At 43.0% G+C, this 72,089-nt stretch overlaps 3 protein-coding genes and 1 long non-coding RNA gene across 4 annotated transcripts; 2 read left to right on the forward strand and 2 right to left on the reverse strand.

The window, feature by feature from the left end:
• Window positions 1–9,838: 9,838 nt before the first annotated feature.
• Window positions 9,839–11,753, reverse strand: LOC115687342 (uncharacterized). The gene is made up of 3 exons (XM_056313936.1): window positions 10,943–11,753; window positions 10,457–10,613; window positions 9,839–9,915 (listed from the first exon to the last, which is right to left on the reverse strand). Exons 1-3 carry the CDS (start codon window positions 11,468–11,470, stop codon window positions 9,839–9,841), a joined length of 762 nt encoding a protein of 253 aa, XP_056169911.1. The 5' UTR covers window positions 11,471–11,753.
• A 2,607-nt stretch (window positions 11,754–14,360) lies between these two features.
• On the reverse strand, window positions 14,361–17,726 carry LOC115683705 (salicylic acid-binding protein 2-like). The gene is made up of 3 exons (XM_030608295.2): window positions 17,279–17,726; window positions 16,278–16,415; window positions 14,361–14,835 (listed from the first exon to the last, which is right to left on the reverse strand). Exons 1-3 carry the CDS (start codon window positions 17,711–17,713, stop codon window positions 14,554–14,556), a joined length of 855 nt encoding a protein of 284 aa, XP_030464155.2. The 5' UTR covers window positions 17,714–17,726; the 3' UTR covers window positions 14,361–14,553.
• Window positions 17,727–19,430: 1,704 nt separating this feature from the next.
• Window positions 19,431–20,193, forward strand: LOC130138824 (uncharacterized). The gene is made up of 2 exons (XR_008817097.1): window positions 19,431–19,776; window positions 19,869–20,193. It is a non-coding gene; the product is annotated as an uncharacterized LOC130138824 (long non-coding RNA).
• Window positions 20,194–62,249: 42,056 nt separating this feature from the next.
• LOC115686149 (uncharacterized) lies at window positions 62,250–62,836 on the forward strand. Its single transcript, XM_030611355.1, has 2 exons — window positions 62,250–62,415; window positions 62,517–62,836. Exons 1-2 carry the CDS (start codon window positions 62,250–62,252, stop codon window positions 62,834–62,836), a joined length of 486 nt encoding a protein of 161 aa, XP_030467215.1.
• The last annotated feature ends 9,253 nt before the right edge of the window (window positions 62,837–72,089 follow it).

Below are 72,089 nucleotides of genomic sequence, written 5' to 3' on the forward strand. Positions count from 1 at the left end.
GGAAAATAGAAGTAACAAAACAACCAAAGAATTTATTTCTCCTTATTTACTACATAATAATTTTCTTTAATAAGAGTGATGAATAATAAGGCGCACAAGTGAGAGAATAATACTCTCTCACAACTTGCAAAGTAAAATTTCTCATGAGGAGGGGGAAATGTGACATCCTGAGTTTTGCTTATCCGATAATAATAATTGGGCTATAAAGCTCAACATTATTGAGTATGGAGTTTGAATGAAATAGTTTATGCTGAGGTATGAGCAACACGAAATGAGCTTGTGAATCAATATTGGAACAAACACGGTTGGAGACGGTTGACACCAGTTGCTAAATGGTGATACTAGGTCACATATTGAGATCGGGCGATCTTTCAATCTTCCATCTAGTGATCATACGAATCAAGCTTGTCGTTCAGAATTGTCGCCAATGATTTCACGACTTTAGTAAATCGAGAGATACGTTGTGCATGTTAATCCTAGCCATGCAACATTAATGAAATGTTCACATATGTGGTCTATGGAACTAGACACCTAATCCCCCACTATGGCCGAAAATCTAGGGCCATTATTGGCAATTCAATTATTCTAATTTTAAGAATTAGAAGACAATTTGCATGAAAATGGACATGTGTCCACTAATCTTGACACCTCAATCTTACATGCAAGTTTGAGCCAAATGTCTTCAAGGTTATCACAAGTGGTAAGCCACATGCAAGATAGAACCAAGTGTCTTTAAGGTTATCACAAGTGGCAAATGACATGCAAGATTAAGCTAAAAGGCTTTATGAAGACTTGAACATGGATCACTCTCTCTCTCTCTCCTTCCTCTCAGCCGAACACTCCCTCTCACCATTGCACTTCATTTTTCTCTCAATTCTCTTCACCAAGAGCTCTCAAGATCAAGCATTCAAGCAGGTTGAAGTTTGGTTATACAAATCAAGCCAACAAGTAAGTGAAATTGCTAAGTTCAATGCTATTTGATCTTCTTGCTAAGTTTGGTTATCCAAATCAAGCATGGCAACCCTCTAGTTTCTTAGTTGTTGAAACTATGTTAAGAATTGTCAATGCATGTGAAAACCAAACCCATATTTGTTGTCTCTCGGTTCATGGGAACTTGACATATAGGCGAGAAATGGTATAGGTTCTCGGCTTGTCCTAGAATTGTAGAAATTGTGCTATGATTCGGTGTATTCTTGGTGCTCGGTTGAAGAATTGTCCATGCATGTGAAACTAAGTTCATTTTGTTGTTTCTCGGCTCATTGGAACTAGATATAGGCGAGGAACGGTCTTGAAGCTCTCGGATTTGTCCTAGAAACCATGGAAATTGTGCTATGTTTGGTGGATTTTAGTGCTTGGCTTGTGGTGAATTTGTCCATGTGATGTAATGCATGAATTGTGTGGATGTGCTTGGCTTGTGGTTGAGTCTAGAAACGTCGTCGCTGTGAGATGGTGCTAGATTTCTAGCCCCGGGTCCCCGATGCATGCTGAATTGGAGTGAACCGTGGGGTGTTCATGTGGTACGGTGTGAAAGGCATGCAGAAATTTGTGAAATCGTGTGGTGACACAATTTTCTAGCTCACGGTTTGACGAATGCATGTTGAATTGGGCTCGTACGTGTGATGTAACGCAAGATAAATCGCATGGATTGTGTGAAAAGAAAGCGAGCCGATGATGCCTCAGGGGAGTCGGGATGCCCAAAGACAGCGAACCTTGGATGCCTCGGATAGCGAACCGAGATGCCTTGGAGTGAGATGCCCATGGACAGCGAACCATGGAAGTTCGGACAGAGAACCGTAAGTGACCCGTGCGGACAGGACAGCGAACCGGTGTCCGCGAGTCGGGGGAGGAAAAGATCACATGAAAGTTTAAGAAACCAGGCGTGTGAGTTCGTGTGCGTTTGTGTGATTTTGTATTCATGATGCATGCCTTAGTTCTTGTATTGATGGTCTTGTATGGTTCAACTCGGTCCATATGTTCGGGAGTCTTTAGTTATTCTCGTAGTTGTCTCAATAGTGATAGTATTGAGCATTATACTTGTTTTGCCTTGGACGAATCTCATGACCGTGTGGTGGGCGGATCTTGTGGTGTAGAACTTAGTTATTTCTCTTGCTGGGCTTCTGCTCATCCCACTATTTTTCGGATATTTAGCATGGACGTTCTACCTATTGCACGTTACGTGGTGCCTATCTACTTCGAGGTCTTTCTCGAGGACGTGATCCTCCCCGAGTTTATTACAACATTCGTGCAATACGAAGCTACGATTTGGATAGATATAGGGCATCTGGAGTGGATTCCTATCTGGTTTGTGTCATGGTTCATTGACCTTGACGGCAATCTCCTTGGACCCCTTCGGTTTGGAGATGACAGTGACGACGATGAGTAGAAAGGCGAGTCGTCGTGGGTTATGGAGCTTTTTTGTATAGACATATCATCTTTCGGACAGGACGAAGTTGCTGGGTAGAGGAGAATAGGCACTTTTTTGGTCCCTCTCAGGTGTTTGTTAATAGTGTTTTGATATATGGAAGACAGATGTGAAAGTAAGAATGTAATGACCTTGTTATGTGAATATGAAATGAAAATGATATGATATGATACTCGCGCCTTGCCTTGATAAGCCAGGCATGTACGATTATGAAATTGGCTTCCGCTTGCGTAATTCAAAATAAAAGATTAAAAGAGCACGCATTAGTAAGTATCGTTACGGGGTGTCACAGAGAAATAGTCAAAATCCATAAGCTCAACAAAATAGAGCTTTTAGAATCCCATTTAAAGTTATTGGCTTGCTGATGAGGGCATCTTGGTGGGCTGACACGACCGGTGGAAGTGGAAGGAAATAGGGAAAAAAAGAAAAAAGAATAAGGAAAGAAAAGAAAAGAAAAAAAATTAGAAAAAAAAATTACAAAAATCATGCACACCTATTATGGCTAGTGCTGATTAAACCGCCACGTCAGCGGTTTGCAATCAGAATTTGCTAAAAGGACTATATTGACAAGATGTAAAAAAGTTTAGGATTAAATTGGTCAAATTAAAAACTTTAAAATTGAACTAGCCGTAGGGTAATATGTGAGGACTTTTTGGACAATATTCCCTATCTATATAGGCTTAGATATTACCAGTGTAACAACTATCACATCTCTTCTAGAGAATTGACAAAGTTCACCACCAAAGTTAAAGGACGAATCACCCGCCAAAGATAAAGGATGTCAGGATAAGAGAAGCTCACCACTAGGGCCTAAAGGATGAATCACCAGCTGAGAATAAAGGCCCTCTTGGTCCACCACCAAAGAATAATCCACTTTCCAAGGATAAAAAAACCGGGATAGGAGAAGCTCACCACAAAGGCCTAAAGGAAATTCCACCAACCGAGGATAAAGGGCTTTCTTGGCTTACCACCAAGGAAGTATCCACTTTTCAAGGATAAAGGAACCGAAATAGATTATTGCTCACATAGAGGAAAATATCATATATTCATATGCTCAAATCTCTTTAAATTCTTAGAAATTGAATAAACTCTTGAAGGAATTCACCTAATTATGATTGTTAAAATCAATACCACAATAAAGACTCATAAAAGCCATAAATTAAGAGACTTAAATGCATGTGACTAATTATTAAATGCAATGAAACTTAATAAGACTCTAAATCCGTGCACCAGAAGCTGAACAGTCATCGTAGAAGGTCATTAAACAACGATAAAAATCGACTAGAACAACCTCTAGTTGTTAGGTAATTGATTAGTAGCCTCAGAATCGACAACAAGGTTGTAAATCGGCAACGAGGTAACCAATTGATGCCCACGAAATCGATAAATCATCCATTGAATCGATAACCTCTTTGCATAACCGACAACTTCAAGCTTGAATACAACTTATTAAGTCGTAGCCAAACTTGGTCTTTGCTTGCATAAATAACAAGCGGGTTGGTTCGATCGACAGGACATGAGTGGAGCTTGAGGGCTGATCGGTAGAACCCGATGCTCTCACATCAACTCCCAAAGTTGTTTGAGATTTGTCCTCAAATCTAATAATTCTTCATCTTCAATTTATGGAGAAAGGTATCTTACATTGAAAATTGCCGAGACGCCATATTCTCTGGGGAGATCAACCTTGTACGCACTATTGCTAATTCTCTTGAGAACTTTAAAGGGTTATCAGCTCTAGGCATGAGCTTGTTCTTTTTCGGCGTGCTGGCAATCTCTTTTTTTTTTTTTTCAAGTGTAACGACACAAGATCACCGGGTTGAAATCGAGTCTTCTTCCGATGCTTGTTTGCTTTTTGCTTGTCAAACTCATTCGCTTTTTCGATCTTTGATCGAGTCTGCTCATGAAGATCTTTCATAATTTTGGCTCTCTCTTCAGCATCATAGTTATCTTATGAGCTGGATGGAAAGAATATCATGTCGATAGGTGTAAGAGGATTTGATTCCATACATAATTTTAAAAGGTGACAACAAGTAGTGTAACTAGCGATGATTATAAGCAAATTACGCAAACGCAAGCTTTAAATGCTAATCCTTTGAAATCTTAACCACCATGCTTCGAAAAGGAGTAGTGATGGTGCGGTTGGTTACCTCAGTTTGACCATCGGTTTGCAAATAACAAGTTGTTTTAAATAAAAGTTTAGTGCCAAGCTTCCTCCATAAGGTCCTCTAAAAGTAACTTAGGAACTTGGAATCATGATCATACATAATGGTCTTAGGGACCACTTGCAGATGGATAATCTCCTTGAAATATAAATTAGCAACGTGAAAAGTACCGTTGGTCTTGTGATAGGGAATAAAAGGCACCATTTATGAGAATCGATCAACAATCACCATGATGACATTTTTGCCACTTACGTCTTCTTAAGGATGTGTTGATACTCGAAGGGGAGTATAGTCCTCCATGGAAATGACTCTTCTCCAGTTGACACTTGTACATTAGGAAACGAGGGCGTGTACATCTCCATACATCTTCGGCCAATAAAAGTACTCTTGAAGGACTTTAAGGGTGCGCATGTCAATTATTCTATGCCCAGAATATGATTCTGGACAGAAATGATTCTTTTTTATTTCGTGCCCGGAAACAATTTTTAAGCCTTTGAAGGCGTTTGGTAACTATACAAAATTTCTTTTTATTAATAATATTTTGAATTTTTAAATATTTCTCTCTTCTTTTTTTTTTCTTTTTTTCCCTTTTTTTTTCCCTTTTTTTTCTTTCTTTCCCCTTCCTTTCTTGGCCATGGCCGGCTGCCAGCGCCGGCGATCGGCCACAGGCCAGGGCCTTGCGGTCCTTGCCGCCGCCCTCGCCAGTCGCGACGGCGAGGTTGGCCTTGCCTTGGCTGGGCGAGGCCTCACCGTCGCAATCACGAGCCGCCCTCGCCTAGGCGGTGGGGGGGAACCTCGCCGGCCATCGGTGAGGGCCGCGATACCCTCGCCGGCCCTGGCCTGTGGTCGGCGGGTGGCGGGGCCGAAGAACAACAACAAACCAAAAAAAAGAAAAAAACCAAGATGAATCAGTTCCGAAAAAATTGTTCCAGACTCAAGAAGCTACATTTTTTTGCTTCTTGATTCTGGGCACAATTTTGCAAAAAATTGTGCCCGAGCACAAAAAATTTAACAAACGGATATATGTTCTCAAACTGATTCTGGGAACAAAAGAACAAAATCAGTTACTATTTGGCAAGTTGCCAAACACACCCTAAGAGTTTTGTTAATTCCGAAGTGGCCTGCTATTCCTCCGCCATGTGCTTCTCGAATCAACAGCTCTATAAATGAACTCTTTGGCACACAAATCGATTCTCCTTAAGAGAAATCCATCCTAAATTGAATAAGTACCTTGAACTCCATGTTTACAGTTGTATATAATAGTTGAGAAATCAGGATCATCAAATAGAGTTCCTTCATCGATTGAAAACCAAGAATTCTAGAATCCAATGCAGTAAGCATCGAGTATATTCTCGATAAGGTATCTGCTACAACATTTGTTTTGCTAAGCTTATACTTCAAGACCAAGGAAAAGGATCGAAGAAATTCTACCCATTTGGCGTGTCTCATGTTAAGGTTGTGCTGGTCGCTTATATACTTCAAAGCCTCATGATCGGAATGAAGAACAAACTGTTTGGGCCTCAAATAATAACTCTAGTGATCTTCTCGATTTCTAAGATCTCATCTTCCTTCTCAGCTTTGGATTCAATCTGGTTGGCATCTTCCATAAGCCCCATATCGATCTTCTCGATTTCTTGAAGAGTCATAACTCTTTGGTTAGGACAATTGGCTTGAAAGTGTCCATAACCATGGCTTTTGAATCATTTTTGAACACTACCACCATTGGGTTTTTTTTTTGTTCTTTGATAAACTCCATGGCCTTCTCTTTGCCTTTATCTTTCATCAATGTATTCTTGACCTTGCTAGAAGAAGCATCCTTAAAGAAGGATGTCCCCCTCGTTGATGATTTTGTTAACAAACCCTTGCCACACTTTAGTTGTTTCTCCACCTTCATGGCCAGTTTGCAAACATCTTTGAAAGGCCAATATGATTGAAGTTCAACTAAATTGGTAATCTCTCTATTCAAACCACCATGGAAACAAGCAATAGTCTACTATGGCAATATTGGAATGTCGCACCTCATAAGGAGTTGTTCAAACTCTCTAATGTATTCTTCAATGCTCATTCGGCGCTGCTGGAGGGAATTTAATTGAGGAATAGGTCTTGCTTGTATTCTTCATAAGTTTCTTGAGTTTTTCCCAAGATTGATTCGGCTTTTTCCATCATGAACTCTTTGGCTCTTCAAGTTTTCCCACCAAAGTGAAGCATATCTTTTCAACTTGAGGACAACAACCTTGCAACGCTTTTCGTCCGATAATGAGTGGAAGTTGAATACTCGTTCGATACTTGAAGCCTATCAAAGTCATCTTGATTGAGGTTACTCTTAAACTCTAGCGCATTCACTTTTACTTCATAATCATTCTCCTCACATCCTATTATTCTCCTCTAGACTTGGTTCGAATCACTAGAGTTGCTTCCAGTGTTGCTGGATTCATCACTAAAGTTTTGAAGAGGATCTGGATTGGCACGACATGATTGATTAACAGGGTGAATTGGCAGTCGGCTCTGGCCTTGCCCGATTCTTTAGGAGGTTGAAGACTCGCTCCATTAGTTGTTGAAGCTCTATTATAGCACCATCATGCCTCTCAGAACTTGATCAACTATTTTTTTTTGTACAAAAGTATGAGATGAAATGGAAAATGGGTAACAGAAGGAATCACTCAAAATGAGTTTAACCTTAAATTCTGAAGCCAATTTGATATGGTCACAAGGGCGGGCGAGTGTGGTTTGAGTGATGTCTAAGGAATCTAGGATAGATCAGAGTGTATGGGGATGAATGTCGATGGATAAATGAATATACAAAATAGAATACGATCAACATCAAGGTCTAACGGATGCACCACCAACCAAGGATCAAGATCGGGATTGACGAAGTTCATCACTAAGGCTTAAAGAAAGAACCACCTACCAAGGATAAAGGACTTCAGGACAAGAGAAACTCACCACTAGGGCTTGAAGGATGAATCACCAGCTGAGGATAAAGGGGCTCTTGGTCCATCACCAAGAAATAATCCACTTTCCAAGGAAAATGAAATGGGATAGGAGAAGCTCACTACCAAAGCCTAAAAGAAATTCCACAGGCGAGGATAAATGGCTTCTCAGCTCACCACCAAGGAAGTATCCACCTTCCAAGGATAAAGAAACTAGTGATAAATAATAGCTCATACAAAGGAAAATCTCATATATTTATATGCTCAAGTCTTTTATTCTTTACAATGATACTATACCTTAATTTATAGAGATATTGCTAAACAAAAGAGAAGACTCTTCGAATTTTTAGAAACCGAACAGACTCTCGAGGAAATTCACCTAATTATGATTCTTTAAAAACAATACCACAATAAATACTCATAAAAAGCTGTGAATTAAGAGACTTTAATGCATGCGACTAATTATTAGTTGAAACTTGATAAGACTCTAAATTCCTGCATCAATCTTGGAAGCCGAACAATCATCGTATAAGGTCATCAAACAACGACAGAAATTGATCAAAATAGCCTCCGTTTGTTCGGTAATTGATTAGTAGCCTTGTAATTGATAACAAGCTTGTAAATTGGCAACGAGCTAACTGATTGATACCACAAAATCAATAACTCATCCACGAATCATTAGCCTTTTTGCATAATCGACAACTTCAACTTATCAAGTTGTAGCCGAAATTGATCTTTGCTTGCATAAATAATGAGTGGGTTGGTTCAACCAGTGAGACATGAGTGGAGCTTAAGGGCCGATCGGCAGAACCCAATGCTCCCGTATCAATAAGAGGGTGAGGGTATCTTGGATTTTTTTATTCCTATTGTACTGGTGTTATAGTGTCTATCCAAATAAAAAAGTCATCATAAGATTACAAACCAAATAGTGTCACACATTATCGCAACTATGTTCTATGACAGTTGCAACCGCCATCACATTTTCGGGTTAACCAGTCATATAGTCAAACTGGCACATAATATTTTAATTTGTCCAGAGCTAGAGATCAGTAAACACCAACATTTGGATATGGTGGGTTTTGTAGTATCATGCGTATGAATGTTTTCACAATCAATTACTAAGACGAATGGACATTTGGAAGTAAAGCTGATCGATTACTGATGGAGTAATATCTATGTTGTGAAATTAATTGGTCTTTCTTCACTACAAAAAAATAAGGTTTTAGCCACGAATTTTGCCACGAAAAATTCGGCAAAATTCGTCGCTAATTCGGCGTCGCAAAATTTAGCCACGAAAAATTTCAATTTTCGTCGCTAATTTGCCAAGAAAAAAAATTCGTCGCAAATTATTCGTGGCAAAATTCGTCGCTAATTTGCCACGAACTGTATTCGTCGCAAAATTCATTGCTAATTTGTCACGAACTATATTCGTGGCAAAATTCGTCGCTAATTTGCCCCGAAAAAACAAAAAAAAATTCTATTTTTTTAAACAAATTTTTTTTTGCCACGAAATGTATTCGTCGCAAAATTCGTCGCTAATTTGCCTCGAAAAAGCAAAAAAAAAATTATTTTTTTAAAAAAAATTCTATTTTTTTTTAAATTTTGCCACGAACTATATTCGTCGCAAAATTCATCGCTAATTTGTCCTGAAAAAACAAAAAAAAATATTTAAAAAAAAAATTTTCAAAAAAAATTTTTCAAAAAAAATTCTATTCTCTAGCTCAGAAATTAACAGGGATATAACCAAGAAACAATTTAAACTGTCTATTTCTATGAGACAGCTAAGAAATTAACTAGCCGGTGACGGAAAGATTACTATAGCAATGTGCAAGTTTGGTATCAACGCCTAATAAGATACGCCCAATTCACCTACAAGTCAAAAGACATATTTATTGGGAAGAATGAACATGGATACCAACAAGAAGCTACAACATTAAATCCTCAACTTAAGATTATTTCCAGTGATATCATGGACTATATGCAAAGTTGATATTATTCAAGTAATATCCACCATTTCTTGGAAAATAATCTCACAAACGACATTCAAGAACTGCTCAATTCGAAGACTCTGATGCTATGACATAACTGTCAAGAGGGTAAATCTCCCATTATGAAGAAAGAAAATAGTAGGGTAAACATAAACTACTGTCCATCAGCCAATATTACTGCCATCAATACCTATATCCATATGTATCCAAAAAAATTCCAACAAGAAGAGAACTACATCAGAAAACAAAAAACTGTTACGGTCCAGCATCTGACATTTACTTTACACAAACTTACTGGTATATCAATATGTGTCAAATACTTTCATCTAGAATATTTTAAACTGGCTGCTTGCAAAGAAGACTGACAACATGATCTCCTGATGAGGTGCCCACAATTAGCATCACATAGCTAGCTGTAATAAGAACCAAAAGACGTAACAGTTTGAAATAAAAACTAGCAAATTTGAAATAATGAGGATAAGGAACTCTAGGAACAGAAAAACAGCAAGCATACTCCTCCTTAAACATTGTAGAAAAATCGTACGAAGAACCGTTCTCTAAACACAAAACTAACAAATGCTCAATCAAAACACATAGTACGCACTCGCACTACAAAATGAAAGCTTACAAGAACTACAATCCAGATGAAGGGAACAAGATACAAGACAGAAAATGCGCCACTTCAATGCGACAGATCAGAACATAAACAATACAACTCCTAATAAAGCCAATTCTAAAGCTTGTTAAACTTCCAAAAATTATAAGCATCCATATAGCAACTGAGAAACGTAAAGGAAAATCACTTGATAACAAACAAAATTATAATAGTAAACCAATGAGCACCACTGATAAAATTAGTCTGCAGCTGAACTATGTATATTACCGGAAAACATTGGCAACTCATCAGCAGAAACCAAACTAAGCTGCTCACAAGCCAACAGACAATTCACATACAAGAATCCGAAAAACCGATACAGATCATAACTTCATTTAACTTTTTTGATGTGGGGCAAAGAAGAGTCCCTTGCTTGTCTATCTTGCCAACTCGAATCGAAACAAGTGGCATGCAAAAGCATATGGCCAGTATTCCAACTTCTGCAGGCTCGAAATGCTGATGATTAAAAACAAAAGCAAATCCAATAAGCCAAAATCAAACAACAACTTGAACAAATTACCCAAACCTTCTCAATAACAGTCCAATCATGCAATATCTCATGAGAGACTCTGAACTATCCGTACGAAAATTAAAATTGAAAAGAGACTCCCTATCATCAGTAGCACGGTAAAGCGTTTACCCCTCACAGGCCACCAAAACGTAGCCATACATGCTACATACGCCGCGATTATCTCGAAATCAATCCTCAGGCAATGAAATAAGCAAAAAAAACCCTAACGCTTCGAGCCAGATAGACACTTAATCCGGATCGAAACAATAAGTACCTGACTGAGGTGAGCCAACAACCGATCCGCAGCCGCGCTGCTCGACTCACTCGACTTCAACAACGGCTTCAATCTCTCATCCGCGCGGCAGGCCCCAACCACTTGCATATCGAGCACCTGCAGCCACTGCAGAACCCTATCCTCCCGATCGCTCCGCTGCATCAACAGATCTCCGTCGCCTCCCCCGATGAAGACGTCTGTCAGCCTCTCCGCCATCCCAATCTCCTCGGCTGCCCCCCTCGAGACCCTCGAGCTCGGCCCGGACTCCACCGAGGACGCGTCGATCGACGACAGATCGCCGGGCTCGTTGCGGTCCAGTCGCGTCCGGCGGTTCTCGCCGTTCTCTCCATCGCCGGAGCTAGCCATGGCGAATCTCGATCGCACCTCGCCGAATTCAGGCGAACCGCTGGAAGAAACTCGAGATAACGAACCGGAAAACCACTGATTCCGAGCTCCGAGGGGGCGGAAACCACCGGCGAGAGGCGAGAACAAAGGGAGAAGGGGGAGGGGACTATTGTTGCCATCCATCGTCGGAAGCGCCGCCGAATCAATCGGGTTTGGAGTCAGGAAAACCCTAGACGCGTGCGGCGATCGCCGGAGGCCGCAAGAAGCAGCGCCGGATTCGGGATCGGACCTGCGATTTCACGACGATGAGGCATCAAATTCGCCGAAGACGCAAGCAAATTAGAGGTTGGATTTTGTAGATCAGGGCGACTTGAGAGGCTTGGGGGTGTGGGAGAGGGAGGGAGAACAGCGAGGGGGATCCGAGAGAGAGAGAGAATCGGGGTGAGGGCGGGCAGATAAAAGAATTTAGCGACGAACTTCTGTGTTCGTTGCAAAATTCGCCACGGAATAAAATTCGTGGCTAAATCCGTAGCTAATTAGCCACGGATTTAGCCACGAAAATAAATTTTAACTCACTTTTCCTGATTTTTTTTATATTCGTGGCTAAATCTGTAGCTAATTATCCACGAAATAAATTCGTGGCACAATTCGTGGCTAATTAGCCACGAAAATAAACTTTCGCTTCACTTTTCCTACTTTTTTTACGTTCGTGGCTAAATTAGTGGCTAATTAGCCATGAAAATAAACTTTCGCTTCACTTTTCCTACTTTTCTTACATTCGTGGCTAAATCTATGGCTAATTAGCCACGAAATAAATTCGTGGCAAAATTCGTGGCTAATTAGCCACGGATTTAGCCGCGAAAATAAACTCTCTTCAGTTTCGCCACTATTTTTATTTTCGTGGCTAAATCTGTGGCTAATTAGCCACGAAATAAATTCGTGGTAAAATTCATGGCTAATTTGCCACGGATTTAGCCACGAAAATAAACTCTCTCTTCAGTTTCGCCACTATTTTTATTTTCGTGGCTAAATCTGTGGCTAATTAGCCACGAAATAAATTCATGGCAAAATTCGTGGCTAATTAGCCACGGATTTAGCCACGAAAATAAACTTTCACTTCACTTTTCCTACTTTTTTTACGTTCGTGGCTAAATTCGTGGCTAGCCACGGATTTAGCCACGAAAATAAACTTTCACTTCACTTTTCCTACTTTTTTTACGTTCGTGGCTAAATTCGTGGCTAATTAGCCACGAATTTAGCCACGAAAATAAACTTTCGCTTCACTTTTCCTACTTTTTTTGCATTCGTGGCTAAATCTGTGGCTAATTAGCCACGAAATAAATTCGTGGTAAAATTCGTGGCTAATTTGCCACGGATTTAGCCACGAAAATAAACTCTCTCTTCAGTTTCGCCACTATTTTTAATTTCGTGGCTAAATCTGTGGCTAATTAGCCGCGAAATAAATTCATGGCAAAATTCGTGGCTAATTAGCCACGGATTTAGCCACGAAAATAAACTTTCACTTCACTTTTCCTACTTTTTTTACATTCGTGGCTAAATTTATTTCGTGGCTAATTAGCCATGGATTTAGCCACGAAAATAAACTCTCTCTTCACTTTCGCGACTATTTTTATTTTCGTGGCTAAATCCGTGGCTAATTAGCGACGAATTTATTTTTCGTCGCAAAATTAGCGACGAATTTGTTTTTCGTTGCTAATTCCGTCGCAAATTAACCACGGAAAATTTTTCGTCGCAAATTAGCCACGAATTTTTTTTCGTCGCAAATTCTGTCACAAATTAGCTACGGAAAATTTTTCGTCGCTAATTAGCCACGAATTTTGTTTTCGTCACAAATTCCGTAGCAAATTAGCCACGAATAATTTTTCGTGGCTAATTTTCGTGGCTAAATCCTCATTTTTTTGTAGTGCTTTTTATAGGGACTGAACTGGCTGTTGGTATCTTAAATACACTAAGTTTTTGGAGGGTAACGATCTTGGAGTGTGAAAATCTAATTAATCATCAAATTGACTAGAAGAAATTCTCTATATGAGAAATCAAATGAAGTCTTAATCCATATGTCAAATAATTAGATTAAGATGCAAACAAATTATTTTGTGTCAATTTTGTGTGAAAATATGAGGTTAAGTGAGTCGTGTCATTTTTGTGTTTTTCTCTTTGTAACTTGTGTTTTGCCCTCGTGTTGTTTACCCTCTGTCTCCCCTAAACACGACTTAAACATCGAAGGGTCAATCTGTATACAAAATCAAAACTCCTTGATTCGATTTCTGTGGTGCAGACCAATGTCTCGTTAAGAGCTCTTGCCAAGTTCATTGTTCCCATTTTGAGCTTTAATAGTCGCCATGATGCCCAACCGATTAATTACTTTCAAGAATAATATTCCATCCACAAGACTATTTCAGTGAAACTCTAACATTTCAATGGTCATGCATGTAAAACCCGAGCCACCATCGGAGAAATAGAGAGTTACTTAAATCAGAAGTAGCCAATCTAGCATTCGGTTCTGACAAAAAAAAAAGGGGGGGGGATTAATATCACGAAAAACTCCAAACTGATACACCCATGACAAATTTATCCAAAATTAATTTTTTGACTATAAAAAATTCTAAACCGATATACCTGTGATAATGTTACCTTATGTTAGTTTTCGTTAAATTTTACTGTCAAATTTTTGAGTTGTATGACACATGATAGTTGACGGATATACCAATATGAGTTTTTACTCTCCGTTTAATAGATGGTAAATTTGGATATACCAAAAAGGGGGGGTTTATGATTTTTTGCGGTATTAATCCAATTTAATAGATAGTAAATTTGTCACAAATGTACCCGTTTGGGGTTTTTTGTGATAAAAAAATTAGTTTTGGGTAAATTTGTTATAGATGTACCAGTTTGAGATTTTTCGTGGTTAAAAAATTAATTTGGGGTAAATTTATTATTAGTGTATCAATTTGGAGTTTTGGCGTGTATTAAGAAAAAAAAAGAGAATCTAGCATTCATGACGTTTCTTGCATACATTGCAAAGGACGTTCAAAATAATTAGAAAATAAAAATATCCTCTCGACCAATGATCTTAGTATCATTAAACATAATCATATACTTAATATAGTGTCTTGAAGGGATACCTCAAATTTATCTAAAGCTGATAATTGCGTTCTTAATTGAAGGCCGAATAACACATTCAACCAACACGTGGAGCTTGCAGAAACGTCACCGTTTTAGGACTCATAATGCAAATCAACGGCACATTAGGCATACTTGGCCGCTACTTCGAGGAGGCAATCGCAGAGCTTCTGGGGCTCCGAGAACATGGGCATGTGATCTGCACCGTCGATCTCCATCACGTGCTGGGCCCCGCCGTTCTTCATCATCCGCCGTTGGAACTCCTCCGGGATCACGAGGTCCTGCTTGCACACGATGTACACCCGCGCGATCGAGCCGTACCCTTCGCCGGTGAACTTGTCCGCCGTGGCCAGGTCTTCTATGAAGAGCGACCCCGGCCTCATCATGATCTTAGCAAGCTCCATATCCTTCTCATGATAATGATCACATTTAAAAAAAATAAAAAGGAAAATAAAAGAAAGATGCTTGCGATATAGCCTGTAACTTCCGCGACATGTCATGTACCGACGTGGATAAGAAAACATGCCTTGATTTTTATCCACGTGCAATGAATCAAGACACTTGAAACATCAGTGGCGACACATCGACGTGTCATGTAACTATCAATTATGCAAGCCTAATTCCCTAAAAGAACACCCCAATTTTAATTTCAGTCCCAATTTTTATTATAGACTTATTTTCGTCTCTAAAAACCCGAAACTTTTGGTCTAGTTTTAATTTTACCATAAATTTTTTTTGTCTCATAAAAAACTCTCAACTTTAAGTCTAGTCCCAATTTTGGCATAAACTTTTTTTTGTCCTATAAAAAATCACTAACTTGTATTTAATTCTTATATCTGCCCCCGTAAACCCTCAATCCAAAATTGCCCTTAGTGATGTGGCATTTCCATGTCATTGCTATAGTTTTTTTCCCAAATTTCACATCCAGGATAATATCTTTTGAAGATGAATTTTCATGTCAGCCTAAACGATATCTTATTGGATTTGAATTTGGGTTAGCTTTCTTTAATTGCTCTTACTCTTAAGTGAGTCTTCCTTCCATCTTGCTTAGGGATCTTCTTGTGTTTAGGAGTCTTCACTCTCTCACGGTCAGAGAGCTTGCCGTCAAGACACTCGGCTTAGGATGCTTGAACAACTTGCTCGGGAGTTGGCCATCTCTCGTTTGTCAAGAGAAATTTTGTACGGAGGGTTACCAGAAGCAGATTTGAGACTTGAGTAAAAGTTGGTGGCTTTTTATAAAACAAAAAAAAAATTTAGGGTAGAATTGGGACATGACCTAAAATTGGGGATTTTTTATGGGACAAAAAGTTTAGAGTAGAATTGGGATTGGACCTAAAGTTAGAGGTTTTTTTATTAGATAAAAAAAGTGTAGGGTAAAATTGGTAATCGACTTATAGTTGAAGCCTTGCAGGTTTTTAGGGTATTAGACCCAATTCTGCATGTTGGTTAAGATGGATATTTTGTCTTAACTTTTATTCAGTATATCAATCATCTAGAAAAAAAATATACAATCAGAATCTAGGCCATGGCACATATATAATATTAATTTGAGCAAGTAAATTTATCGTTAGTGACAATTCATATATATATTTATCATGGATACTCTATTAAGCATCAATTAGCCCACTATTTGAAAGATTAATTACATTTTATTTAAAAAATGAAGTAAATTTTTGGAGAAGGCATCATAAATGAAAAAATAAATCTTGGAAAATACTCCAAGTGGCCACGCCAGACAAATAGACACCACTTAATGATTAATAACAGATATAGAATTTCAGAAGAAAATTCTACAAAATAACATGAAATGAATATTTTTAGAATAGGGCAAAAGGTGAGTAAAGCGCACCTCCTTGGGGGATAATTGATACAGCCGAGCCGCCAAGAATTCGGGGCCAAAGAAGAAGGAAGTCAACATCTTTCCTGGCTTTCCAAAGGCTTTGAATTGAGTGTCCAGCCATTCTTTCTCCGGAATGCTCGAACGAAACTGAAAAATTGTCACAACGAGCAAAAATATTTTCGAATTTGGTTCCTCAAAAGTTACAAATCCATTAAATTATCTAGAGAAAAAACGAGATATTCTCTCTTTAAATTTCATATTATTAGGTCCTAAAGTTAAGTCATTTCGGAACCGTCCATATTAATTAGTACGCACCAAAGTCTCCTGTATTAGAGTTACTCTTTTTATTTATTTAGGTGGTTTGACAACATAAAAAATTTTATAAAAAAGAAATGTTTTGGTTATTTAAAAAAAAAACCAACTTTACCTTAAGTGAAAATTCTGGCCCGAGCTTCTTTCTGTCTCAATAAAAAGTATAAACTTTTATTTTAGTCCCAAATCTTGCCTCTGTGATGTGAAATTGTTCGGGCCAAATTTGAGATTTAAGTGAAAGTTGGTGATTTTTATGAGACAAAAAAAAAGTTACGATTGGAATTGTCACTCAAGTTAAAATTAGTGCTTTTTTTTGGGAATTAGACCGAAAGGTTTTATAAAGTAATAGATGATGCGTTTATATGGAAATTAAGAACCTTCTTTCCTCTATATAATAGAAATAGGTAAGGAAAATATTTCCTCATGCTTTTGATTTTTTAAAATACATGCTAATAACATGGGCAATTACTGACAAAAATAATTTTTCCAACAATTAATTCCAATTTTATAAAGTACCATTGAATATGTATATCTTGATCCATCAGGGATAATATTTTACTCAAAAAGGGATTAATTCTTAGTTACTACTCACAAAACCTAATTTTACATGGTCATAGATTTGTGAGTGCGAATATATGCAAGCTTGTTATAGAGAAAAAAGCTTTAACTAAAATGAACGAGAAACTTGATTAAGTCACCTGTTTTAACACATGAGACGGCTGGTGCGTGGTGTCCGGCATTAGTGCCGTCAGGAAAACGGCGGCCAAGATCTTATCAGGGAACTTGTCGGCGGCGAGAGCCAAGCTCATGCCGCCCAAGCTGTGTCCCACGAGGATCACCTTCTCGGGTGGCTCGAGCGAGGCCATGAACTCCAAGAGCGGCTCGTTGTACTCACGAAATGAGTGGACGTCGTAGATGGACCTTGTGTCGGTGCCTGCGCCGGCGAGGTTCAGTGATGTGACGCGATGGCCGGCCGACTCGAGCCGGTGCTTGACGTGGAACCAGCACCACGCGCCGTGGCATACGCCGTGCACGAGGACGAACTCGCGTTGCTTCATGCTTTGGGATCCACGGAAAATTCTTGGGGTTTGAAGTTTGATTAGTTCGATGTGATGAGGTGAAACTACAACCATGTATAGTCTGATTGGACGTTTAGATTTAGAAAGAGGAGGAAAATTCTTTGATGTTGATGTTGTCCCTGCAATTATTTTGACAAAAATATAATGTCAGTATCATCCAGCGTGGACAAAATCTGAATCTTGGTTTGCTTACTGTTAAAGGTAATAGAAAGATATCCAAGATTTTTCGAATCTTTTTTGATTTTTCACACTATTAAAATTGTGCATATATCTCTGTTAATGATATATACAGGTATCCAATTATCTTTAACACTCATCATGCTTTTATTTGAGTTTTGTTCTATCTTGATCTTAACCGTGTATGTATTACACAGAAATTGGGTCAAGGCCTCCTATGAGCAACTAAGTAATTTGAGAGAGAAGAAAAATGCAAAGCATATAATTCGGGATTCTTATTACCTTATATATATAGAGTTTCCTTAGCGAGTTGTCGGGTCATGGTCAAAAAACTTAACATATTTCTCCGAAATCAAATTTACATTTTTCAATTTTTTTGAAATTTGTTTTAGTATTTAAGTTTTTATTTTTTTTATTTTTGGAAGGGCAATAAAATTTTGGGTTAATAACATGAAAAACCCCAAACTGGTACACCTGTGACACATTTACCTTCCGTTAGTTTCGTTAAATTTTACCCTCAAATTACTGAGTTGGATGATACGTGACAGCTGACGAGTGTACCGGTTTGAGATTTTACTCTTCTATGTATCACAGGTTTATCAATTTGTGATTTTTCGTGATATTAATCTAATTTAACAAAAGATAAATTTGTCACTACAAATTTGAGATTTATAGTGATAAAAAAATTAGTTTGGGTAAATTTATCATACGTGTACCGGTTTTGGGTTTTTTGTAATCAAAAAATTAGTTTGAAATAAATTTATTACAAGTGTATCAATTTGAGATTTTTCTTTATATTAACCCTAAAATTTTCAAGAGTAAGATTACATTTATTATCATTTCATTTTTCTGTGAAAGAAAAGTCTTTGCTTGCCATTCAGGAGACCTTACCATTTTCCATTTTAATATGAAAAAAAAGGCTCATTTTCTGTCTTTACCTAGGAAAAAGCTCCTTTTTTGTACATGAACTGTCCAATGTGACCGGGTCTCCTCAGCGCACTGAACCTTTCCTCTTCCTAGATTGTCGGTATTCCCAGTCCATTTGCTCGTAAACCCCACCACTTCCTCGCGTCGAACACAATTATTTCAACTTCACGTGCGCGGCCACAATGGACTATGTCAGCTTCTCGCAGAGATCAGTCCAAATCAACAGCCCTTCATCACTTCCTCTACAGGTGGTGCACCCACCAGCTATACTTTAGCTTTTTGACTTAGCGCGCCTAGAAACATGAGGTCTGATAAGGTCCTCTTAGACATGATTAAGAAGATCGGTAGCTGGTTGCTGAAGAAATAAAATGTCTTGATCTTGAAGTCCTCCCCAAATTTGCCAGGCCATCTGCTACTCGGTTTTACTGTAGGATAAGTGTGTTTGACGATGTAGCGCTCAAACCCGTTAAGCACTCACCTGCATGCCAGCGCAGTTGGTTCAGTGACAGCATTTTTTTTTTTTTGGGTCGAAATGCTTATACCATATCATTCATTTAAAGTCGGACTACAAGAGTGAAGTAGACTAGCGTCAGTACATAATAAATCCCAAAGAGATTGTGAGGGTTTATACAACCAGTATTGGAGAAGAGTCCCTTTACGATGGGTCTTTGCGATCCAGTCTGCAACGTAATTGGTTTCTCGTGGACAGTGGGCCAGGGAGATCCCTCGCGTTTGGGTGAGTAGTTCATTACATTCCTCAAAAAGTCTTCTCAAAGCCCATGGGCTGAGGGGCGGATGTTCTGTAAAACTAACAGTGGCTGGACTGTCGGTCAAAATTGTCACATGCTCTGCCAGACTGTCTTCCTTTTCGGCCAATTCACGCAGACAGAGGATGGCTTCCTTCACCGCAGTACCTTCGACTTCCAGAGGAGAGCTAGCAACCACCCCTTTAGCAAACCCTGTTATAATCAAACCTCTGGAATCTCTACAAACACCACTCACTGATCCCTCTAGTTTGCCTTTGATCCAAGAACCATCAACGTTGAATTTCCGCTGCCCTGTATCTGGTGGTGTCCAGCTTTTTGAAGGTTGCTTCTTCAGCCAGGTATTGCGTTCGGTTGGGTTTTGCAAGCGGTAGAATCTGCTTAGATTGATAGCTTCATCAACGATAACACCCGATTTTGGGGAAACCTGTTGGAACACCTGGGCATTTCTGGCCTTCCAGATTTGCCAAAGGATACCAGCGAGCAGTTCTTGGAGAGCCGAGAAACCGCCAGTAAGTGCTTCATCTAACCACTTATCCATTCTTGTCAAGTTTGTCGGAGAAACATCCATCTGTATTCTTTGATCAGACCAAATATGCTTGATCCAATCGCACAAGATGAAGGTGTGCTCCATCGTTTCTGGAGCTTGCTGGCAAATTGGGCAAAGCGGATCAGTAATTACCTTCCTTTTGTATAAATTCTCCTTTGTAGGTAGAGCATTCCGGCACACACCCCACAAGAAGAATCGGATTTTTAGTTCGGTGTTTAATTTCCATATTTTAAACCATAGAGAACGGGGCTGCTGATATGATGATGATGCTTGTGCTGTGTTTTGCTTGGGTATAGATGCTCGAATTTTGGAATATCCATGTCTGACCGTGTATTCCCCCGTTGTATTGCTGGTCCATATTTGTTTATCGCTTTCCGGACTTGGCTGAATGCGTGTGGTTAGGATTTCGCTGACAACCTCCTCCTGAAACAACCTTCTTAGCTGGTTTTCCTTCCATGTTCTTGTCCTCTGATCGATTAAATCTGCGACTATTTGCGGGTCATCCCTATTTGCTGGGCCACCAATCAGTTTCTGATCCATCCATTGATCCTCTCTTATATTGATACTATCTCCATTCCCCACTGACCATTTAATATCCGAGCTTATGGCGTCCCTGCCTATTATCAAACTTTGCCACCCCCACGACGGTCGGGAGCCCTTTCTAGCTTTCCATAAGCTTCAATTTGGGAAATAAATTCCTTGAAGTAGCTGGCTCCATAAAGCTGTTGGTTCTTGAGCAAGTCTCCATGCTTGCTTTCCTAGCATGGCTTTGTTGAAGGTGACTAGGTCCTTGAATCCCAAGCCGCCATCTATTTTCCTTTCTTTGAGGATGTCCCACTTTTTCCAGTGTATACCTGATTTGGATGAGTTCTGTTTCCACCAAAATGATGTGATTTTCTGCTCAATGGCTTTGCAAACTGAAATTGGGATTTTGAAGATAGACATAGCGTATTGTGGAATAGCTTGTACCACTATTTTGAGTAAAATGTCCTTCTCCGCCTTTGATAGCAGCTTTTCCTTCCATCTCTCCAACTTCATATTTACCCTGGCTAATATCCACGCAAACATCTATTTTTTAGTATCTCCCCAATCATATGGAATGTCGAGGTATTTCCCGGTTTTATCCATTATTGGTACTCTCAGTTCAACCGCAAGATTGTTTTTAAGGCTTTGAGGACAGCCCGCACTAAAGAATATACCCGATTTGTTCAGGTTGATAGCTTGTCCCGATGCAAAGCAATATTGATTCAGGATGTTTGCTAGATTCTGACATTCACCAATAGTTCCGTCAATGAAAAATATGGCCTCGTCAGCAAATAGTAGATGTGACAAGGTTGAACAGTTCCTGTTTAGTTTGATCCCCTTCAGAGTCCCATCCTCGACGGCCTTTGATATTAGGGAAGAAAGCAATTTGGCCATTATTATAAATAAGTAATGAGATAGTGGGTCTCCTTGTCTGATTCCCCTTGATGGATGGAAGTACTTTAAAGGCTTCCCATTTACCTTGACACTGAATGTGACCATAGAGATACACTGTTTCACCAAAGATACCCATTCCTCACAAAAACCCATTTTCACCATGCTCACGCAAAGAAAGTCCCACTCCATTCTATCGTATGCTTTTTGCATATCCAGCTTTAAGATAGCCTGGAACTTCCGTTTTCTTTCCCTGATTCTCAGTTGATGTAGGATCTCCTGGACGATAAGTATGTTATCTTGAATAAGCCTCCCACTAACAAAAGCGCTCTATTCTTTAGCAATAATTTTTGGGAGCCATGGCTTGATGCGGTTCGCCATCACCTTTGATATGATTTTGTAGCTGAAGTTACACAGGCTAATGGGTCTGAATTGTGAGATAGTTTCTGGGTTGGAAACTTTAGGAATGAGCACTATGTGTGTTTTGTTGAGTTCCGGATCCATCTTGCCTGAATGGAAGAAGGTGCTTACTAGCCTGTGTAAATCGTGTCGTAGGATCTCCCAATGATGCTGATAAAACTGGCCATTCATCCCGTCAGGGCCTGGGGCCTTTGTTACACCTTGCTGAAAAGTCGCCTTCTTTACTTCATCTATGGTCACTGGTGCCATTAACGCCTCATTCATCCCCTCTGGAACTTGGAACGAACACTGGTCTAGTATAGGGTTGAAGTTTCTTGTCCCCACTGATACATACAGAGAATCATTAAAACTGCCAATTTGTTGCTTCAGCCTTGTGGGATCTCGGCACCATATGTCGTCAACTTTCAACATTGAGATTTTGTTCCTTTGTCTTCGTTGAACCGTTGCAGCATGGAAGTATTTTGTGTTTTTGTCTCCACATTTGATCCAATTAATCCTTGATCTCATCTCCCAATATAGCTCTTCCTGCTTCCACAGATTCTGAATTTATTTTTTGAGCTGCTGCAGTTCTTTTTTGCTGTTGTCGCCATTTCTTATGTTTGTGAGGGTCGTTATTCTTCTTTTTAATATCTCGATCTGGTTGGAGGCATTGGAGAATTTCTGATTGCTCCACGAGTTCAAAACCTTGGTGGTTTTTTACAATTTGCAACCAAAGGCTGCAGGATTATCTTCTGGGCCACCCCATGTTTCCCTCACCAGCTTCGTACACTCAGCATCCTCAAGCCAAAATGCCTCAAACTTGAATTTCTTTTTCCTTTTAGCCCTCCCTGGGTAGAGTGACAGGAGAATTGGGCTATGGTCTGAGCCAATTGTGGGTAAGGCGTAAGCTTCCGCATTTGGGAATCGTACTCTCCAATTAATATTGCAAAGGATTCTATTAAGCCTCTTCCGCACTAGAGCTTTTCCATCCCTATTGTTAGCCTACGTGAATGCACAGCCCTTACTTTCTATGTCCATGAGTGAGCATTTGTTTAGACATTCTTGGAATGCGACCAGCCTGTAGTGCTCCGCCCAACTCCCACCCATCTTTTCCCAGTGGTACAAGATTTCATTGAAGTCCCCTGCACATATCCAAGGTAGATGGTTAGCTGCATTTATCGGGGGAAGAACAGCATTGGTGCCAAAAGTTGTGTACGGAGCTCACTTTGGTGCCAAAAGTTTCATTTGGATCATTTAAGTGCCAAAAATTTTGAAAAACGATCACTTCAGTGCCACTTCGCCTGAAATCCGATGTGGCATTTTTTTTATTAATTTCTCAAGCTGATGTGGCTCGCCAGAGGCTGATGTGGCTCGCCGGGAGCTGATGTGGCATTTCTTTTCTTTTTTTTCCTTTTCTTTCTTTTTTCCTTTCTTTTCTTTTTTTTCTTGTCTTTCTTCTTATTTCCGATGGCCGGCGTCCGGCCACCGGGCGTCGCCTTCCTCCGGGTGAGGGCCGGCGAGGCCGCCGTGGCCTCGTTGAGGGCTGGCCTCGCCGAGGCCACGGTGGCCTCGCCGAGGCCACGGTGGCCTCGCCGGCCCTCGTCCTGAGGAAGGCGACGCCTCGGCGAGGGCTTGCCTCGCCAGATCCGGCGAGGCCGGCCCTCACCGAGGCCACGACTGCCTCGCCGAGGCGTCGCCTTCCTTTGGGCGAGGCCGGCCCTCGCCGAGGCCACGGCGGCCTCTCCGGCCCTCGCCCGGAGGAAGGCGACGCTCGGCGAGGCCGGCCATGGCCGGTGGCTGGCCTCCGGCCATCGGCCATGGTAGAAGAAAAAGAAAAGAAAAAAGAAAAAAGAAAAAAGAAAAAAGAAAAGAAAGAAAAAAAATCAGAAAAAAATTTAAAAAATTGAATTATACACATGGAAATGCCACGTGTTATTAAAATTTAAATATAAAAGTCACGTATTAAATTTGGTCGGAATTTCTCACCGTTGGCACTTAAGTAATCGTTTTTTCTCAGATTTGGCACTTAAGTGATCGTCGGCGTAAACTTTTGGCACTTAAGTGATCCAAATGAAACTTTTGGCACCAAAGTGAGCTCCGTACACAACTTTTGGCACCAATGCTATTCTTCCCTCTGCATTTATCACTTGTAGGTGGTGCTACAGCCGAAGCCTATCCTGAAATTTTGTGGGGGCATACAGGAACGTTATGTGCATAAGATCGTCGCTACCTTGATCCCTACACATAATGTCAATAAATTCTCTGGATCTGTCTTCCACCATCACTGTCACCTCGTCATTCCACATTAAAGCCAGCCCCCCCGCGATGCCTATGGGGTCTATTATCTCCATATTTTGGAATTGCATACACCTCCTCACTCTGTCAACTACTGCACTCTTGTTCTTAGTTTCCATCAAGAAGACTAAGTCGGGCCTTTCTTGAGCCATTAAGGCTATGAGGTGCTGGATTGTCAAGAGATTGCCCTGCCCTTGACAGTTCCAGCTCAAAAGTTTCATATAATCCCCAGTGGCTTATTAGGGCTAGCCACCAAAGCCCATTCATTTCTTCCTTCGGCCAAATATATCGGAGCATCAAGGAGCGCCTCCTCGTTAATGGAGGGACTGAGAATCTCAAGTAGTCCAAGAGGGTTGATTTTTTTCTGTTTCCTTACCGCAACTACTTTCTTGAAGGGTTTCAAGCTTATCTTCTCCTTCCTTGAAGGTTTCGCGTGTCCGTCCTTACATGCCGGTTCAAAAGGGATAATTTGGGTGTCATACTTTTCGAATCCTGGCTGATTTGTCCTTGACTTTTCTGCTTGTGAGTTCCTCTTTCTCGGCCTCTCATCCTGAAGCTTGTTTTCAATCATCCCTACAACAGCCTTGCCCTTCGAACTTGGTGAATCCATCTCTGTGGTGATTTCCCTAGGCGTCTTCGGGATTGTGACCACCTCCTCGTGGACAGGGATGTCTTTCCCGTAGAAGATCTTCCAAAAAGGGCTAGGTTCTCGTACTTCTGCTCTCAACCATTGCCCAAATTTGCCCCTAGCGTTTTCGTTGAGCCCTGACTCCTCAAAAGGAATTTCTTTGCAATAGGAGGCATAATGCCCTACCGCAGGAATAGCAAAAGTGAAGGAGTCTTTCATATCTATAATCCACCCAAATCTTTTTGTACTCTAGATCTACAATTGTTCCTGTCTTTAACGGGCTGGAAAGATTCAAGAGGACCCTTGCTTTGCAGCTTTTGTTAGCGCCTCCTCCTCTAGAATCAAATCTCACCTTTGTCACTTTCCCAATTTTCCTTCCTACCTCCCTAGCCACTTCTTCTGATAATCTTCCTCGGGGGATACCTGCCAATTGAACCCAAAAGTCACAGTGGGTGAATTCGTAACAATGGTCAGGGATATCCGAAAAACCTTGTTGGAGTACGAGAAGATTACTAGAGAATGACCATGGGCCTGTTTCCAGTACTCGCTGTTTCTCCTCTAATGAAGAGAATGAGAAGGAAAAGAACCCCGGCTCAATCAGCTCGCAGTCTACTTGGTCTGTTTTCCACGCTCTCTTCATTGTACTAAGGAATGCCTGGAAGTTCACATTTGGTTTTGAATACAGCTTCCCATACAGAGTTAGTTCACATTCTTGTTGTTTATCAGTAGGGATATCCCTTGGTAGTTGCACTATATCATCTACTGACCACAGGTTTCCCAATTCTTTACACAGGGTAGCCAACCGAGTGGCATTGTTGTCCTCACTTTCCATCGAGGATGTTCACTGGGAAAGGCTTAGAATAACCTGGATTGACTATAACACTTGACATTAAGCTTCGAGCCCCTGGCATTTTGTGGGTGACTTAGCAAGACTGCTATAGAGAGCTGCGATTGAATCTACAGTTTCTGATATATCCAGCGAAGCGAAATACTTAACTGAACCCAATGCTACTAATCCATGGGCGGCAGTGACTACTTCTGCTTACACCCTTTCTCCTTAAGGCGAAAGGCTTTGCTGTTGCGTCTGGGTCGAAGACTTCCTGTAACGAAAAAGGAACTGAGGGGTGAAAGGTGGTAGTGGGAGTTGGGAAGGAAGGGGTTTGGAGGAAGACTTCGTGGGTAGCTTGGTTAGTGAGGATAAGAAGGTGCGCATATTGGGGGTTTTGCTCGTGAGGAAGGAAGAGGGGCCCAGTCGATCGTGAGGCTCTCTGCACCTTTAGCTTGAGCGGGGGAGCTGCCTTACATTCTCGAAGTGGCGGGCTACGAGAGCCTGAGGACTTCACGCAACATGCAGGAACTTTGACTCGGGCAGGGGAGACTTTGGTTAGGGCACTTGTTACTGGGGTTAGATGGGGAGGAGTGGTGGACAAACGGGAATGTGAGGGGGTATATGGCGGATGGTTTGATGGTCTAAACAGGGTTGAAGAAGGGGGTCGAAGGTAGTGAGGGTTGACAATCAACTATCACCATGGGGATAGGGGGAGAGCTCCATCGAGAGAGTAGAACAAGCAGGTCAGTGACAGCATTTGAAAAGCTGTTGATATTGACACAATTGACACTGTTAAGTGCAATAGCTGATGCTAGTACAAATCTTTGGTGAGGTTCGAAGATGCCAAATCCAATCAAGATCCATGCTAAATTTCGATTAGGTTTTCTTTGACAAGCGAGCTCATAGGCTGAAGCAAGTTCAAATGAATCATAGCAAGAGTAATGCCAAACTGTTTGGTCATCTCTTCTAGAGGAAAGAAATATCCGGATGACTATAATAATGTTCCGTATCTCTTCAAAAACTTCAAAGTCGAGCAAATATCTGTTCCAACCCCTCGATGCTTGTTCTTTATTTTCCCGCAATGATCCCTGTACGAGTTGCCTAAGTGTTCTTCTCGCTGTCCACTTATCGGTCCATGAAATATTCCTCCCAGAATGAATGACCTATCTTGAGCCTTGGTGTGTTACTTCAAACCCAACAAGAGACATAATTCCAAGATGGATAGCTAGTTCGGAAACTAGTGTATTCCATTCTATGGATCGTCAGAGACCTAAACCCCATCCCACTTCGGCTTATGCCACTGCCTCCCAGTTCACTAAGTGTATCTTCCTGTTTGTTTCGGTCGATCCGCGAATGAAATTCATACTAACTAAACAGGGAGCCATGCACCAGAAGAGGGAGCCATGCTCCTTGCATATATACCGGGGATCGGACTAGTCCCCATGGGAACTGTCGGTTCTAGGCCGGTTCGATTTTGTTTCGGGCGGTTCTCAATTCCTTTGCACACCCCTAATATATACTGGTTCAAGAACGGCTGTGTGCCCTACCCTGCATAGAAGTTTAGTCTTCCAACTTGCCTCTCCTTGCTTTCGGCAATGGAAATCCTAAATATTGTTGAAATAGTTTGTCATCATGAAAATAGGTGATTGTTGGTCATAAAAAGATGTGAATACTGGTTATGATAAGAAGTGAATGTTGACATGAAAAGTGGTGATGGTTCATTATGAAAAGTGGTGATGGTGAGGATAAGGTTTCTATTCTCAAGAGATGTGTTAATTAGTTGTCTATAAATAGCACCAAAGCATACATTGTTCAACACAATTGTACAAAACAACGACTTCTTCGTAACTCTTTCTTCTTCTATTTTCATACACACAACTTTGATAACACATTCAAGGTGAAATTCCAATAGAGAAATGGAGTAATTGCTGAACTCGTTTATTTGCGAGTTTGGTGTACATCTTGGAGGTATATTTGTTGTAAAACTAACAACAATAATAGTGGAGGTAAATAATATCTTAAGGACAGTGATCATCATCATGCATCAAAGTATCAAAGATCTATAACTACTACTCTATCTTCATCAACAATCAAATTTCCCCAACAATGTTAAGGTATTAATTTCATGGAGATGGAGATAGTGGCTACATCAAGTGCTTGCAATCTTGACAGATAAGTATTAATGAAACTTTTGTTTCTATTATATGATTGAGTCATCTTCTTTATTGCATCATAGATTCCCTCATGTTGGCTATAGTGCTTTGAAATTTATGAATAAAACTGGTATGATATCATGTGATTATCTTGATAAGAAAAGGATGATGAAAGGAATGCTTTGTCAGATCGTCTATATGAATTTTTACGATGCTACACTAATCCCAAAGACATTTGGAATACCTTGGACATCAAATACAATACTGACAAACAAGGTACATATAGGCTTATTGCTTTAAAATATCTTGAATTTATTATGTTAACTGAAAATCTATCTCTAAGCAAGTGGAGGAACTTCAAATATATGTTACCAAACTCAACGAATTTATGATTGAAGTTTTCGAACATCTTCAAGTTATTGCAATTATTTCAAAATTGCCTTCAACTTGGAATGATTATAGAAAAAAACTTCTCTGCACGATTGAGAACCTGATTGTGGATAATTTGATAAAACACATTTGAATTGAGGAAGGTTCTTGGGATTGAAAGGCTAATCATGTGAAAGAAGTTGTAATTTTCTTGAGAATGACAACATGAGCAGAGACAAAGAAAGCACCAAAATAATGACATGAGATAATTTGAATTGGTGGTATTACATATGAATTTAAGTATAACAATGCTGATAAGTGCACTTACTCAAAATTTACCAAAAAGTATGGAGTTATAATTTGCTTATATGTAGATGATATGTAGATTGTTCGTACAAATGTGCATAGCATATATGAAACTAGAAAGTATCTATCTTCTCAGTTTAAAATGAATAATTTGGGAGAAGTGGATACAATTTTAGGTATCAAAGTTGTTGACACCTAAATTTTGGCTATCATAATTAATTCTTTTTCGCACAAGAAAATTAGGGGTTGGTTCGACCCCTAAACAAAAATATCATTATAATTCATATTTGCAATCATGTGATAAAAGATCTCATCCATAAGGGGCAACCATCTTTATAAATAGAGGACGGGGGCTCTCTTTCGCGGCGAGGGGCATTGAGAGCTGAGACACAACGAGAGAGAGACACGTGAGATTGAGAGAGAGAGAGACTCGGTCGTGTACGTGCGCAACCGCGCTGCCTTCACCGCCCTACCTTGTACCCGCGCCGCGCCACCAACTTCCTCGCGGCCAGACCTGCAGCCGCAAGAGGACGGCCTGCTGTGCCAACTGCTTGTGCTGTCCTTGTCCCGGCAAGCTACTGCCGCTGCTTCCATCCTGATGCCAAGCTGCTGCCGCTGCTGTTGCTGTTTCGTAATGTCCGATGGCCGTTTGCCTACTGTTGAATAAACATTAAATGTCCGTTTTTTATTAGTGCGTTATTTCAGCAGTTTTATAGGAAAATGAAAAGTCAAGAGTCAGCAGTTACTCTTACGGGTGATAATGGGTTTTAATTTTGGTTTATGGCTATTAATAGAATTGCCTATAATTAAGTCTATTTCAGTTTTAGAAGGGTAGACTACAACCTATAAATAAATCATTGTATTGCTTGTAAGGAAGACACATAATCGAGAATAAAGCCTCTCTTCAGAAATTTTTTTCTCCACAAGTCCATAGTTTTGCAGCCAACAATCATTTTTTTACAAATTGGTATCAGAGCCGATGGGGAGTGTAATCAATAATGTGCTGCTGCCCCGCTTAACGAAGGTGAACTACGAGAATTGGAACATCCAAATGAAAGCTCTTCTCGGTTCTGTGGATTGTTGGGAGGTGGTTCAAGAAGGTTTCGAAGAACCAGAATCTACCACAAGATATACGGCGGCTCAAAATAAGGCGTTGAAAGAAACGCGATCAAAAGATAAGACGGCATTGTACATGTTGTTCCGAGCTGTTGATGAGTCGGGCTTTGAGAAGATTGCGAGTGCGAAAACCGCAAAAGAAGCGTGGGACATCTTGGAGACTGCGTACAAAGGAGCCGACCGAGTTAAACAAGTTCGCCTTCAAACTCTTCGCAGCGAGTTGGAAGGCATGAAGATGAAGGAGTCGGAAGGTGTGTTCGATTACATCACGCGTGTTCAAACCGTGGTGAATCAACTCAACCGAGATGGAGAAAAGTTGTCCGATGCACGGGTCGTGGAGAAGATTCTGAGGTCGTTAACCGACAGTTTCGAGAATGTGGTATGTGCCATAGAAGAGTCAAAGGATCTAGCAACGTGCACGGTCGACGAGCTTGCCGGTTCCCTTATGGCACATGAACATTGTAAGAAGAAAAGAAGGAGGTGACACTTGAGCAGGCACTTCAAACCAAAGCATCGATCAATGACGAAAAGATACTCTATTCTCAAAACTTTCGAGGTAAATGGCGTGGCCGTGGTGGTCGAGGAAATAGTCGCGGTGGGAAAAACCGCGGTCAAGAAGGTATCATGAGGAGAAGGGGCAATCAAACCAACAGAATTGGCGTGGAAGAGGACGCGATCATGGAAGAGGCGGTCGGTCAAATTATTCCAACATCGAGTGCTACAAGTGTGGCAAATATGGTCACTATGCGAAGGATTGCAATTCCGATAAGTGTTACAATTGTGGAAAGGTGGGGCATTTTGCAAAAGATTGTCGAGTCGAGAAAAAAGTGGAAGAGACAACCAACCTAGCCATGGAAGATGAGGTGAAAGAAGGTTTTCTCTTAATGGCATACAACAAAGCCAACACCGACAACGACACGGTGTGGTACCTCGACACGGCTGCAAGCAACCATATGTGCGGGCACGAGCATTGTTTCAAAGAGATGCGAAAGGTTGAAGCTGTATCTGTATCGTTTGGAGATGGCTCGAAGGTTGAGGTCAAAGGCCAAGGTACGATTTATTATTTACAAAAGGATGGTTTAGTTGGGTCAATTCAAGATGTGTATTACGTACCAGACCTCAAGAGCAACATTTTAAGTATGGGGCAACTCATGGAGAAAGGTTATTCGGTTTTTATGAAAGACCGGATATTACTATTGAAAGACAAGCAAGGGCGTTCAGTCGCTCAAGTTGAAATGGGGAGAAATCGGATGTACAAACTGAATTTGAGAAGTGTACGAGAAAAATGTTTGCAAGTCAACGTAGAAGACAAGGCGTCACTGTGGCATCTCCGTTTTGGTCACCTACATCATGAAGGCCTAAACAAGTTGGCAAAGAAGAACATGGTGCACGGAGTACCGGACATGGAATACGAGGGAAAATTTTGTGAAGAATGTGTGCTCGGAAAGCATGCGAGAATGTCGTTTCAAAAGAAGGCAGAATATCGGGCTAAGCAACCTCTCGAGTTGATTCATTCCGACATATGTGGACCAATCACCCTCGAATCTTTCAGCGGCAAAAGGTATTTCATTTCCTTTATTGATGATTTCTCACGAAAAACTTGGGTTTATTTTCTGAAGGAAAAATCCGAGGCGTTCGAGGTGTTCAAAAAATTGAAAGTGCTGGTGGAAAAGGCAACCGGTAGACACATCAAATCTGTACGATCCGATAGAGGTGGCGAGTACACTTCGACGGTTTTCATGGAGTATTGTGAGGAGCAAGGCATAAGGCGATTTCTAACCGCACCATACTCTCCACGGCAAAACGGTGTGGCCGAGAGGAAGAACCGGACCATTCTCGACATGGTTCGGTCAATGCTCAAGAGCAAGAAAATGCCGAAGGAATTTTGGGCGGAAGCCGTGCAATGCGCCGTCTATGTTCAAAACCGGTGTCCACATGCGAAGTTGTATAATCAAACACCACAAGAGGCATGGAGCGGACAAAAATCGACAGTCTCTCATCTCAAAGTATTCGGCAGTTTGGCCTACGCACACGTGCCGGATCAGCGAAGAACAAAGCTCGAAGACAAAAGCAAAAGGTATATTTTTATTGGGTATGATGAGAAAACAAAAGGATATAAGCTATTCGACCCGATAAGCAAGAAGATTCTAGTGAGCCGTGATGTACGAGTTCATGAAGCAAATGAGTGGGATTGGAATAAAGCAACAGAGGGTATCATCAAAGTTGGAGAATCATCAACTGCTATACCAACAACCATACCGGAAAATTCTGAAACTATTGATGATGAAGATGAACCGCGACAACCCAAAATGCGAAGTTTACAAGATTTGTATGATTCGACAAATGAGGTACACCTTGTATGTCTTTTGGTGGATTCCGAGAATATAAGTTTTGAACAGGCGATGCGAGACAAGAAGTGGCAAACTGCCATGGACGAGGAGATTAAAGCAATAGATCGCAACAACACATGGGAGTTAGCAGAATTGCCAAAAGGAACTCAGCCCATTGGTGTCAAGTGGGTGTTTAAGAGAAAGATGAATGCTCAAGGGGAGATAGAACGGTATAAGGCGAGACTTGTAGCAAAGGGATACAAGCAAAAGGAGGGAATCGACTATGACGAGGTGTTTGCTCCCGTTGCAAGAATGGAGACAATCAGATTGCTCATTTCACAAGCGGCTCAATTCAAATGGCCGATATTACAAATGGATGTCAAGTCGGCATTCCTGAATGGTGTGCTTGAAGAAGAAGTTTATATCGAACAACCACCCGGGTACATGAAAATCGGAGAAGAAAAGAAGGTGTTGAAATTGAAGAAGGCACTTTACAGGTTGAAGCAAGCACTGCGGGCGTGGAATACTCGTATCGATACATACTTCAAGGAGAACGGGTTCGAGCAATGTCCCTACGAACATGATCTTTATGTGAAGAAGAGTGGAGGTACTATGTTATTTGTTGCTCTTTATGCCGATGACCTCATTTTTTTTGGGAATAATAATGAAATGATACAAAAGTTCAAGAGCACAATGACACGGGAATTCGAGATGACAGATTTGGGCTTGATGAAGTTTTTCCTTGGTCTGGAGGTAAGACAAGGAAAGACGGGTATCTTTGTATCCCAGGAGGCATATACAAAGGAGATTTTGAAGAAGTATAAGATGGAGTCTTGCAATCCGGTTTCAACACCAATGGAACCGGGTGCAAAACTCTCTAAGTTTGATGGAGGAGAACGAGTCGACGCAAGCAAATACCGGAGTTTAGTGGGAAGCCTTCGCTATCTCACATGCACAAGGCTGGACCTTGCATTAAGTGTCGGCATTGTAAGTCGGTTCATGGAGGAGCCAGTTTATTCACATTGGAAGGCGTTGAAGCGAATCCTACGGTACATCCAAGGAATAGTGTCACTCGGGTTATTCTATACAAATGCGGCAGATTACAAGTTGGTCGGGTACTCCGACAGCAATTGGTGCGGAGACTTGGACGATCGGAAAAGCACATCGGGTTATGTGTTTTTTATGGGTGACACGGCCTTTACCTGGCTTTCAAAGAAGCAACCGATCGTGACACTCTCGACATGTGAAGCTGAATATGTGGCAGCATCTTTGTGTGTACGTCATGCGATATGGCTCAGAAATTTGTTGGGCAAGTTGGAGCAACAACAACTCGGTGCGACTGTGATACGAGTTGACAACAAATCAGCAATTGAGTTGAGCAAGAACCTGGTGTATCACGAGAGAAGCAAGCATATTGACGTTCGCTTTCACTTCATCCGAGATCAAGTGAAGGAAGGAAGTGTGGAATTAGTGCACGTGGCAAGTCGGGACCAAGTCGCGGATATCTTCACGAAACCGCTACCGACGATACTTCTCGACAACTACAAAAGATTGATCGGCATGAAAGATGGCAGAAGCATTTAAGTTTATGGGGGAGTTTTGTTGAATAAACATTAAATGTCCATTTTTTATTAGTGCATTATTTCAGCAGTTTTATAGGAAAATGAAAAGTCAAGAGTCAGCAGTTACTCTTATGGGTGATAATGGGTTTTAATTTTGGTTTATGGCTATTAATAGAATTGCCTATAATTAAGTCTATTTCAATTTTAGAAGGGTAGACTACAACCTATAAATAAATCCTTGTATTGCTTGTAAGGAAGACACAGAATCGAGAATAAAGCCTCTCTTCAGAAATTTTTTTCTCCACAAGTCCATTGTTTTGCAGCCAACAATCATTTTTTACACCTACTGCCGCTGCTGCCCCTGCATCAACGAGTCCCCTGCTACTGCTGCTTTCTTCGACGACGCTACCGCAAGTGCCCCGCTGTTCTGCCATCAACGCCGCTACAAACTTCCAGGCAATTTCTTTACGTTCCAACAGGTTTTCCGGCAATTCCAGTCGTGCTCACTGTGACCAGACCAGCCATCAAGTGATCCCCGCATCCATGGCGACGTCCTCAGGCCAGCAGTGTTCCGAGAAGTCAGTCTGCTGCGAGTCCACCAAGTCAACCACTTGTCTTCACTGAACTAATCTTTGGGACAAGTCCAATTGCGCGCTGCCGTGGTTGAGATTCATGGGCGCTGTGTCCATTGGAAAGTTGTCGCCAAAGTAGAAAAAGAGAAATATTTTATGTGCAGGTGGTGACTCGTGGGTGAGGTGGCGAGAAAGTTCTGAAGGAGTGCACATTGAATCATTCACAAATAAGAATAACGCAAGTGTCCAGGACCGACAACATCAACAAACTCTAGTTAGCCCCGAGAATCATCGCCGGTCCGCCGCTGCCATGCCCGCCGTCGACCACCGTCTCGATCCGAATTCAAATTTGGAAACGTTATCCGCGAAATAGGTAATAATCTTTATCCTATTTGATTTGAATATTTAATTTCTAATCACTGATTGATTTTATTGAGATCCTAGGCGTTATCCAATTAGGGTGTTATCGATATGAGTCGATTTAATTACTAATTTGATCCGTAAAGATATCGGATCATTTTTTTATTATTTCAACTTATTATTGGATAACACCTATGAGACGATAGGTTATTTTTTAGATTATCGTAATCTTTAATTTGAAATCTTCGTGGATACGTGTGTGGGTTAGGTAAATCTTTATCTTTGGTTTGGATAACTTGTTTGTTAAAAAATACAAAAAGATTCCTTGCTAGGTTTAATAAGATTGTTAGATAACATTGCTTATTTAAATAGTATTGCATATTAGGGTAAATTCTAGACTAAATTAGAATAGGTTTTAGTTATGATTTTCCTTAATGGATGGGATTTTAGATAATGCTTGCATGTCAAACATAGTTTTCTAAGACGGGATAGGATTAGTTCAAATTAATCCCTAAACTAGATTAGATAACTATTTTTTTAGATAGTTCAATTAGGGTATTTATTAATTCCGAATTTTAATAAAAATACCAAAAATATCATATGCATGTCATATAGTTTGCATGTTAGGAAATTGCATGTCATGTAGATTAGACTTCATTTCAAGACAAAAGAAAACCCCAAAAATATTTGATTGCTTTGGTGTGACCGATTTCTTTACTTTCTTGCAATTTGCTTGTTTTGTTATTTGAGTGTTAATTTCATTGATTGCGCACCCGCATGATCACGTCTTGCATGTTAGTGGATAAATTAAAATCAATTCAAGCTGCCTGTTAAAATATTTTTGAAAAATAAAAGAGAAAATGTATCGAAAGGGCATTAGGTTAATCTAGTGCAACCAAGTCCTCGAATCCATAATCTTTAGTTCGTAGGAGTAAAGTGGAACTCCTGATACTTTACTTGGGTTTCTAATTGACCCACAAAAAATAGATTAGTGGCGACTCCTAATTGAAATGATTTTGTATGTTAAGAACTTGAACCAAGTTGCGAATTGGTATGGGCTTGGGAGAGTCCGAGCTAGGTTTAGATTTAGTAATCCATTAGCCGAACCCCTAGGTGGTGCACCTAAGGGTAGGTCGCGACAAAAGTGATCAAAGATAGTAGGGGATATGCTCTAAGTCAAGGCCACTATGTGGAGAAAATCATTCAAATATATTAACATTTAGGAATAAAAGAGTCAAATGTACCATGTGGTATATCAATTAAATTGATAGAAAATACTAAGCAACTTTTAGCATAATTAGAATAGGGTTAACACCACGAAAAATTCTAAACTAGTACACCTGTGACAAATTTACCCCAAACTATTTTTTTGACCACAAAAAATCCCAAACTGATACACCTGTAACAATTTTACCCCGAATTATTTTTTTGACCACCAAAAACCTCAAACTGGTATACCCGTGACAATTTTATCCCGAATTAATTTTTTAATATTATTTTTTATTTTTTCAGTTTTTCTTTTTATTTATTTATTCTTTTCTTTTTTTTTTCTTTCATCTTCTTTATCTTCAACCTCTGGCCAGTTGCCGGTCCGAAGGCCGGCCAGAGGCGGGGGCCGGCACGGTCGGCCTTGCCTGCCTCTGGAGAGGTTCGACCTCGCCAGTTGCCGGCGAGGCTCGACCTCGCCGGCAACTGGTGAGGCTCGACCTCGCCGGCAACTGGTGAGGTTGGCCTCGCCCAGAAGCGGCGAGGTTGAAGATAAGAGCATCGTACAGGAGAATGAAGGTATGACATATAATTAAATCCTCATCCTCTATTTTTTAATAAATTTACGTCGCAGTTTCATCTCTTAGCAAGTTTTTCTTTTCCAGGGAAAGATTCTGTTCGGTATTATTTTGAGATGTGAGGGTGTTGACGAAGTCAAGCTAGGAAAGGATCTGTGGCTTCGAGTGGGAGATGAAGTGCATCCAAATGAAAATTTGAATGGATGGCAGCCCCCCCAAGCTCCCACCTCCCAGAGACAGTTGCCGGCGGGGCCGAGCCTTGCCAGCGACAACGAGGTCAAACCTTACCAGGGGTGGGCAAGGCCGACCTCGCCAGCGGCCGCGGGGCCAACCTCATCGGCCCCCGTCTCTGGCCGGTCGCCGGTCTGGCGACCGGCCAAAGGTTAAAGATAAAGAAGATGAAGTAAAAAAAAGAAAAGAAAAGGAAAGGAAAATGAAAAGAAAAGAAAAAATAAAAAAATAAAAAATTTTGAAAAAATAAAAAATAATATTAAAAAATTAGTTCGGGGTAAAATTGTCACGGGTGTACCAGTTTGGGGTTTTTTGTAGTCAAAAAAATAATTCGGGGTAAAATTGTCACAAGTGTACCAGTTTGGGGTTTTTTGTGATAAAAAAAATAATTTTGGGGTGAGAATGGTCGATTTTCGAGGCATTCTGGACATTGGCTTGTTCGATCGATCGAACCCGATTCTTTTACATTGGAATCTCCCCCGAAAAGGTGCATGGTCTGCAGAAGCATGTTCTTCAGTGTTAAGGAAAGACTGACTTACATTTGTGCTCAGTGGAGCAATGTATTGTGCCATCTGAAGCAGATTAGAGTCTTCAGTTGTTGGTTCTGAAGCTCTTATAACAGGTGCTTGAACTTGAGCAGTAGAGACTGGTTCTGAAACTTTGGCAGGAGGTGTTGGTTCTGAAGCATGTGCAGCAGACGCTGAGACATGTCCTGTTTTAGTGTGTTTAGACTCTTCATCCTCATCTCTTAGAAGGAGTTTTCTCTTCTTACGATACACCTTCAAAGGAGTTGAAGAAGCACTCTGCTTACTTGCTCTTGCTGATCCTGCTCTCTTTCTTGCTTCTTTCTCAGTTTCTTCTTTCCTTTCCACAGTTTTTGCTTCTGACTGTTGAACAGAGTTTTCTTTTTCTGCACTGTCAATAGCAACTTTCTCTTTTCGATAGTCAAATTGCTTCAAATTCATCTTGATGAGCATTTTCTCTCCAACATGCATTAAAGGAACATGAGTCTTGCACAAACTCTTAGGAATAGCGATATTCAAGAAATGAAATATCCTACTGATAAGAGCGCCATAAGGGAGTTGTCCCTTGTCCTTCAGAACTGTTCTGTACATGTGAAAAATAATAATATGAGGAAGAGAAAATTGTTGCCCATTCAGAATTGCCCATATAAGCTTGATCTCAGATTTGGATAAGTCTGTTTTAGAAGCAGCTTTAGGCCTCAAGCAATTTATAATGATCTTATGTAAGATCACTGTTCTTCTGGTCAAATCCGAATAAGAGATCAGACGTTTAGGACCTCTGGCAAAAGCTGGATTTTCTGATGCAGCCTTAGAAGTTTCCTCCAAACTCACTTCAAATGGAGTAAATTTGTAATTTTTGACACCAATAATCCGAGCCAGAGTTTCCACTTTGAGATCATAAGTCTTGCTTCCAACAGTGAATTGAAGCCGATTGGGTTACAAAATTGAGAGATTCGAGTAAAAATATGCAGTTAGTTCTGCATATGTATGTGCAGATTGAAAGCAGAATTCTGTCATACCCAATTTCTCAAAAAAATGTTGCACAGGAATGCCAACTCGATTGAGATAATCAAAATCTACGCTGCGATGTTGCATAATTCCTCTATTCATCAACAGTTTGTAATATTCATGGTGAACTTTAGAAAGAAACAAACCTCCGCTGCCCTTTTCACCATAAGCAATGCCCACCTTCTTGCTGAAATTATAGTAAAGTCTAGCATCATCATCGACCGTAGCCTTAGAATCAGTGGGCGATTTAGGGCTTGTCTGAACTGATTTTCCTTGCGATGGAGTAGATGATTCTCCAATCTTCGCTTTGCCTTTACTGAAAGTACTTGTGGACTGAGAGATAAGATTAGGATACAAACGAGTGTAGCAGCGAACTAACTCTTCTTCAGTTCGAAAGTTGTTATCTTTTAAACATTGACTAAGAGTTGATTCAGATGCATTACCCCTTTTCAATCTTTCGTAAGCATTCCATACTTGTTTGATGTTCGGGAAGCAAAAATCAGTTTTACCCGAATCTTTTGGAGGAGATGATTGTCGCGGTGCTTGTTGCGTCGCTTTAGAGGGTTCATTGCCATGATCTGAGTCTGTATCAGAAATATCCATGAATTCTGGCTTCTCTAACGACTTGATGTCTCTGTTTAGAATCCTTATCGATCGTCTCTTGTAAGGCATTGTGATCGGTTCTAGAGCAAAAAGATGTGATCTTGGAGAAGGAAGAGGAGGAGACTCGGATTATCGTGAAGGTCAGGAGAGAAAAAGGTTCGTACTGATAGGGTTTTGGAAAAGAGAAGGACAGGTTTATAAAAGAGGAGGACAGGTTTTGGAAAGAAAAGACCACTTTTTGAAAATAATAAGTGATCCTAGTATATAGGAAGGAAATGTAATATTCTAAGCACAGACAATCACTACAATATTTTAAGCACAAATCAGATAAATTAGAAAATATACCTGATTTGCTGCCGAAAATAACAAATACGAAAATATCCTGCCAGAAATGCCAAAAATATACCCGCCAAAATTTGAATTAAGGACGTACCTTCTTTGTGAGTCTGAAATAGACATTCAGACTGAGAACATTTGAGTCTGAAAAATTCCTGTCTAACAAATACTTCAAGAAAATGGATAAGTAATGCATAGTTTGTTTCTAATGTACTCAAATGAAGACTTATCAAGAGGTTTTGTGAATATATCAGCTAATTGATTCTTATAATCAATGAATTGAATATTCACATCACCATTTTGAACATGATCTCGAATAAAGTGATGCTTGATTTCAATATGCTTAGTACGTGAATGAAGAATTGGGTTCTTGGTCAAATTGATAGCACTTGTGTTGTCACATTTGATTGCAACACTTGAATCTTCAATAGCAAAGTCTTGCAACTGCTGCTTCATCCACAGAATCTGTGCACAGCAACTTCCTAAAGCTACATATTCTGCTTCTGCCGTAGAAAGTGCAACTGTGTTTTGTTTCTTTGAGTACCAGGATACTAACATATTTCCAAGTAGTTGACATGTTCCTGAAGTACTTTTCCTGTCCACTTTACATCCAGCTAAATCAGCATCAGAATAACCAGTAAGAGTAAAATCTGAATCTTTGGAATACCTAAGACCTAACATTGGATAAGTTCCAATGTATTTGATTATTCTTTTAACTGCAGAGAGATGTGATTCCTTTGGGTCAGATTGAAATCTTGCGCACATACAGACACTAAATAATATGTCAGGTCGAGATGCAGTGAGATATAATAACGACCCTATCATGCTTCTGTATACCTTTTGATCAACCTTTTTACCATGTTCATCCTTGTCCAGTTTGGATGTACGGGACATTGGAGTATCTGTTTTCTTGCTATTCTGCAATCCAAACTTCTTGACAATCTCCTTTGCATACTTCTTTTGGCAAATGAATGTACAATCTTTGGTTTGTTTCACTTGTAAGCCAAGAAAGAATGTCAATTCGCCTATCATACTTATCTCGAACTCATTCTGCATATTCTTAGAAAATTCTTTGCAAAGCAGTTCTTTAGAGGATCCAAAAATGATATCATCAACATAAATTTGAACAAGTAAAAAATCCTTACCTTTTCTCTTAATGAACAAGGTTGTATCAACCTTACCTTTTGTGAAGTCATTTTGCAGAAGGAAGTTACTTAACCTCTCATACCAAGCACGAGGTGCTTGTTTTAGACCATAAATGGCCTTTTTGAGTTTATAGACACAATCAGTCTTCCTTGGTTCTTCGAAGCCAGGTGGTTGTTCCACATATACTTCTTCTTTGATATATCCATTCAGGAAGGCACTTTTCACGTCCATCTGAAATAATTTAAAGTTATGGAAACAAGCATAAGCTAATAGTAGCCTAATGGCTTCTAACCTTGCTACTGGTGCATATGTTTCATCATAATCTATGCCTTCTTCTTGAGAATAGCCTTTTGTTACCAGTCTTGCTTTGTTTCTTGTGACTTTCCCTTTGTCATCCAGTTTGTTTTTGAATACCCATTTTGTTTCAATTACTGGATGATTTTTGGGTCTTGGCACAAGTTCCCCTACTTTATTGATTCTGAACTGTTGAAGTTCCTCCTACATAGCTTCGATCCAGCTTTCATCTAATAATGCTTCACCAACTTCTTTTGATTCTATTTCTTATATCAATGCTAAGTTGCTGATGTTCTCTTTGTGTTTAGATCTAGTCTTGATGCAATCTTCTATTTCTTTAATGATGAGGTTCTTCGGATGACTGGATTTATGTTTCCAGTTTCTGTCAAATTTTTCTTTCTGAATATCATCAGACTCTGAAGGTTCCGATTGAGTCTGGATTGTATCTTCTTTTCCTTCTTCTACATATTCAACGATCTTTGGAGATTCTTGTTGAGCTTCGGATAACTCTTAAATATTGGAAGATGGTTCAGATTCATCTTTGTGAGTCTGAATATTTTCATCAAACCTTACATTCATTGTTTCTTCCACGGTCTGAGAATTCTTATTGAAGACTCTGTATGCTTTACTTGTAGTAGAGTATCCAAGGAAAAATCCTTCATCTGCTTTCTCATCAAACTTACCAGAGCGGTCATTTGGATTTTAAGAATAAAGCATTTACAACCAAACACCCGAAAATATGAAATATTGGGCTTTCTACCTTTGTAAAGCTCATAGGGGGTTTTCTCAAGAATGGGTCTGAGAAAAGCTTTGTTAATGATATAACATGCTGTAAAAACTGCATCTGCCCAAAAATGAAAAGGAATTTTGCTTTCAATCAACAGAGTTCTTGCCATTTCTTGCAAAGAACGATTTTTTCTCTCCACAACACCATTTTGTTCCGGTGTATAAGGAGTAGAAAAATTGTGTTGAAAGCCATTTTCCTCACAGAAATCTGAAAAACTTTGATTTTCAAATTCTCCCCCATGATCAGTTTTAATGCAGGAAATGGTATAGCCCTTTCATTCTGAACTCTTTTTGCAAATTTTGAAAAATATGAAAATGCTTTATTTTTATGAGCAAGGAAGAACACCCAAGTGAATCTAGTGAAGTCATCAATAATAACTAAATAATATTTCTTACCACCAATACTTTGTGTTCTGGTTGGTCCAAATATATCCATATGAAGAAGCTGCAAAGCACGATTAGTGGAAACATGATGTATAGACTTAAAAGAGCTTCTTACTTGTTTTCCTAGAGTGCAGGCATTGCATAACTCTATTTTCTTGTATTTCAAATCTAGCAGACCTCGAACCAATTTCTTGTTTGAGATTTTTGAGATTTGTTTCATACTGATATGCCCCAATCTTCTGTGCCATAGATCTTCATCCTCTTTGATTGAGATCAAGCAATGAGTGGAGTTTGGATTGACATCTAGAAGATAAATATTGCCATGTCTTCTTCCTGTGAATGTTTGAGAAGAATCTTTGCTTGTTCATGAGCATCTATCTTCTTGAAAATTGATTCTGAAACCTGTATCACATAGTTGGCTTATGCTTATCAAGTTGTAGTTGAGTCCTTTTACCAATGACACATCATTGATTGTGAGTCCTCCAATTTCAACCGTTCCTTTGCCAACTATTTTTCCTTTGTTACTTCCTCCAAAGGAAACTTTTCTACCATTCAGACTTTGTAGTTCAACGAATATGCTTGGATCTCCTGTCATGTGTCTAGAACATCCACTGTCTAGGTACCACTTTCTTTTTTTCTTTGTGGTAACCTGCAAAACTCACAACATCTCAAGTTTTCTTTGGTACCCAAATTTGTTTGGGTCCTTGAGCATTAGTATAGGCTGTCTTAACAAAGTCTCTTCGAATAGGTTTCCAGACCTTAGGACATTCATTCTCAAAATGTTGTGGATCTCCACATTTTGAGCACTTGAGTGCACTTCGGCCAACAGGTTTGACAAAATTCCTTTTGAAATGATTTTTATAAACTTGTCGAGGAGGTCTTTGTCTTAATCTCTCCTTGACTTTTGGAAAATCAATTAAGCTATCACTTTCCTTCACAAATCCGAGACTAGATTTGTTGTTGTAAGGAATTTGTATAGAAAGAATATGCTTCAAGGTTTCTGAACCTTTTGAAAACTTGGAAGTAATTTCTGAAACTTCCTTTTTCAAAACAGCATTTTCTTTGGAAAGAAAATCTCGACTTTCCTTGACTTGATGAAATTCTTTTTGAAGAAAATCGATTTTTTCTTTTTATAAAACATCCTGTTGCCTCAGTAATGAATTTTCCTTTTTCAAAGAAGAGATTCTTTTAAGAGCAGCCTTAAATTCAAAGTATAATTCATCAATGTAATTTGATACTTCAATAGGTATTTCAGAATGCTTTACCTCAATCTCAACTTTAGGATCAGAATCTGAATCTGAGTCTGAGTCTGACTTAGCCATCAGACAGAAATTTGAGATATCTTCATCACTGTCTTCGCACTCTGTATCACTCCAGGTTTCTGCTTTCAAGACCTTCTTTGCTTTCTCAAATTTGGTCTTCTTTTTCAGAAGTGGACAATTTGGCTTGATATATCCATGTTTCCTATAGTGAAAGCATATTACTTCCTTTGATTTTTCTGTTTCATCGAGAGCCTTCTTCTTCTCAAAAGGCTTCTTCCCTTTGAGGTTTCTTCTTTTGATTTTCATCTTCTTATACTTCTTTATGAAGAGAGCTAGCTCTTCATCGTCAACATCTTCATCTTCAGAATCTACATCAGAATCAATGTTAGTTTTTAATGCAATTGACTTATTACCTATGGATTCATTCTCCTCATTCCGTTGCTCAGTCTCATATGATTGAAGAGTTCCAATTAACTAATTCACTGATAGAGGCATGATCCTTTGTGTCTCTCGAAGAGACGTTTTGATATTATCCCACTGCTTTGTCAGTCCTCTCAGAAGTTTGTTGACTTTCATCGCATTTAAGACTGGTTGTCCTTGATACGCAAGACCATTTACTATGTTAGTAAACCTGTCATACATATCAGCAATTGATTCTCCAGGCTTCATTTTGAAGGATTCATATTGACCAAGCAAAAGATTGATTTGAGTTTCCTTGGCTCGATCTATTCCTTCATAAGTAGTGTAGACAGTATCCTAGATTTCCTTGGCTGATTCACAAGAAGCAATTTTTTTATATTCAATAGGTGATAAGGCACAATAGAAAGAATAAATTGCTTTGGAATCTAAGGCTTCTCTTTTAGATATCTCAGTTTGAGATAATGGAGGATCTGCTGCTTTGCTTCCGTCTGCCTTTTCTTTTGAATCAGAAGATTTTGGTTTGACTCCTCTAATGATGACATCTCATTGCATGTGATCAATTGACTTTATGAATGCCTTCATCTTATTCTTCCAGACACTATATTCCCTGCCATCGAAATATGGTGGTCTGTTGTTGCTTTGTCCTTCAATGATACCTGGAGCATTCAAGCTAGCCAGATAGATCGTTAGCTCAGAAGTAAAACACTTCAATAAACGAGCAACCCGCTCTGATACCAATTGAAGTAGCTAGCAAGGATCACCTTGTCACGCCCCGAACCCCAACGGGCTCGAAACACCACTTCCACAAGGTCGTATAGATCGCGACGTCCCAGGACGGGTCGTCGACCCCAAACGAATCACCCAAAGTCATACGCAGGCGGAAGCGAAATTTAAACAACCCAGACAATTAATAATGACAACGGGGTAGAACAAACACAAATCAATAAACACATAACATTAGCTTGAAATTCCAAGTATTCATACATTAGGCCTATAGGGTTAAAATCCACCTTCGTCATAAAAAAGGAACAGGTGGCCGGGTAGACTACTGACTGCATAAAAAGGGACTCTACCAAAAAGGTTTCCAGGCCCAACTCCTAAACATCTCTACGGCACCCAATCCGAATCGGACCCTGAGGGTTCTGACTCCGTGTCCGAGTTGATCTCGATCGGCTCCTCCTCCTCCTCCTCATGCTCGGACACCATAGGCTCCTCTTTGGGCTCGGGCTCCGGTACGGGCTCGGGTTCAGGCTCTGGAACGGGCGCCGGTTCTGGACTAGGGTTCTCCGGTGGACTGTCGGGATCTGGCACCTCGCCATCGGGAGTAAACTTATCCCAGGGCTCCCAATTCACCGCACCTTCGTTGGCATGCTGCAACCCCTCAAAACCTCGGATTGGCCCCGAATTCACCAATCCGACCCGATGGGACCAAGCCAAAAAGGTATGGCGTTCCAGCTCCTTAGTCCCACGTCTACCCAATTAGTGGTACGATGCCTAATGTAAGTCTCATCCGGGTTCAGTCCCGGGTATTCGTTCTCCTTATGCACCGTGTGCATGGGAACCCCAAAACGCCTAGGTGGTGACATGCTCAAGGTCGGGGATCTGAAAATGTTTGCACTACAGCAATGAGAATAAATCTCAATAAGTAGACAACCTATACCCCAGCTAGGCCAATGCGTACCTAGACAAGTCTAACATGCGATCCACCAGCCATCACAATCAATTCTACACAACATATTTACCTCGCCTCGAAATACGTGCCAACTTTGCACATTAGTAGAATCACATGAATATCACAATATCCCCAAAAGCACATCGCCATCAGTCGAGCGCCATACACAAGTATATTCACTCAATTCAATCACATTCATTTCGCATTCGTGGCCGAGCAACTTTCTCACGACCTCCCAGGTCCTTTCACACTGCCCGCGTTTACACGCCTCAGGCCAGCCCTCAGATCAAGCCGGGCTCCGTCCCTCACTGGACCTTTCACACATTCACACGACCCGCGTAAACACGCCTCAGGTCAGCCCTCCGATCAATCCGGGCTCAGTCCCGCGTAACTACGTCTCGGGACATTTCTCTCGACCCGCGTAACCATGCCTCAGAACATTTCTCTCGACCCGCGTAACCACGCCTCAGGTCATTTCTTGCCTTTCTAGCAACACCCGTATAACCATGCGTCAGGTTGGTAGCCCTCCGATCAATCCGGGCTTGGTCCCGCGTAACCACGCCTCAGGACATTTCTCTCATGCACATGCACCACAACACAATTTGCCCTCTAACACGTCGTACAGTTCACATTCAAATCACCAAGCTTTCACCAATGTCAATCTGACACGCCACAACAGCCAATTCAATTCATACTCCCCACATCGGCCCACCGACCCGACATTCAAGTCGGCACATTCAATTAATCCATTTCACCCACAAGCGCCACGACAATTTAGTCATGTTATCCATCTCAACCAATCACTAAATTAGCCACACAATCACCACCACAATAATTCATAAATTGAGCACATTCAATTTAACTAGTCCACGCCTAATTTAATCCCTAATCCGGTACTAATCACATCCTAAACAAGTCTAACAATACCCAAAGTACTAGGTAGGGTTTAGGAAGTCATTTACTAGGTTTTGGACCGGGAAAAGTCGGCTCGGGCCTAAAATGGCCCGGGTGAACAGTGCTAGATCGGCACATGCACGGGCACGGCGGTCGGCCACGGGCTAGGCACTCGGTACGGCGCTCGGCACAGCCCTCGGCCATGGGCGCGGCACTCGGCCAGGCACGGGCAAATGGACGGGCGAGTGAGCTGGCGATCGGGCACGGGCGGGCGAGGGCTGGGCTATGGGCAGCGGCCTGGGCTGAACGGGCGAGTGGCCTGGGCTGGACGGGCGAGTGGCCTGGGCTGGACGGGCGAAGCGCCGGCCATGGCCTAGGCGACGTGGCCGCAGGGCTGGGTTGGTTGGCCAGTGGGTTGGGCGTGGCCGGGCGGGCGCAGCGGCGGCGGCGATGACGGTGGCGGCAAAGCAGCGGTGCTGCGACGGCAAGCGACGGCGACATGTGGCGGGGAGGGGGAGGTCAGCCGGGGTGGTGGTGGCCAGAGAGAGAGAGAGCTGGGACTGAGGGGGAGGCGACGGCGGCGAGCTGGCCGGGCAAGCTGGCAAAGGGCGAGCTAACCGGCGAGCGGCGACGAAGGGACGACCAGGCGCGCAAGCTGTGGCGGTCGCGGCAGCGGCGGCGGCGAATGGCACGGGGCGGACGAGCTCGGTCTGGCGAGCTAGCAGGTGCGCGGATAAGCGAGCGGCGACGGCGACGAGTTGAGCTGGGCAAGACCGCGGCGGTGAGCTGGACAGCGGAGCGGAGCAAGACGGCCAGGTGGGCAGCACCGGGCCGAGACAGGCGCGGCGGGCTCGAGCAGCAAGCTGGGCGCGAAGGAGAGGGAGAGAACAGTCGGTCGGGGGGCGGCGGGTGGCGAACGGCGCGACGGCGGTCGGGAGACAGCGGCGACGGCGACGTGGCTGGAGGCGAGCTTGGTCAGCGTCGGCTGGGGGCGAGTAGAAGCAGGAGCAGAAACAGAAAGAATGGTGTGGCGAAAGAGAAGGAAGAAGAAGAAGAGAAGAGGAAGAAGAAGAGAAAGGAAGATAGAGAGAGAGGGGAAGGGACAGGCGTGCATGGGGCAGAAGCGCGCGAAGGGGACGCGCGGGCAGGGGGAGGGGACGGGCGCAGAGGGAGGAGAGAGAGAGAGGGGGCCAAAAGTCAAACGCGATGATTGTGATCCAACGGTCACGGTTCGAACCCAAAAACGATCCAATGGCCCACAAAAATCCTAATTAATAATATTGGAAAAAGGGCCAAAAGAAAACAACTCAAAATACACTACGAGGGAGGTCTACTAGTCCAAATCCGCACCCGATCAAAAATCCACTTATCACATATCCCGGACAATCTCGAGGCTGGCCATAATAATATCGACACCGTCCAATTAAATTCGTCCTTGAACTCCGAGAAATTCGACACCAAAGTTTAGCCTCTAAATAACGTCCAAATTCGATCGAGTGCGATTCTAGCGAAATCTCTTATTTAAAAATAATAACCCGAGAGTGATCAGTTCTGGGCGAGATTTTATTATAACCGCACTGACGAAGTATACATTTTATTAATCGCAAAAATGGGCCGAAATTCGGAATGTCACAACTCTTCCCCTCTTACAAAAATTTCGTCCTCGAAATTTACAATCCACCCAAACTATTCAAACAAATGGGGGTATTGATGCCGCATCAACTCTTCGCTTTCCCATGTCGCGCCTTCGGTTCCATGATGTTCCCAAATCACCTTGATCATCGGAATTGTCTTGTTCCGCAACACTCTCTCCATTTTGTCCTCGATCCGTACTGGCTTTTCCACGTACGATACTCTATTGTCCACGTCTATTTCTTCGTAATTCAGCACGTGGGTCGGGTCTGGTTCATTCTTCCTTAACATGGATACGTGGAATACATTATGCACTTGAGATAAATTAGGTGGTAGCACGAGACGATAGGCCAAAGTGCCAATTCTCTCTAAGACCTCGAATGGACCCACGTACCTCGGGCTCAACTTTCCTTTCTTACCAAACCGAGATAATCCTCTCATAGGCGATACTTTGAGGAAAATGTGGTCCCCCACTTGAAATTCCAAAGGCCTACGTCTCCGGTCCGCATAATTCTTTTGACGGCTCTGAGCGGTCTTAAGCCTATCCCGAATCACCTTGACTGTTTCAATTGACTGCTGAACCAACTCGGGACCCGTGATGCTTCTCTCACCAACTTCATCCTAACAAACCGGCGTTTTGCAAGCTCTATCATATATCGCTTCAAATGGTGCCATTCTGATACTCTGCTGATAGCTATTGTTGTAGGCAAATTCAACGACAAAAGAACACTACAAGTGCCATAACTTGTGTACGGCGCTCACTTTGGTGCCATAAGTTTTTTTTGGATCACTTTAGTGCTAAAGTTTTTGAAAAACGATTACTTAAGTGCTAAAAGTTTTGAAAAACGATCACTTAAGTGCCAACTCCGGTGCCGTACACAATTTTTCGCCGGAAATCCGACGTGGCATTTTTTTTATTAATTTCTGAAGCTGACGTGGCTCGCCGGAGGCTCGTCGGAGATTGGCATTTAAGTAATCGTTTTTCAAAAATTTTAGCACTTAAATGATCGTTTTTAAAAAATTTTAGCACTTAATTGATCGTTTTTTAAAAATTTTAGCACTGAAGTGATCCAAAAAAAACTTATGACACTTAAGTGATCATTTTTCCTCCGACTTGGCACCAAAGTGATCCGAAAAAAAGTTATGGCACCAAAGTGATCTCCGTACACAAGTTATGGCACTTATAGTGTCCTTTTGCCCAAATTCAACCAAATGCAACTGTTCCTCCCAACCACCCTTAAAATCCAATACACACGCTCGCAACATGTCTTCCAAAGTCTGAATCGTCCTTTCAGACTGGCCATCCGTTTGGGGATGATAGGCAGTGCTAAACTGTAACTTCGTTCCTAATGCCGTATGAAGACTTTTCCAAAAAGCGACAGTAAATTTAGGATCACGGTCTGAAGTGATTGTCACCGGCATTCGGTGCAGACGGACTATTTGTCGCACATAAATCTCGGCATACCTTTCCAAGGCGAAGTCCTTTCGCACTGGCAGAAAATGTGCTGATTTTATCAATCGATCGACTACCACCCAAATCGAATCATGACCCCTTTGACATCTCGGTAATCCTATTACAAAGTCCATCGTGATGTATTCCCATTTCTACTCGGGAATTTCCAATGGCTGCAACATTCCACCCGGATTGCAATGTTGCGCTTTCACTTGCTGACATGTTAAACACTTGGCCACGTGCTTGGCTACATCCACTTTCATGCCGTTCCACCAATAATGTTGTCTCAAGTTCTGATACATCTTCGTACTACCCGGGTGAATACTGTAATTGCTACGGTGTGCTTTAGACAAAATCTCTTCTCTCAGTTCTGTATCACTGAGTACACATAATCGTCCACGGAACTTCAGAATCCCATCCTCGGATACCTGAAAATCCGATTTCCTTTTTGTGACTTCCATACCCAAAATCTTCTGAATCTCCGGGTCCGTCGATTGTAAAGTCTTAATCTTAGTCTGGATTTTCGGTTCAATCCTTAATGCTGCAAGCAGACTCGAGACATGACTCACTTCAAACTTAAATTCCGAATCCCGAACTCCCTCCAATAGAGTCCACTCCTTGACCATCATATGCGCGATGCTCGATTTCCGGCTCAGTGCATCCGCTACTTTATTAGCTTTTCCAGGATGATACATAATCTCGCAGTCGTAGTCCTTAAAGAGTTCCATCCAACGGCGTTGTCTCATGTTCAGTTCCTTCTTTGAGAACAAGTACCTTAAACACTGATGGTCCGTATAAATCTGAAATTTCTCCCTACACAGGTAGTGTCTCCAAATCTTAAGGGCGAAAATAATCGCGGCTAATTCCAAGTCATGCGTCGGATAATTTTGCTCATGCGGTCTCAATTGTCGCGATGCGTATGCCACTACTCTTCCGTGTTGCATTAGCACGCATCCCAATCCTCTTAACAACCCGTCACTGTAAATCTCATATCCTCCCGGACCTGACGGGATCGTCAACACTGGCGCGGTCATCAACCTCTGTTTTAATTCTTGGAAGCTCCTTTCGCACTTATCCGTCCATTCAAACCTCGTCTCCTTCTTTAACAACCGCGTCAACGGCGTTGCTAATACCGAAAACCTTTCCACGAAGCGTCTATAATAACCTGCTAGACCCAAGAAGCTTCGAACCTCGGTTACTGTTGTCTGTCTCGGCCAATTCGTGACGGTTTCAATCTTTGTCGGGTCCACCCCAATTCCTTCCTCGGATATCACATGTCCTAAGAACGCCACTCGATGAAGCCAGAATTCACACTTACTGAACTTAGCGTAGAGTGCATGTTTCCTCAAGGTCCGTAGAACCTTTTCCAAATGCACCTCATGCTCGGCGGAACTCTTCGAATACACCAGAATATTGTCTATGAATACGATCACAAACTGATATAGAAATTCCTTGAATACCCGATTCATTAGATCCATAAAGGCTGCGGGGGCGTTCGTCAGTCCAAACAGCATCACCGTAAACTCATAGTGTCCATACCTCGTCCTAAATGCCGACTTCGGCACGTCCTCCTTCTTGATCCTCAATTGGTGATAGCCAGTCCTCAAATCGATCTTAGAAAACACTGACGCCCCTTGCAACTGATCAAATAGGTCATCGATCCTTGGCAACGGGTACTTATTCTTAATGGTCACCTGATTCAACTATCTGTAGTCAATGCACAACCTCAATGATCCATCCTTTTTCCTCACGAATAACACTGGCGCTCCCCATGGAGACGCACTCGGGCAAATGAAGCCTTTATCCAATAACTCTTGCATTTGGACTTTCAACTCTTTCAATTCCGACAGTGACATCCTATAAGATGCCTTCGAGATCAGTTCCGTCCCTGGAGCTAACTCAATCACGAACTCCACTTCTCTATCAGGTGGCAGTCCCGGCAATTCCTGAGGAAAGACATCGGGAAAATTGCACACCACGGCTATGTCTACTAGCTTCAGCTCTCCAGCCGTCGAATCAACTACATTTGCCAGAAATCCTTGGCACCCTTCATCTAACAGCTTTGACACCTCGAGCGACGAAATCCAAGGGATTGAGGTTCCTCCTCAGTTTCCCACAAACTCAACTCTAGGATGTCCAACCGGATTGAATTGGATCACCCTGCTACTACAGTCCATAATAGCTCTATGTTTGACTAGCCAGTCCATACCGACAATCACATCAAAGTCATGCATAAGTAAAACGGCCAAATCTATTCTTCCTTCCCTATCGCCAATCACTATCTTACAATCGGGACATTCAAACTCAATCAGCACTTTATCATTTAGCGGAGTAGTCACACACAGCATAACGTTAAGCGGTTTTGGTTCAATCCCGGATAATTTAACGAACTGCTCAGATATAAATGAATGTGATGCCCCCAGATCAAATAAAGCATATGCAGCATGATCACAGAGAGAGACCGTACCTGTGACCATGCCACGCGCGTCCTCAGCTTCTCTCTTTGCCATTGCATACACCCATCCTTAGGCCGGCGGCCTATTCTGATTGACCGGCTGGATAGCTCTAAATTGATTTCCATTCCGGGGTGGCGGTAGCGGTAGCGCAGGCGGCCTAGCCTGTCCGTTGTTGGGGCATTCCTTCATCTGATGGCACCTTCCACCACATATAAAACATGCTCCGCCCCTATTTGGGCAAGGTCCATTCCCGTGTCTTCCTCCACACAGCCTACACGGGGCGTTCTGGTAACGGTTTGGCTTCCCGATATTTCTCCGAGCGGGAGGGACAAAACGATTATTTCCTGCCATGGGCCTTTTCCCAAATTGACGGTTGTCCCTAGCCGGGGCACACCGCGGTCCAGAAGCGGTAGCCCGATCCGTTTGATCTCGCTTAATTGTCTGAGCCTTATCATAAATCTCATTATAGCCTCTCAAGTTCAATGAAATCATCTGACTGCGAAGTCCGGCTTCAGCCCATCCCAGAACCTCCTAGCTTTGTCCACCGGGTCCTCTACCATCCTGGAGGCAAATTTGGACAGCCTTGCGAACTCGGCCTCATACTGATCTACCGATCTCTGACCCCGGCGAAGTCTCATGAACTCAGCCAATTTCTGTTCTCGGGCACTCTCCGAGAAATACTTGCCGTTGAAGGTCTCGGTAAAAACAGTCCAATTCGGGGTAGTACCAGCGGGGAATACTTGACCTCTGGTGGCCCTCCACCAATCACTTGCATTGCTCTGAAGCTGGTAGACTGCTAGTGTTACCTTCTCTTCCTCAGTACAGCCCAGAGCCTCGAAGGCCTTTTCTAGCTCTTCCACCCATCTTAGGGCAGCCTCAGCATCGCCCCTCCCATCAAACTTCGGGGGTTTCAACCTTAGAAACTGTTCTACTAGCTTGGACATTGGCCTGATCGCATTTACTCGCACTGGACCAGGATTTCCACCAATCACATTATTCCCCTGATTTTCATTATTCCCAATAATCTCGCTGGTAGCTGCAACGGCGACAGTAGAGCTCCTTTCCCCCGTCTGCCTACCCGATAATAATCCTGCTTCCTCAAGTACCCTCCACATTTCATCCAATCTGAGATCCTCCACAACTCCAGCTTGTGGGGCTACATGACCTCGACCTCGACCTCGACCTCTAACTCAACCTCAACCTCTACCTCGACTGCTCATCTTGCCGGTTCTCACAAATGCTCACCTGCTAAATTCCACGCAGGAATTAGAACCCTAGGCCAACTATACCAGTCTAAGCCCTAGGCAGTGAATCACAACAACAATTCACTAAGCAGGCAGGCAATCACAAACAACACCCAATCACAACCAACAGAGTTCGTGCACTTACCTCAAGTCCTGATACACCTGCACCTCACATATTATTGCATAAAAATTACTCAACAATCACAACCACACAGTCTGGGGTATGCATGGCACACGAGTCTCCCTAACTGGCTACCCCGAAGTCATCGCTCCTTATCACTCCAGGTTTCGACCAACTTGGATCGAGCTGACCTTGCTCTGATATCAAATCAACCGGAGTGTCACGCCCCGAACCCCAACGGGCTCGCGACACCCCTTCCACGAGGTTGTATTGATCGCGACGTCCCAGGACGCGTCGCCGACCCCAAACGAATCACCTAAAGTCGTACGCAGGCGGAAGCGAAATTTAAACAACCCAGACAATTAATAATGACAACGGGGTAGAACAAACGCAAATCAATAAACACATAACATTAGCTTGAAATTTCAAGTATTCATACATTAGGCCTCTAGGGTTAAAATCCACCTTCGTCATAAAAAAGGAACAGGTGGCCGGGTAGACTACTAACTGCACAAAAAGGGACTCTACCAAAAAGGTTTCCAGGCTCGACTCCTAAACATCTCTACGGCGCCCAATCCGAATCGGACCCTAAGGGTTCTGACTCCGTGTCCGAGTCGATCTCGATCGGCTCCTCCTCCTCTTCCTCCTTATGCTCGGACACCATAGGCTCCTCTTCGGGCTCGGGCTCCGGTACGGGCTCGGGTTCAGGCTCTGGAACGGGTGCCGGTTCTGGACCAGAGTTCTCCGGTGGACTTTCGGGATCTGACACCTTGCCATCGGGAGTAAACTTATCCCAGGGCTCCCAATTCACCGCACCTTCGTTGGCATGCTACAACCCCTCAAAATCTCGGATTGGCCCTGAATTCACCAACTCGACCCGATAGAACCAAGCCAAATAGGTATGGCATTCCAGCTCCTCTAGTCCCACGTTTACCCAAACAGTGGTACCATGCCTAATGTAAGTCACATTCGAGTTCAGTCCCGGGTATTCGTTCTCCTCATGCACCGTGTGCATGGGAACCCCAAAAACGCCTAGGTGCCGACATGCTCAATGTCGGGGATCTGAAAATGTTTGCACTATAGCAATGAGAATAAATCTCAATAAGCAGACAACCTATACCCCAGTTAGGCCAATGGTACCCAGACAAGTCTAACATGCAATCCACCAGCCATCACATTCAATTCTACACAACATACTTACCTCGCCTCGAAATACGTGCCAACTCTGCACATTAGTAGAATCACATGAATATCACAATATCCCCAAAAGCACATCGCCATCAGTCGAGCGCCATACACAAGTATATTCACTCAATTCAATCACACTCATTTCGCATTCGTGACCGAGCAACTTTCTTACGACCTCCTAGGTCCTTTCACACTGCCCGTGTTAACACGCCTCAAGCCAGCCCTCGGATCAAGTCGGGCTCCGTCCCTCACTGGACCTTTCACACATTCACACGACCCGCATAAACACGCCTCAGGTCAGCCCTCCGATCAATCCGGGCTCAGTCCCGCGTAACCACACCTCAGGACATTTCTCTCGACCCGCGTAACCTCGCCTCAGGTCATTTCTTGCCTTTCTAGCCACACCCGCGTAACCAGGCCTCAAGTTGGCAGCCCTCCGATCAATCCGGGCTTAGTCCCGCGTAACCACGCCTCAGGACATTTCTCTCGTCCCGCGTAACCATGCCTCATGTCATTTCTTGCCTTTCTAGACACACCCGCGTAACCACGTCTCAGGTTGGCAGCCCTCCGATCAATCCGGGCTTAGTCCCGCGTAACCACGCCTCAGGACATTTCTCTCATGCACATGCACCACAACACAATTTGCTCTCTAACACATCGTACAATTCACATTCAAATCACCAAGCTTTCACCGATATCAATCTGACACGCCACAACAGCCAATTCAATTCATACTCCCCACATCGGCCCACCGACCCGACATTCAAGTCGGCACATTCAATTAATCCATTTCACCCACAAGCGCCACGACAATTTGGTCATGCTATCCATCTCAATCAATCACTAATTTAGCCACACAATCACCACCATAATAATTTATAAATTGAGCACATTCAATTTAACTAGTCCACGCCTAATTTAATCCCTAATCCGGTACTAATCACATCCTAAACAAGTCTAACAATACCCAAAGTACTAGGTAGGGTTTAGGAAGTCACTTACTAGGTTTTGGACCGGGAAAAGTCGGCTCGGGCCTAAAATGGCTTGGGTGAACAGTGCTGGATCGGCACACGCACGGGCACGGCGGTTGGCCACGGGCTAGGCGCTCGGCACGGCTCTCGGCCACGGGCGCGGCACTCGGCCAGGCACGGGCAAATGGCGGGGCGAGCGAGCAGGCGACCGGGCACGGGCGGGCAACGGCTGGGCTACGGGCAGCGGCCTGGGCTGAACGGGCGAGTGGCCTGGGCTGGACGAGCGAGGCGCCGGCCACGGCCTGGGCGACTTGGCCGCGGGCTGGGTTGGCTTGCCGGCTGGGTTGGCTAGATGGCTGGCTAGCCAGCCGGGGCCGGCGAGCAGCTACGATGTCGACACGGCGGTGGGGAGGGGGAGGTCAGCCGGGGTGGTAGTGGCGAGAGAGAGAGAGCTGGGATTGAGAGGGAGGCGACGGCGGCGAGCTGGCGATGGGCGAGCTGACCAGCGAGCGGCGACGATGGGTACAGCTGGGCGACGCAGCGGCTGCTCGTGGAAGCGGCGGCGAACGGCACGGGACGGACGAGCTCGGTCCGGCGAGCTACCAAGTGCGCGGACAAGCGAGCGGCGACGGCGACGTGCTGAGCTGGGCAAGACCCTCGGCGGCGAGCTGGATGGTGGAGCGGAGCAAGACGGCCAGCTGGGCAGCGCCGAGCAGAGACAGGCGCGGCGTGCTCGAGCAGCAAGCTAGGCGCGAAGGAGAGGGAGAGAACAGTCGGTCGGGGGGCGGCGGCTGGCGGACGGCGCGACGGCGATCGAGCGATAGCGGCGACGGTGATGAGCCTAGAGGTGAGCTCGGTCGGCGTCGGCTGGGGGCGAGCAGAAGCAAGAGCAGAAACAGAAACAATGGTGCGGCGAAGGAGAAGGAAGAAGAAAAAGAGAGGAGGAAGAAGAAAAGAAAGGAGGAGAGAGAGAGGGGAAGGGAGAGGCGTGCATGGGGCAGAGGTGCGGGCAGGGGGAGGGGACGGGCGCAGAGGGAGGAGAGAGAAAGAAAGAGAGAGAGGGCCAAAAGTCAAACGCGATGATCGCGATCCGATGATCACGGTTCGAACCAAAAAACGATCTAACGGCCCACGAAAATCCTAATCCGCACCTGGTCAAAATACAACTCAAAATACACTACGAGAGAGGTCTACTAGTCCAAATCCGCACCTGGTCAAAAATTCACTTTTCACATATCCCCTGCAATCTCGAGGCTGGCCACAATAATATCTACACTGTCTAATTAAATTCGTCCCGGAACTCCAAGAAATTCGACACCAAAGTTTGGGCTCTAAATAACGGCCAAATTCGATCGAGTGCGATTATAGCGAAATCTCTAATTTAAAAATAATAACCCGAGTGATCAGTTCCGGGCGAGATTTTATTATAATCGCACTGACGAAATATACGTTTTATAAATCCCAAAAATGGGCCGAAATTCGGAATGTCACATACCTAGAGGGGGGTGAATAGGTGATCTTAACTAATTTTTATCAATTTATGCGGAAATGAGAGATCACAGTTGAGTCTGAATAAAATTCAGATTCAAGATAGTTTATATAGATAGTGCTCTTGTTGTGCAGTATGTAAATTAAGAGATAAGGGATAGAAATACTGTACACAAGTTTATAGTGGTTTGGCTTATGATAAGCCTACGTCCACTCTCCCACGCTGACAGTCTACCGGCTGGATTTCACTATGTAATCAAGACGAATTACAGCTTTTGAGTGACAGCATTCTTGTGTATGATAGGACTCTCTATCTCACACAATCACTCTTACAAAATATCCCTCAAGATCTTAATGTTTGGCTCAAGAAAGACAAGAGAAATGATCGGAGTATGCTTAGACTTTGGACTTGTTGATTCTTGATTCTGTACTGCCTTCTGCTGCTCGTTGATCTCCTTAAATACTCATCTACTTCCAAACTAGCCGTTGAACAGCTTTCAGAGGATCATCTTCCAATCTTCACCTTGGACAGATTTGTATAAAAAGGATTGAGTAGCCATTGGATGACAGATTCTGAATCCCGCTGATTCTGGTCGCCCATACAATTAGAACTTTGGTTTCCATAAGTAGAGCTTTATTTGTTGTAATGCATACTTGTCGTAATGTTTGCTTGTCAATCAATTAGACTGAGATTAAGACAATCAAAACTTTCCTTATGTGAAATCCATACCAGATCACTAGCTGTTATGTTTCGTTCTGAGTTCTGCGTTTGCATCTGTGTCTGAATAACTTCTGCGTACGTATGCGTATGCGAATAACCTCGTATGCTGCGTACGTATGCCTTTTCGGAACTAAGATTATGTGGGTCTTAGTAAGATATGAACTTCTCATTTTGACAGCTTGTAAAATCTGAAAAACTTCCTTCTGAGCTTCCAGAATATATATACCTGGAATAAAATAGTTCAGAATAAGTATCAAATTTACAATAACATGGAAAGTTTTGTGAACTTCAAAATCATTAGGAGTTTTCCTCAACATTTAGCTCCACAATTATTCATAAAATAATATCTCAATCTCAGGAAGGAATACGTAAATCTTACCCATAAGATTTAATGGGATTCAACACTAAAAGCTCTCATGGTGTAATTCACAAAGATGCCGCCTCTCGGATACCCTTAGAAAAAACATCCACTTCTAATATATAAGCAAGAATTGGATCGAAAATAGGAAACCTTCTCCAATTAGAAAAAGCATTCAACAAGGAAACCTACTTGAGTTAGGAAAATTTCTCCTTCATACTCAAACTCGAGACTTATTTTCAACAATCTCTACTTTGGCTCAACGTTTGAACTAAATCACGATTGCTTCGTTGGAATATCTAAACTTCGCTACTAATTTCCTACAGCCCCTTATAGGCTCAACAGCCACTGACATTTTCCCAGCTTGCTTGAACTTCGCCATAAGCATAGTTGTGGACCTCATCAGAACACGAACTCCACCTGTATCTTTAATTACTTCACAAAGATTTTCTGATACAACCTCCTTTATCATAGATAAAGCAAAATCATCGTTATATCCATATATGTCGAGAGAATGAACATGCACATCGTTAAATTCAGCGGCTACAACAATTATTAGCTCTATAGGCTCCACCTTGCTACAAGCTTCATTTGTGTTGATTACTCCGCTAATATCCATTACCGTAGGAGTTTCTAATCGCAACTCCACCTTAAGTTGAACAACATTTAAATTTGTATGAAACCTGCCATAATCACTCACAGGCGGAAGTACTGGAGACTTGTCAAATATAACTTTTCTATTAATAACATGTAAATTTGATTCAGAGCACCACAACCGATAACCTCGCTCACCTTGTGTATAGCCTAAGAACATGCACTTTCTTGCCCTTCCATTGAGCTCTATATCACTCACACGAACATAACATGGGTAATCAAATATTTAATAATAGAATAATCAATAACATTACCTAACCACATTTCTTTGGGAATTTGACATCCAATCGTAGTCGTTGGGGATCTATTCACCAAGTAGCTCGAAGGAAACCGCGATAGCCTACGAACTTCAAGTGAATTAACTCTGCATAAATCTAGCACTTGTGCTAATATTGCACATTTTCTTTGGACGATTTCTTTAAATAGTCATTCACAACTGTTAGTATAAATCTAGTGCTTTTCCTTAAAGGAAACCGCAATAGCCTACGAACATCAAGTGAATTAACTTTGCAACCTCTTTGATTCTCTGACAGTCGAACTAAACTACATTCTTCACTGTTTATCTAAGTCACAACACCTGCATATATTTAGTTCATTAGCAACATAACCACACGGCAAATTTCTTTTACTTAGAACCTTTAGGCTTCTCTCGGTAATGTGTCCGAAATGCATATGCCACAATTCAGACTCTCAAACAAATGCATCCGACGTCTCTATGGAGAAATCTATCATTGTCTCACTTAGAAGCTCATATAGGCCAATATGCTTGATACATTTCATAATCACCAAGGCACCTTGAACAACCTTTAAAACTCCACTTTCTAAAGTATATGGACAACTGGCTGAATCAAACGCACTCAAGAAAATCAAGTTCTTCTTCAACTCTGGAACACGCCTCGCTCCTGTTAATGTCCTCATGATACCATCATGCATTCTGATTCTAACATTACCAACATCCACAACATCGTACTCACCATTTTTCCTAACTGCGCTTAACTATTATCCATGCATTGATAGGTAGTAAATCAGTGTCTATTTGGTGTAGCATAAAACAAACAACCATAATCCATAATCCATCCGTCAAACAACAAATTAGCATTATCTGAATTACAGTTAACTATAACTGCAACATCATCAGCAGACTCAACTCTAATTCCCTTACCTACTCGTTCTGTAGCTCAAGGCAATCTCTTCTAAGATACCCTCTCTTACCATAGCTCCAACAAATAGCACCACCAGTTTTAGACTGACTATGTCTGTTTAGGTTTTTATTATTTCTACTAATACAAATACTAGTTCTTCCTCTATGTTCAACTCATATATCAAAAGGCACAAGTTTATACACTCTCCAATGAATGTCCTCACTCAGAATTAAATCATGAACCCTATTAAATGTCAAGATAGTTGACCTAGAGGAATTACTAACAATAGTAACAATAATATCTTAACTATCAAGCAATGATGATATTAGAATCAAATCACTTACCTCATCTTCAAGGTCAATCTCTACTAAACTCAATTGACTAACGTTGCATTGAATTCATTGATATGATCAGTAATTGACGCGCCTTCACTCATCTTTATGTTAAACAGACGTTACATCAAATAGACCGTGTTGATTGTAGAGAGCTTTTCGTACATGTCATATAAAGTTTTCGTCAGTCACACATTGGTATTCTCTTTCACGATATTAAACACAACGTTACGTGCTAGCATCAGCCGAATAACACCCAACTCTTGTCTATCCAGTAATTTTCGTTCAGCTTGCTTCATCGACTCTTGTTTCTTCTCAGATAAGGATAAGTGTAGATTTCAGCAATTTTCATTCAGCTTACTTAATCAACTCTGATTTCTTCTCAGACAAGGGTAAGTGTAGATTATTATGAAATAGGTAATCTTCAATTTGTATCTTCTGGAAACCAAAATCCTTTCTATCAAATATGTCGATTTTTCACTTTTTCTTTTTCTATTGCCATCGATTTGCTTTAACTCAGCCAAGCATAGTTCTAATATCAATTGTTGCATAAACAAGTAATAGAACAAAAAAAATAAACAGAACAATGAATTAAACTGAACACTAGATTTATGTAGCTGAGTTAGTGTGACCTATGTCCACGGGAAGAACAACATTCCACAATAGATTAAGCGATATAACGACCACTTGAGTCCCTGAAACACTCTTAGTGTATCCTAGCCTCTAATTACACCTAATAACTCACACAATGTTTAACTCTAAAATTTCTCACGGAACAATCTATCAATCTCACGAAGGCATTCACAAATATTGTAACATTCTGAATTTTCGATCCTTTTCCCGGGATTTATGAAATGAATATTTGGCCAATGCACTTATAGTGAGATATCACCTGGAACCGCGCATTCTTGGGATGCTAACCTTAGGGGTAAGGCCATTACAGGATTGAGTTCGCACGACCAAAGGACTCGACCTTGGTTCGACCTTCGACCATAAGGATTGACGAGGGAATGTTTTAGGCCAACAGAGAGCGATCTATTTGATTGATCGTGTCCGAAGGGAGCTAGCGACAGACCCTCGCAATTATATGACAATCGAGGTCGCCTTGGTTCGAGCAAACTTAAACGTGATTTGATTTAGTGTCGGTCATGGATCGAGAGCGCGTAATTTCAGTGAGCCACTTGTTAGCAAGAGATAAGCTAAAGTCGCAATTGTTCGATCTAGTCATTTCTTAGAATTCGGGCCTAGGAATCGAGAATTTTGAAAGTAACCATTTTTAGCGGCCGATGGCGTTTTTAGTGTGGCCAACCTTGGGGTCACCCATTTCTATAAAAAAAATGGATTTCGATCCGGGATCGGAAAAATGACCGTTTTGCCCCCGGGACCGCGAATGAATTTTGAGTACTGGATTAAGTCGGGGGACTGAGAATGACCCAGTATGGCCGAAAATGAGAAGACAAGAATGCCCATTTCTTTCGTCTGGCGATACGTGAGAGCCTATGTGGGGTTTGGGGTTGTGCACTTATTGAGATTCGTCTCATGGTTGTATAACTACCACTTTCAGACCCTCCGCCTTAAATCCAGGAAGCACGCCTCCCCGTTTTGCAGTATGAAGATCTGACCATAGTGCCCCATTGGAGTTGCAGGCGATTTTCGTATCTTGGTCCAGGTAGTCGTCCGGGGGCTCGACCCAGAGGATGCTGAGGCAGAGCGGAGGAGGGTGACCAGTAGGTTTCCCTAGGGTATTTTAGGGGTTGCGTAGAATAGGTCTGACCAGAATCCTTTTGATAGTTGGGTCAACCTATAGTGAAGTTAAGTTAACCAAGCCACCTGATTCTTGTATTATATCGGTGGTTTCAGATGCTCGTCTGTTAAGTTGTTTGTAATATGATGTTTGTATGCTTGGTGTAATGGCATTGTATAAAAATGATCGTTGTTGTTGATTGTCTTGGTGATCTACCCCATTGTCGTCTTTATAGTCTGGGGTTTTATATTCGCTTCCGCATGTGTTTCTCATGTTTGGGTTCGATCGGCGATGTTCCTAGGACGTCGTACTATTCGACCGGAGGTTCGGGATGTCGCGAGCTCGATGGGGTTTAGGGCGTGACATCCCCTGTTGAATTGGTATCAGAGCAAGGTTAGCTTGATATCGGTAAGGTCGAGATCTGGAGTGATAAGGAGCGACGACTTCGGGGTAGTCAGTTAGGGAGCCCTTTGTACATTGCGTATTTATGTTGATTATGCATGACCTGTGAGTACGCGCTTGTGATTGCTGAGTGGTTTATTGTGATTGTGATAATGATTGAGACGAAGGTGCGGCAGGACTGGGGGTGAGTATGAGAACCCTGTTGGTTGTTTGGTGATGTTGGCTTGATGTTATGTGATCGGTTTAATGGTTGGGTGTTGGGCATTGAGTGTTGGTTGTCGAGTTTTGTGCCTAGAGCTTGGACTTGTAGAATCGACCTAGGTTCCTAATTCCCGTATGGAATATAGCAGGTAGGAGGATAGCGTGATCGTGTGAGAATGAATAGGAGAGGTGCAGGAGCGGGAGGCTCGTCGAGTTCTCAGATCCCGATCGTGGAAGATCCGCGTATGGAAGGAGTTCTTAGGGTGTTAGAGAGGATTGGGAATATGTTGGATAGGCAAGCTCAAGAGCGAGTTAATGCGACCGCCGCCTAAGCTGCAACCGCTGGAGTTAATGAGAAAGCTGGTAACGGGCATGAGAACCGACAGATGCATCAGATAGTAGAACAATTTTTGAAATTGAAACCACCAAAGTTTGAAGGAATAGGGGATCCGGAGGCTGCTTCTAAATTGGTTGAGGAGTTGGAAAAAGCATTTGCATTATTGGGGTGTACTGAGGCAGAGAAAGTGACGCTGGCAGTGTACCAGCTTCAGGGTAATGCGAACGACTGGTGGAAAGCCACACAAGGCCTAGTGTTCCCAAATGGGTTGAGGAGTTGGAAAAAGCATTTGCATTATTGGGGTGTACTGAGGCAGAGAAAGTGACGCTGGCAGTGTACCAGCTTCAGGGTAATGCGAACGACTGGTGGAAAGCCACACAAGGCCGAGTGTTCCCAGCAGGTGTGGAACAAAATTGGACGGCCTTCGTTCAGGCTTTTAATGAGAAGTATTTCTCGGTAAGTGCCCGAGAAAGAAAGATGACAGCTTTTCTTAGGTTGCAGCAGAACCAAATGACCGTTGATCAATACGAGGCAGAATTTGTCAGGCTGTCTAAGTCTGCGCCAAGAATGGTAGACCATCCTGAGGATAAGGCGCAAAGGTTTCGGGATGGACCGAAGGCTGATATTCGTAGTTAACTGATACCGGTAAATTTGAGGACTTATGAGGAATTATATGAGAGGGCTTAAGCTATTGAGCAGGATATGACGGATAGAGCTGCTGCGTCTGGATCACAGTATACCTCAGCCAGGGATGATCGTCAACAAGAGAAAAGGCCGATGATGGAAAATCGACGTTTTATCCCTCCGGCAAGAAGGAATATTGGGAAATCGGCACATCCATCTAATTCAGCCTGTAGACGCTGTGGGAGACATCATGGAAGTGGTCCCTGTCCAAGTGTGACTGGGACATGCTTTGGGTGTGGTGGAATGGGACATCACATCAGGAATTGCCCGAATCTTCAGGGTCGACCACCCCTATCATCGCAGACACCTCGGGTTGGGAATCCGACTAGTGCAGCCCCACCGGTTAATTCGAACAGGCCACTGGCACAAAGACGTGTGTACTCCCTGACGCGAAAAGGAATTGAGAATGCGCCAGGCGAAAGCACAGGTATGGTTTCCCTGTATAATTATGTGGCATATGTTTTATTGATCCGGGGGCGTTGCACTCGTTTGTGTCTGCTTGATTTGTTAAATTGGCTGGATTGAAACCGTTTTTCTTTAGAAGTGTGAGTGTGTGACTATACCATTGTGGAATAACATATGCGTGTTGTTAGGGTGCTTAGACTGTAAAATTGTGATTGGTGGTGTAGGAAGCTGGATAGATTTGACCGTTTGACTATGTATGATTTTGATATGATTGTGGGCATGAATTGGTTAGTCGAACAGAATGCTGTAATGGATTGCAGCATTGGGGTGATTCAGTTTAGTCCGACTGAACACCCTAGATTTAAATTTGTAGAGAGTCGAGGAGGAACCTCGGTCCCTTAAGTTTCGTCAGTAGAAGTAACCAAATTGTTAGATGAGAGGTGTCATGGTTACTTAGCAAGTGTGGTCGATTTGACGGCAGAAGAAATGCGGCTAGAGGATGGAATTCTGAAACTTCGAGGACGATTGTGCATGCCCGATGATTTGGAGCTTAAGGAGAGATTCTATCGGGAGCTCATAGGAGCAATTATAGTATTCACAGGGCAGCACGTAAATATACCAAAAATTTCGGTAGCACTATTGGTGGGATAAAGTGGGAGAAAGGAAGAAAGAAACGTCATTACCCCCATTTGTTGGATGGCTGAGTATAGTTGTAAATTTCGAGGACGAAATTTTATTAGGGGGGAAGAATTGTAACATTCCGAATTTTCGATCCTTTTCCCGGGATTTATGAAATGAATATTTGGCCAATGCACTTATAGTGAGATCTCACCCGGAACCGCGCATTCTCGGGATGCTAACATTAGGGGTAAGGCCATTACGGGATTGAGTTTGTACGACCAAAGGACTCGACCTTGGTTCGACCTTTGATCATAAGGATTGACGAAGGAATGTTTTGGGCCAACAGAGAGCGATCTATTTGATTGATCGTGTCCGAAGGGAGCTAGCGACACACCCTCGCAATTATATGACAATCGAGGTCGCCTTGGTTCGAGCAAACTTAAACGTGATTTGACTTAGTATCGATCACGGGTCGAGAACGCGTAATTCCAGTGAGCCACCTGTTAGCAAGAGATAAGCTAAAGTCGCAATTGTTCGATTCTAGTCATATCTTGGAATTCGGGCCAGGGAATCGAGAATTTTGAAAGTAACCATTTTTAGCGGCCAATGGCGTTTTTGGTGTGGCCAACTTTGAGGCCACCCATTTCTGTAAAAAAATGGATTTTGGTCCGGGACCGGAAAAATGACCATTTTTCCCCAGAGATCGCGAACGAATTTTGAGGACTGGATTAAGTCGAGGGACTGAGAATGACCCAGTATGGCCGAAAATGAGAAGACAAGAATGCCCCTTTCTTTCCCTAGGTAATTACTCTTTTGCCCTTTGGCTTTTTGGATAAGGACAGACGTGGGCCGTCAGATTTGAATGAGATTAAATCTTGACCGTTGGATCGGAGGGGTAGATAGAGGGTATTTTGGTAATTTCCGGAGTGCAATTATTGGGGTTAGAATATAAATATCTATTTCCTCTCTCTCTCCTCAATAATTCTCTCCCTCTCTCTCTCTCCTCACCCCCCACCGAACCGGCTTTCTCTCTCCCCTCTCCCTTGTGCATGAGCCACTTCGGCCGGCCACCAGTTCGTCGTCGCCTGGTCGCCGCCCTCCCAACGGTCACCGTCGCCGCTCCTTCTCCTTTCCGGCCGAGCACCACCACCGTCCGCCTGTCTCTCTCTTTCTGTTCGCCTCCCCTATCCTGTTCAGCCAGCACCGAGCCACCCCTGGCTGACCTCCCCTGGCCCATACGTCCCCACCGCCACCCTTAATTGCTGTTCGCCGCCCAGCTTTGCCCGTCAAGGTGGTGCGGCCCATTCCTTTGTTTGGCTATTTGCTGCATTCTTCTTAACCTTTCATTTCTTGGCCTTTACGATCCGGCCGTTCCAGCCACCCAATCAGCCCGTTTATCACGCATTTCTAAGGTAAGTGACTTCACCAAATGTTACTTAGGATCTCGGGTATTGTTAGACATGTTTAGGGCTTGGTTCGGGTAGTTTAATGGCTGTTTTGGGGCTGAGATGAGGGCTGGTTGTTAGGTTGTTGTGGACTGATTTGGTGGTTGAAAATGCGTGATTTAGTGGACTCGGATAGGGCTGTGATGATATGGAACGAGTTGGATTGGATCGTATGTTTGATGGGTAAGATTCTGCCCTGAATAGGCTCGTATGTGTGATTGGGTAAATTGTGGTTATTGGTTGATTTAGACTGAATGTTGTGCTTAATGTGATATGGTTATGTGCCGTGAGGGTGTGGCCGTGAGGCGTGGTGGTGCGATTGTGCATTGAGTTCGCGTGCCAAGCATGTATGATGGGGTGGTGTGTTTGTGTGATGAGAACGTGTATTTGTGAAGTGTATGTGAGATGTGAATTCATGCGTGACCGTGTGTATATGTGGCGTGAGTTTGAGTGTGGACGTGGTGTATGTGTGGTACGTGTGGAGTGTGTGGAACGAAGGTACGGGAATGTAGGATTGGTTGGAAAAGTTCCGTCCCGAGGCGTGTTCGTTTACGCGGGACGATGCCATCCCTGACGAGGTGATGATGTCCGCCTCGACGGGGTGACGATGTCTGGCGAGGTCAGAAAACCGTTGGGCTGATGCGTTTTACGCGGGCGCGGTAGAGGAGGAAGTGAGAATGTAGGATCTGTCCTGAGGCGTGTTCGTTTACGCGGGACGATGCCGTCCCTGACGAGGTGACGATGCCCGGCCCGACGGGGTGTCGATGCCTGAAGAGGTCAGAAGACCGTTGGCCTGATGCGTTTTACGCGTGCGCGGTAGTAGTGGAAAAGTTGGGAATGAGTTGGACTTGGCTTGACGTGTGAGGATTGTGAAAGTTGACGCTTGGTGTGAGTTAGTGTGCGAGTGCGGTTTGTATCGCGTGATGTAGTACTCGATTATGGAGTAAAAACTACTAGGCATGGTATGGGACGTGCCCAGGTAGGTTTTGCCTTATAATCGATGCACGCGCGCGGTTGCGATGCATTACGGTAGCATGTTGATTGTGTTATTATCTAACTTGCAGGGACATGCATGATGGACTCCAGGTAGGATCGTATGTGTTTGTTAGTATGGACGTTCGTTGTGTGTTATGTGTGTTTCGTCTGGCGATACGTGAGAGCCTATGTAGGGTTTGGGGTTGTGTACTTATTGAGATTCGTCTCATGGTTGTATAACCACCACTTTCAGACCCCCAGCCTTAAACCCAGGAAGCCCGCCTCCCCGTTTTGCAGTATGAAGAGCTAACTATAGTACCCCAGTGGAGCTGAAGGCGATTTCCATATCTTGGTCCAGGTGGTCTTCCGGGGGCTCGAGCCAGAGGATGCTGAGGCAGAGCGGAGGAGGGTGACCGGTAGGTTTCCCTAGGGTATTTTAGGGGTTGCGCAGAATAGGTCTGACCAGAATCCTTTTGATAGTTGGGTCGACCTATAGTGAAGTTAAGTTAACCAAGCCACCTGATCCTTGTGTTATATCGGTGGTTTCAGATGCTCGTCTGTTAAGTTGTTTGTAATATGATGTTTGTATGCTTGGTGTAATGGCATTGTATAAAAATGATCATTGTTGTTGATTGTCTTGGTGATCTACCCCATTGTCATCTTTATAGTCAGGGGTTTTATATTCGCTTCCGCATGTGTTTTTGATGTTTGGGTTGGGTCGGCGATGTTCCTGGGACGTCGCAACTATTCGACCGGAAGTTCGGGATGTCGCGAGCTCGATGGGGTTCGGGGCGTGACATCCCCTGTTGAATTGGTAGCAGAGCAAGGTTAGCTCGATATCGGTAAGGTCGAGATCTGGAGTGATAAGGAGCGACGACTTCGGGGTAGTCAGTTAGGGAGCCCTTTGTAGATTGCGTATTTATGTTGATTATGCATGACCTGTGAGTACGCGCCTGTGATTGCTGAGTGGTTTATTGTGATTGTTATATTGATTGAGACGAAAGTGCGGCAGGACTGGAGGTGAGTACGAGAACCCTATTGGTTGTTTGGTGATGTTGGCTTGATGTTATGTGATTGGTTTAATGGTTGGTTGTTGGGCATTGATTGTTAGTTGTCGAGTTTTGTGCCTAGAGCTTGGACTCGTAGAATCGACCTGGGTTCCTAATTCCCATATGGAATTATAGCAGGTAGGAGGATAGCGTGAGCCTGTGAGAATGAATAGGAGAGGTGCAGAAGCAGGAGGCTCGTCGAGTTCTCAAATCCCGATCGCGGAAGATCCGCGTATGGAAGGAGTTCTTAGGGTGTTAGAGAGGATTGGGAATATGTTGGATAGGCAAGCTCAAGAGAGAGTTAATGCGATCGCCCAAGCTTCTAAGGCTGCAGCCGCTGGAGTTAATGAGAATGCTGGTAACGGGCATGGGAATCGACAGATGCATCAGATAGTAGAACAATTTTTGAAATTGAAACAACCCAAGTTTGAAGGAATAGGGGATCCGGAGGCTGCTTCTAAATTGGTTGAGGAGTTGGAAAAAGCTTTTGCATTATGGGGTGTACTGAAGCAAAGAAAGCGACGCTGGCAGTGTACCAGCTTCAGGGTAATGCGAACGACTGGTGGAAAGAATTGCAAGGCCGAGTGTTCCCAGCAGGTGTGGAACAAAATTGGACGGCCTTCGTTCAGGCTTTTAATGAGAAGTATTTCTCGGTAAGTGCCCGAGAAAGAAAGATGACAGCTTTCCTCAGGTTGCAGCAAAACCAAATGACCGTTGATCAATACGAGGTAGAATTTGCCAGGCTGTCTAAGTTTGCGCCAACAATGGTAGACTATCTTGAGGATAAGGCGCAAAGGTTTCGGGATGGACTGAAGGCTGACATTCGTAGTCAACTGATACCGGTAAATTTGAGGACTTATGAGGAATTATATGAGAGGGCTCAAGCTATTGAACAGGATATGACGGATAGAGCTACTGCGTCTGGATCACAGTATACCTCAGCCAGGGATGATCGTTAGCAAGAGAAAAGGCCGATGATGGAAAACCGACGTTTTATCCCTCCGGCAAGAAGGAATATTGGGAAATCAGCACATCCGTCTAATTCAGCCTGTAGACGCTGTGGGAGACATCATGGGAGTGGTCCTTGTCCAAGTGTGACTGGGGCATGCTTTCGGTATGGTGAAATGGGACATCACATCAGAAATTGCCCGAATCTTCAGGTTCGACCACCCCCATCATCGCAGACACCTCGGATTGGGAATCCGACTAGTGCAGCCCCACCGGTTAATTCGAACGGGCCACCGGCACAAGGACGTGTGTATGCCCTGACGCGAAAAGGAATTGAGAATGCGCCAGGCGAAAGCACAGGTATGGTTTCCCTGTATAATTATGTGGCATATGTTTTATTGATCCGGGGGCGTTGCACTCGTTTGTGTCTGCTTGATTTGTTAAATTGGCTGGATTAAAACCGTTTTTTTAGAAGTGCAAGTGTGTGACTACTCCATTGTGGAATAAGATATGCGTGTTGTTAGGGTGCTTAGACTGTAAAATTGTGATTGGTGATGTAGGAAGCTGGATAGATTTGACCGTTTGACTATGTATGATTTTGATACGATTGTGGGCATGAATTGGTTAGTCGAACAGAATGCTGTAATGGATTGCAGCATTGGGGTGATTCAGTTTAGTCCGACTGGACACCCTAGATTTGAATTTGTAGGGAGTCGAGGAGGAACCTCGGTCCCTTAAGTTTCGTCAGTAGAAGTAACCAAATTGTTAGATGAGAGGTGTCATGGTTACTTAGCAAGTGTGGTCGATTTGACGGCAGAAGAAATACGGCTAGAGGATGGAATTCTGAAACTTCGAGGACGATTGTGCATGCCCGATGATTTGGAGCTTAAGGAGAGATTCTATCGGGAGCTCATAGGAGCAATTATAGTATTCACCGGGCAGCACGAAAATATGCCAAAAATTTCGGTAGCACTATTGGTGGGATAAAGTGGGAGAAAGGAAGAAAGAAAAGTCATCACCCCCATTTGTTGGATGGCTGAGTATAGTTGTAAATTTCGAAGACGAAATTTTATTCGGGGGGAAGAATTGTAACATTCTGAATTTTCGATCATTTTCCCGGGATTTATGAAATGAATATTTGGCCAATGCACTTATAGTAAGATCTCACCCGGAACCGCGCATTCTTGGGATGCTAACCTTAGGGGTAAGGCCATTACGGGATTGAGTTCACACGACCAAAGGACTCGACCGTGGTTCGACCTTCGACCATAAGGATTGACGAGGGAATGTTTTGGGCCAACAGAGAGCGATCTACTTGATTGATCGTGTCTGAAGGGAACTAGCGATAGACCCTCGCAATTATATGACAATCGAGGTCCCCTTGGTTCGAGCAAACTTAAACGTGATTTGACTTAGTGTCGGTCACGGGTCGAGAGCGTGTAATTCCAGTGAGCCACCTGTTAGCAAGAGATAAGCTAAAGTCGCAATTGTTCGATTCTAGTCATTTCTTGAAAATTCAGGCCCGAGAATCGAGAATTTTGAAAATGACAATTTTTAGCGGCCGATGGCGTTTTTGGTGTGGCCAACCTTGGAGTGACCCATTTCTGTAAAAAAATGGATTTCGGTCCGGGACCGGAAAAATGACCGTTTTGCCCCTGGGACCGCGAACGAATTTTGAGGACCGGATTAAGTCGGGGGACTGAGAATGACCCAGCATGGCCGAAAATGAGAAGACAAGAATGCCCCTTTCTTTCCCTGGGTAATTACTCTTTTGCCCTTTGACTTTTTGGATAAGGACAAACGTGGGCCGTCAGATTTGAATGAGATTAAATCTTGACCGTTGGATCGGAGGGGTAGATAGAGGGTATTTTGGTAATTTCCGGAGTGCAATTATTGGGGTTAGAATATAAATATCTATTTCCTCTCGCTCTCTCCTCAATAATTCTCTCCCTCTCTCTCTTTCCTCACCCCCCCACCGAACCGGCTTTCTCTCTCCCCTCTCCCTTGTGCGTGAACCACTTTAGCCGGCCACCAGTTCGCCGCCGTCTGGTCACTGCCCTCCCCCCGGTCGCCGCCCTCCTTCTCCTTTCCGGCCTAGCACCACCACTGTCCGCCTGTCTCTCTCCTCTTGTTTGCCTCCCCTGTCCTGTGCAGCCAGCACCAAGCCACCCCTAGCTGACCTCCCCTGGCCCATACGTCCCCACCGCCGCCCCTAGCCGCCCGTTCGTCGCCCGCCAACCGCCCGTCCAAGGTGGTGCAGCTGCTCGCTTGTTTGGCCGCTGCTGCCGCTGCTGCTGCTCGGCTGCTGCTTCTGATCCGGCCGTTCCAGCCACCCAATCAGCCCGTTTATCACGCCTTTCTAAGGTAAGTGACTTCCCCAAACGTTACTTAGGATCTCGGGTATTGTTAGACATGTTTAGGGCTTGGTTCGGGTAGTTTAATGGCTGTTTTGGGGCTGAGATGAGGGCTGCTTGTTGTGGACTGATTTGGTGGTTGAAAATGCTTGGTTTAGTGGACTCGGATAGGGCTGTGATGATGTGGAACGAGTAGGATTGGATCGTATGTTTGATGGGTAAGATTATGCCCTGAATAGGCTCGTATGTGTGATTGGGTAAATTGTGGTTATTGGTTGATTTGGACTGAATGTTGTGCTTAATGTGATATGGCTGTGTGCCGTGAGTGTGTGGCCGTGAGGCGTGGTGGTGCAATTGCGCATTGAGTTCGCGTGCCAAGCATGTGTGATAGGGTGGTGTGTTTGTGTGACGAGAACGTGTATTTGTGAAGTGTATATGAGATGTGAATTCGTGCGTGACCGTGTGTATATGTGGCGTGAGATTGAGTGTGGACGTGGTGTATGTGTGGTACGTGTGGAGTGTGTGGAACGAAGGTACGGGATTGTAGGATTGGTTAGAAAAGTTCCGTCCTGAGGCATGTTCGTTTACGCGGGACGATGCCGTCCCTGACGAAGTGACGATGCCTGGGTCGACGGGGTGACGATGTCTGACGAGGTCAGAAGACCGTTGGGCTGATGCGTTTTACGCGGGCGCGGTAGAGAAGGAAGTGAGAATGTAGGATCCGTCCTGAGGCGTGTTCGTTTACGCGGGACGATGCCATCCCTGACGAGGTGACGATGCCCGGCCCGACGGGGTGTCGATGCCTGAAGAGGTCAGAAGACCGTTGGCCTGATGCGTTTTACGCGGGCGCGGTAGTGGTGGAAAAGTTGGGAAGGAGTTGGACTTGGCTTGACGTGTGAGGATTGTGAAAGTTGACGCATGGTGTGAGTTAGTGTGCGAGTGTGGTTTGTATCGCGTGATGTAGTACTCGATTATGGAGTAAAAACTACTAGGCATGGTATGGGACGTGCCCAAGTAGGTTTTGCCTTATAATCGAGGCACGCGCGCGGTTGCGATGCATTACGGTAGCATGTTGGTTGTGTTATTATCTAACTTGCAGGGACATGCATGATGGACTCCAGGTAGGATCGTATGTGTTTGTTAGTATGGACGTTCGTTGTATGTTATGTGTGTTTCGTCTGACGATACGTGAGAGCCTATGTGGGGTTTGGGGTTGTGCACTTATTGAGATTCGTCTCATGGTTGTATAACCACCACTTTCAGACCCCCAGCCTTATACCCAGGAAGCCCGCCTCCCCGTTTTGCAGTATGAACAGCTGACCATAGTGCCCCAGTGGAGCTGCAGGCGATTTCCGTATCTTGGTCCAGGTGGTCTTCCGGGGGCTCGAGCCAGAGGATGCTGAGGCAG

The sequence above is a fragment of the Syzygium oleosum genome, unplaced genomic scaffold, assembly GCF_021117445.2.
Source record: "Syzygium oleosum isolate NSW1041296 unplaced genomic scaffold, Sole_v2.1 Sole_v2.08, whole genome shotgun sequence".
NCBI classification, from domain to species: Eukaryota; Viridiplantae; Streptophyta; class Magnoliopsida; order Myrtales; family Myrtaceae; genus Syzygium; species Syzygium oleosum.

Excerpts from the sequence above, each read along its gene's own strand:
- LOC115687342 (XM_056313936.1), bottom strand. The coding sequence starts at position 11,470 with ATGGATGGCAACAATAGTCCCCTCCCCCTTCTCCCTTTGTTCTCGCCT. Across the intron at positions 10,614-10,942 it reads TGTTGGCTCACCTCAGTCAG|CATTTCGAGCCTGCAGAAGT; the intron begins GTACTTATTGTT and ends TTTAATCATCAG. Across the intron at positions 9,916-10,456 it reads TATCGGTTTTTCGGATTCTT|CTAGCTATGTGATGCTAATT; the intron begins GTATGTGAATTG and ends TTCTTATTACAG.
- LOC115683705 (XM_030608295.2), bottom strand. The coding sequence starts at position 17,713 with ATGGTTGTAGTTTCACCTCATCACATCGAACTAATCAAACTTCAAACC. Across the intron at positions 16,416-17,278 it reads CGTCTCATGTGTTAAAACAG|TTTCGTTCGAGCATTCCGGA; the intron begins GTGACTTAATCA and ends ACAATTTTTCAG. Across the intron at positions 14,836-16,277 it reads ATCAATTATCCCCCAAGGAG|GATATGGAGCTTGCTAAGAT; the intron begins GTGCGCTTTACT and ends TATCATGAGAAG.
- LOC115686149 (XM_030611355.1), top strand. The coding sequence starts at position 62,250 with ATGCATCAGATAGTAGAACAATTTTTGAAATTGAAACCACCAAAGTTT. Across the intron at positions 62,416-62,516 it reads GGCAGTGTACCAGCTTCAGG|AGAAAGTGACGCTGGCAGTG; the intron begins GTAATGCGAACG and ends GTACTGAGGCAG.